At 37.4% G+C, this 67,858-nt stretch overlaps 4 protein-coding genes across 6 annotated transcripts; all 4 read right to left on the reverse strand.

The window, feature by feature from the left end:
- Window positions 1-4,026: 4,026 nt before the first annotated feature.
- On the reverse strand, window positions 4,027-23,497 carry LOC122345741 (phosphatidylinositol transfer protein beta isoform-like). The gene is made up of 11 exons (XM_043240170.1): window positions 23,478-23,497; window positions 21,215-21,245; window positions 20,015-20,160; window positions 19,744-19,835; window positions 16,726-16,733; window positions 16,089-16,163; window positions 15,623-15,706; window positions 9,633-9,710; window positions 8,856-8,966; window positions 8,545-8,667; window positions 4,027-4,532 (listed from the first exon to the last, which is right to left on the reverse strand). The coding sequence occupies exons 1-11, from the start codon at window positions 23,495-23,497 to the stop codon at window positions 4,485-4,487; spliced, it is 816 nt and encodes a 271-aa protein (XP_043096105.1). The 3' UTR covers window positions 4,027-4,484.
- A 4,746-nt stretch (window positions 23,498-28,243) lies between these two features.
- kat5b (K(lysine) acetyltransferase 5b) lies at window positions 28,244-38,118 on the reverse strand. Of its 3 annotated transcripts, XM_043238543.1 has the most exons (15): window positions 37,876-38,110; window positions 37,699-37,765; window positions 36,778-36,846; window positions 36,482-36,618; window positions 36,264-36,332; window positions 34,738-34,911; window positions 34,542-34,613; window positions 34,111-34,173; window positions 33,510-33,758; window positions 32,273-32,362; window positions 32,005-32,145; window positions 31,790-31,883; window positions 31,378-31,537; window positions 30,455-30,536; window positions 28,244-29,203 (listed from the first exon to the last, which is right to left on the reverse strand). In XM_043238543.1, the coding sequence occupies exons 1-15, from the start codon at window positions 37,888-37,890 to the stop codon at window positions 29,069-29,071; spliced, it is 1,617 nt and encodes a 538-aa protein (XP_043094478.1). In that variant the 5' UTR covers window positions 37,891-38,110; the 3' UTR covers window positions 28,244-29,068. The 3 variants fall into 3 exon arrangements, with proteins under 3 accessions (XP_043094478.1, XP_043094481.1, XP_043094482.1); XM_043238546.1 differs by lacking the exon at window positions 34,111-34,173 and having other exon boundaries at window positions 37,876-38,118; XM_043238547.1 differs by lacking the exon at window positions 36,264-36,332 and having other exon boundaries at window positions 37,876-38,107.
- A 1,176-nt stretch (window positions 38,119-39,294) lies between these two features.
- im:7154036 (fermitin family homolog 3) lies at window positions 39,295-50,967 on the reverse strand. The gene is made up of 15 exons (XM_043238541.1): window positions 50,543-50,967; window positions 49,269-49,398; window positions 47,085-47,318; window positions 46,757-46,873; window positions 46,438-46,606; window positions 46,132-46,234; window positions 45,878-45,985; window positions 45,628-45,756; window positions 44,778-44,824; window positions 43,791-43,915; window positions 43,607-43,713; window positions 42,684-42,899; window positions 41,969-42,093; window positions 39,847-39,988; window positions 39,295-39,749 (listed from the first exon to the last, which is right to left on the reverse strand). The coding sequence occupies exons 2-15, from the start codon at window positions 49,390-49,392 to the stop codon at window positions 39,570-39,572; spliced, it is 1,926 nt and encodes a 641-aa protein (XP_043094476.1). The 5' UTR covers window positions 49,393-49,398; window positions 50,543-50,967; the 3' UTR covers window positions 39,295-39,569.
- A 1,288-nt stretch (window positions 50,968-52,255) lies between these two features.
- Window positions 52,256-60,637, reverse strand: stip1 (stress-induced phosphoprotein 1). Its single transcript, XM_043238542.1, has 14 exons — window positions 60,553-60,637; window positions 57,953-58,162; window positions 56,718-56,859; window positions 56,249-56,390; window positions 55,581-55,746; window positions 55,015-55,141; window positions 54,578-54,680; window positions 54,365-54,485; window positions 54,146-54,242; window positions 53,927-54,051; window positions 53,381-53,417; window positions 53,194-53,297; window positions 52,916-53,088; window positions 52,256-52,616 (listed from the first exon to the last, which is right to left on the reverse strand). Exons 1-14 carry the CDS (start codon window positions 60,559-60,561, stop codon window positions 52,544-52,546), a joined length of 1,629 nt encoding a protein of 542 aa, XP_043094477.1. The 5' UTR covers window positions 60,562-60,637; the 3' UTR covers window positions 52,256-52,543.
- Window positions 60,638-67,858: the final 7,221 nt, after the last annotated feature.

Consider the following 67,858-nt stretch of genomic DNA (forward strand, 5'->3'; position numbering starts at 1 on the left):
AAATCTTTGTCAGCTGTAAAAAGTCCTGAACGGTGATTTTAGTTTTTGTAACATGGCAAGTAAACCATTATTTATTTATGTGTCAAATCTTTTGTGGACTAAGCGTGTGGAATAAGGCCTAGACCGCCATTATGAATAAAAAGCTTCAATAATTCAAAATTAGTTCTACTAAACACCCAAAATAACAACAATTTTTACAATTCCAATTAAACACAAAGAAAGTGCATTTGACGGCTAATTTAAATATCATCATCACCTTTAACATCATAAAAGATGCCCCTTTAATACTCAGCTTCTTCTGTGTGGAGAACATCCTCATATGCACAATCAATCAATCAATCATTTTTATTTATATAGCGCTTTTAACAACACAGGTTGCATCAAAGCACTGTACAGTATAATGACAGGGATATATAGTGACGAGAGTGACCAATTTCTTATTAAATGCAGAGACGGTCTCTGTAGTCAATTCAACGATAGTCACTAGAAGTTAAGTGTCCCCAACCAAGCAAGCCAGAGGCGACAGCGGCAAAGAAACAAAACCCCATGCATATAGAATGGAGAAAAAAAAAACCTTGGGAGAAACCAGACTCAGTTGGGGTCAGTTCTCCTCTGACCGGACGCCCAGCACTTAACCTCCAGTTCAATTTTAAACGCAGCTGTGTCAGATAGTGTAAATGACTTAGTGTGTGCGTGTGTGTGTGTGCATCAGGATCTGGTGATCTGTCGACGGGCGCATCTAGGTTTTCTGGTCTCTGATGAACATAATCTCTGGGTGCTGATCCACCATCTAGTCTGGATACAAACTGTGAAAACAGATTGAGAAAGAAACAGGACTAATATTAGCGTAGATGCTATTCTTTTTACGATGTCACAAGTACATCGTATTTTAGAGTAGTGTTCCCGGTTCCAGCAAATCTAAGTAATGCAGCCTAAAAATCCTTTAACGGATTTGAATAATAAAAGGTGTGTTGGTGTGTTATGTGTAGGCTAAGTTAAAAGATGTGTCTTTAATCTAGATTTAAACTGGCAGAGTGTGTCTGCTTCCCGAACAGAGTTAGGAGATTGTTCCAGAGTTTAGGTGCTAGATAGGAAAATGATCTGCCGCCCGCAGTTGATTTTGATATTCTAGGTATTATCAAATGGCCAGAGTTTTGAGAACGCAGCGGACGTGCAGGACTATAATGTGATAAGAGCTCGCTCAAGTATTGAGGAGCTAAACCATTCAGGGCTTTATAGGTAATTAATAGGATTTTAAAATCTATTCGATGTTTGATAGGAGCCAGTGCAGTGTTGACAGAACTGGGCTAATGTGATCATACTTCCTAGTTCTAGTAAGGACTCTGGCTGCTGCGTTTTGGACTAGCTGAAGTTTGTTTATTAAGCGTGCAGAACAACCACCCAATAAAGCATTGCAATAATCTAACCTTGAGGTCATAAACGCATGAATTAATATTTCTGCATTAGAGGTTGAAAGCATAGGTCGTAATTTAGATATATTTTTAAGATGGAAAAACGCAGTTTTACAGATGCTAGAAACATGATTTTCAAAGGAAAGATTGCGGTCAAACAGCACACCTAGGTTCCTAACTGATGATGAAGAATTAACAGAGCAGCCATCAAGTGATAGGCTGTGTTCTAGATTATTATATGTGGGGTTTTTAGGTCCAATTATTAGCACCTCTGTTTTTTCAGAATTTAACATTAAGAAGTTACTCATCATCCAGCTTTTTATATCGACTATGCATTCTGTTAGATTCTCAATTTGGTGTGTATCACCAGGCTGCGCTGAAATATAGAGCTGAGTATCATCAGCATAGCAGTGAAAGCTAACACCATGACTCCTGATAATATCTCCCAGAGGTAACATGTAAAGGTTGAAAAGTAACGGTCCTAGCACTGAGCCTTGAGGAACTCCATATTTCACTTTTGATCGATATGATACCTCCTCATTTAATGCCACAAACTGATAGCGGTCAGATAGATATGATGTAAACCATGCTAAGGCGCTTCCTCTAATGCCAACATAGTTTTCTAGTCTATCCAAGAGAATGTTGTGATCGATAGTATCGAATGCTGCGCTAAGATCTAATAGCACTAATAACGAGATAAAACCACGATCAGATGATAGAAGCAGGTCATTAGTAACTCTAATGAGAGCAGTCTCAGTACTATGGTACGGTCTAAAACCTGATTGGAAATCCTCACAGACACCATTTTTTTCTAAAAAGGAATACAGTTGTGAGGATACTACCTTTCTAGTATCTTTGACAGAAAGGGAGATTAGAGATTGGTCTGTAATTTACTAAGTCTTTGGGATCAAGATGTGGTTTCTTAATGAGAGGTTTAACTACAGCCAGTTTAAAGGTTTTGGGAACATATCCTAATGACAATGATGAATTAATAATGTTCAAAATAGGATCTATGACTTCTGGAAGCAGATCTTTTAATAGTTTAGATGGAATAGGGTCTAACATACATGTTGCTGGTTTAGATGATTTAACAAGTTTGTACAAGTCTTCTTCTCCTATAATAGAGAAAGAGTGTAATTTTTCCTTAGGGATCTAAAGCTCATTATCTGATGTGAAACTGTAGTTGACGGCTGCATAGTTACAATTTTATCTCTGATGGTATCAATCTTAGAAGTAAAGAAATTCATGAACTCATTGCAGCTATACTCTTGGGGCATATTAGCACCTGCTGATGCTTTATTTTTGTTAATTTAGTCACTGTACTGAATAAATACCGGGGGTTGTGTTTGTTTTCTTCTAAAAGGGATGAAAAATAATCAGATCTTGCTATTTTTAATGCTTTTCTGTATGTCAGCATACTCTCCCGCCAGGCAATCATGAAATACTTCTAATTTGGTTTTTCTCCACCTGCGCTCCATTTTCGGGCTGCTCTCTTTAGGTGCGTGTGTTGTCATTATACCATGGAGTCAGATTGTTTTCTTTTATCTTTTTAAGTGCAAAGGAGCAACTGTATCTAAAGTGCTAGAAAAAAGAGAGTGCATAGTTTCTGTTACATCATCAAGTTTTTGCATCGTATTGGATGAACTAAGGAATTGAGATAAGTCAGGAAGGTTATTTAGAAAGCTTTCTTTTGTGGTGGAAGTGATGGTTCTACCATACTTGTAATAAGGTGCAGAGTTTACAGGTTTAACTATACAGAGTTCACACAAGACTAGATAGTGATCTGAAATGTCATCACTTTGCTGCAGTACTTCAACCATTTTAACATCTATTCCATGTGACAGTATTAGATCTAGAGTATGATTTTGACAATGAGTAGGTCCAGAGACGTGTTGTCTAACCCCAATGGAGTTTAAAATGTCTAAGAAAGCTGATCCTAATGAGTCTTTTCATTATCAACATGGATATTAAAATCGCCAACAATTAAGACTTTATCTGCGGCCAGTACTAACTCAGTTAGAAAATCAGCAAATTCTTTAATGAAATCTGTGCTGTGTCCTGGTGGCCTGTATACAGTAGCCAGTACAAACATGACAGAAGATTTATCACTAGCACATGATTCTGTAGATAATGTTATATGCAGCACCAAAACTTCAAATGAGTTATATTTAAAGCCTGCCCTCTGAGAAGTACTAAGAATATTGTTATAAATTGTAGCAACACCTCCCCTCTACCTTTTAAACGTGGCTCATTTTTATAGAAATAATTTTGGGGGTAGATTCATTTAGAGTAATATAATCATCTGGTTTTAGCCAGGTTTCTGTCAAACAAAGCAAATCTAGCTTCTGATCATTGATCAAATCATATACATAAAGTGCTTTTGTGGAAAGTGATCTAATATTTAGCGAGCCAAGTTTTATCGTTTGCTTATTTGAATTATAGGTAGTTTTAATTTGTTGGACATTAATTAAATTATTGCTTTTGATTAGGTTTGGACGTTCTCTGCATATTCTAATTCGGGAACAGACACAGTCTCTATAGTGTGATGACAATATGCAACTATGTTACAGCCGCAATATTTAAAAATTTAATTCCAAACAATGTGTAAAGTAAATTAACAAAAGGTTGATTTTAATAGTTTATTGACATCAACATAATCTTAGAACACTTTGTAACGTATCTGCAGTATCCCAAAAGGCCAAAAGATATTTGAGAAGAAGCATGCGATCAAATGCAGAGAAAGCAAAGCAAAGAAGGTCTCATGGGAAATCAGCCCAAAGGAATTCACACCTGGCAGTGTTTGTGTATCCGTGTGCTCGTGTGTGCATTCAGAACCTGTGTTCTGTGGAACAATGAGTGCTAGTGAACGGCATGTTCCCAAAGTAAGGCGGCAGGACAAGACAAGAGCGAAGGAAGCTAACACAAGGGCTAGCCCTGCCCTAGGGGGAAACCTCTGGGAAATAGGTTTTTGCGCTTCAGCATTTGTCGATTTTGAGGAATAGCCTTGCGTGATTGTCCCGGCCCTGGTTCGGAGGGGTCAGTCATGGACAGCCTTTGTAGTCGTGGCCGGCGTCACTCATCAGCAGCACTGGTTCCTCGCACTTCACCTTGTCTGCGAAGCTAAAAACAAAAAAGTAAAAAGAGTCGTGAAATGTAGCGCACTGTACTGTATGTGGACACCACAAACCTTCTTCACCATATAAAAAGCTTGCGAAGCGCCGTGTTCGTTCGAAAAGATCTTTCTGTGTAAATGACATGTATAGAACGGGCCGTGAGTTCAGGGCCGTGAGCTCGAGTCTTGACAAATCCAATTAGCGGCTGAAATTGGTGAAGCTTGGTGAGAATTCCTAAACAGACAAATTTCAATATCACCTGAGCAGCGAGCGGTGGGAACAAACCCGTCCGTTCCTCATTTAGAATCATGGCACAGGTGCTTTTCAAGCACAGAAATCCATTTGTATGTTAATAAGCTCTCAAGGAAGTTGAAGCATGCCACACAGAGACGACCGCACATCAAGCTCCCAGCACACAGGCTACCAGAGCCCAGGAAAACCGTAGACAGATTCTGTTAGTGTGTCACACAGTCAGAGATTGGAGAGTCACTGTTAGTCAATAACAGACATTTATTTCCTAGGTAATAGACCAGATCTTCTACCTTTTATCCATTCGTTCTCTCCAGACAACAGAAATTGCTCTCTGATGCTATTACTTGGCAACGGGCAATTTTCTTTTGTTGAAAACATTCTTCGTGTGTGTGTGTGTGTGTGTGTGTGTGTGTGTGTGTGCGTGTGTCACACATGCCAGTGTTGAGTGAACTGGGAAAATGTAGCCTACTGGTATAAACATTTTTCGGACCCGGTCTCTTCAGTTATATATAAATAACTTCCTTTTTAGAAAGGTTTTTACTCAGTACAATATCTTAGCGTCTCATTGTAATAGCTTTTCTCTGAACGGGGAATGTCAAGATATGTTTCACAGAATATTTAAGGGCACGTTTTTAAACAATGAATTACAAAAATAATGTTTTGTCGAAAATACCGTTTTCGTGCAAAATACTCCCTTACATTTGGCACTCGGTCGCTAATTCTGGAGCTTTGTTACGAGTGGCTCTGAATTTCTGAACAGGCAAGCAACTGAAGATGGTGTAAAACAGTCTAACAATACCACTAAAATAGATAGATGACCGAAAAATAAATGAATAAATCAAATGCCATCATTCGCTCACCCTCAAGCTGTCCCAAAACTTAAAATTAAAAGTGATTGACGGCATGCACCGCAAATTTTAGAATGACCCAACAATAAATTGCACAGAATCCTTTTATAGATACTGTATGCATACATTTAAATATATAAATACATTTGCAGAATATCTAAATATTGATAAATCCGAAATTCAGAACAAAGCCGAACCCTACCTCCATCTGCTCAATTTCCTCTCTTCTTTCATTTCATCCAATTTCTTTTCTTTTCCGCCCCTCTCCCTCCTGCTTTCTTCTAGCCGTCACTTCTCAGCGGATGACAGAATAACTGCATTTGGACTAAATTCCAAAAAGCACACTAGGTTTTGAAGTGTAACCAGAAAATGCTATTTTTGTTCTGTTTGGATTCATACGGAAGGGTCGGTGGTCCTCTAAGAAAACAGTTACAGGAAAATGCATAAATCTGCCTTTATTAGCTTCATATAAATTCAAAGCCTGCTACAACTGGACCACTGAGTATATATATGGATATATATATATATATATATATATATATATATATATATATATATATATATATATATATATATATATATATATTTTTTTTTTTTTTTTTTTTTTTTTTTAACCAGAAGGCCTTATGTATAAAATATCTTTCTTCTTTATTGATTGATTGATTTTTTTAGCGACCGTCATATAGTATGATGTATATTATTCCATAATATGAATAATAGTTAAACTAGTAGTAAAATAGACAAGATAGACAAGATTTTAATAAATAACACACTATAAAGTCACAAAAAACGAATGACAGGAACATTTCCTATTAGTACTGCATTCATAAATTATAGTCAAAATACAATTTCAGTCTGATATTTTCTAATAAATCTTTCTAGTAAACACAAACTCGTGAAGACAGTGGTTTAGACACATCAGGGGCATAGGAAGAATCTGAGAAGATCACAATATGACTTTTATTAATAATACAGCTTTAAAAAAATGGAAACGTAATATTAATTTTTAAACAGGAAATCACATGCTGGTGCTTAAGACATTACTTACTTAAATGTATTTATCTGTTTATTTTATCTATATTTTATCTATTTAATAGCGCAAGTATCCTTCACAATAATGCACAGCAGGCTGTTGAGCTCATGTTCATTCACACAAGTGATTGGTTGAAATTAAAAGGTGAGCACCGACCAATCGGATTACAGTTTGCAGGTCTGCTGTGAAGACAAGTGACAAGTGACAAAGGCTGTTTCCAGACTTCCTATGTAGAGTCTCTCAGTATTAAGCGGGAATACACACTTTTCCTCTGTATTTCCAAGAATCTATAGGATTCAAGGCAGGAAACTGGGATGGTCGTGGGAAAAAGTGACTCATTTTAGTTTGTTTTGTTTTTGGATCATTGTCTTATTGGAAGATCCAACTTTGTCCCATTTTAAGATTTTAACAGGGACTGTCGGTTTTGATTTATTTCGGGTTTTTTTCTCTCGCCCCTTTCTGTCGTTATTTATCCAAATCACAATTCATGATACCATCTAGGATCTCCACCTCTACAACATTAAAGATACAGCGGAATATTCATTTATTTATTTTTTACCGCACCTTGTGTGTGCTGCTAAAAAGCTCACCTGACCATAAAACCCAGTCGTCTTTAAAGTTCCATGAGAATCTTGCAAAGCAGTATGCTGGAGATTGTTGTTTTTGGATGATTTTTTTCTTCCCTTAATAACCGACCCAAACCACACGTGACGATCTTCCACTTTTTTTTTTTTGGCACACACCAGCTACTAGTCAGCTACTAGTTTAAATGTGTTAATTAGTTAAAAAATGACACGTGATTGGTTACCATCAACAGCTGAGTTCATGTAAAGAGCATCAATGAACTGCAGTAAGATGAGAAACAGCTTTTATTCATCATTATAAAAGGAGTGCAACCACTCCTCTACCTGCCTATTGCAGATTTAACGAGTAAATAATAAAATCCCAATTAAAATCTTTAAAAATGATATAAGAACCGTTGGAATTTGACAAAAAAAAGAATATACAGCTAAGAAAAAAGGTTTTCTGAAGGTTCCAAAGCAAAAAATATTGCATATTATTGCCCTATATTGCATTGTTTCCTCCGTTTTTGTTTCTTAATAATCATTACTATATTAATAATCACAATGTAGCTTTTTATTTCATATTTTTTGTTATACATATGGACAGATCAAATGCAGAAAAAAGACAATGAAATGTAAAAATTAATTTAGCGTGTTCATTACAAATAAATGGACCAGTAATTTTACAAAAGCGGTTCAATCAAGAGTAGCATGCGATTGCTCTTTTCTTTTATTGTTAGATTAATATTAATAAGACCGACTGTACTGCACAGATTCAATATAATGTTACACATCCCATGTGTTTCCCCAACAGTTTACCAAACCACTGATTATGTTTGCCTGAATACTAAAATACTGTAATTCTGTGTATATTTATCAGGATTTCCGATGAGATTTAGCTAAGCCAGCAGAGAAAATGTGCAAATCTAGATGATTTTATAAGTTTAATTACTATGTGTAGCATTGGAATCACTAGACGAGGGCTTAAAGAACTCAAATCTGACCCACATTTTTCCTTATTTTTCTTTCTCTTTTTTTCAACTTAAGCTCACAATTAGCATTCTGACTCATTCTGCCAGCACAGGCCACATATAAGTTTTCGAATAATGAGAAATCATTATATTTTATAACATTAAATAGAAATAACGTGACATATTTAATGCAGAACCCCATAGAAACCCTGAAAGGAATTCTGGTCAAATTCCCTTTTTTTTAAAAAAATAGCATTCCCTATCTGGCTAAAACACGGATCAAAGTCACCTGTGCTTTTCTCTGAATACTAATTCAACACAATGTGCGCTAGATGTGTGTGAGAGCGCACACCTCCTCCAGCTCCTTCTGCGTCTCCTCTTCCATCCTTCTGATGTCCTCCATGTCGAGCTCCACCCACTGATCAATCCAGCAGAACAGCTGACGGTTGAAGTTGGTGAAGATCCTCTTCTCTTGCTGAGCAAATGGCCACGTCACAAGAGACATGGATCCAGACAGTTCTATTGAATTGTAACTCAATGCAGACACGGTGCATTTACATAAAGAAATGCTCTAATTTCATTTAAGGCAATATTTTGAGTAGATCGAATACGAGTATAATGCACTTAAGCTTCTAATGCGTGAGGACTTTATGGAGAGGTTACCTTGTGAATGAAGCTTTCTATTCTGTTCTGAAGGCCCCACCACTTAAACTTGACCGTCACCAGCTTGTAAGAACACATTCGTGGGCAGTCGGGGTTATTAACCAGCTCTCTCTGTCAGGGGTCAAACACAAATGTATAAAAAAAATCATAAATTTATGTTCAGTTAAGAACCTTTTCATTAAAGTGACGCGTAAGAACATGAGAAACATTTTTTCTCCGAGCTCTTCAATTGTACTACGGTTAACTTATTCAGATCATTTGAAGGTTTGTGATTAAAAACACATACAATCGAAGACATTTTAGGCCCGTAACGAGCCACGAGATAATGGATCTAATTTTTCGATACACATTTCTGAAGACATCTCTTCTTCATAGAATTATGCGGACGCACATGTCTCAGCCAATCACTGTCCTGTCTTTTACGGTCTATCAAAGCGTCTTCATTAGTTCTCAACACTCACACACACTCAACGGTAACACACATTAACACACAGGTTTTACTCAGGTCTCTATAGAAATGGCACTGGACACTGAATTATTATTTAGATTATATTGCTTGAGATTGCATTGTCATTTAGTTTCTCGGGACCAGGGAGAAAAACACAAATTAAAGAAAGAATTCAACTGAAAAAAAAGAAAAATAATTTTGATAGCACATACAACCTTCATGGACATCAGCCCATATTTATATATATGTATGTAAATTCATTTCATTTTGTGTTCTGTGGAACAAAAAAACATCATATGGCAAAGCATATGAAAAAAAGGGGTCCTTACCTTCCAACTCGGGCCCAGTGGTCCTCGGCCAGTCTTGACTGAATGAAAAATAGCCGGATCTTCATCTGCCTTGTAGTCCTGCACATTAACAGATGAAAATAAACATTGGCTTTGTTTGAAACTTAAATACTAAACATCAATGAATGATATTGCATTATCAGCATCAATGAATTAAATAGCCATTTTAATTTTGTACGTAATCCTTTCTTAACCATCAGTTCGGTAAGAATATTATTCGCAAAGCTGCTTCGCTAAAGTTTATTTCCTCTTCAAAACTGCACATTTTACTCCCTTATCAGCAGATTCATTAGGGAATATGTCAAAACCTGCATCATTACGCCCGTATAGACTTACGTTATGCATAATAGAGCCCAAGTCATTAAAAATTATTCAAGGACAGTAAAGTAAGGAGAGGTTAGGAAAAGACAAGGACCAAAAAAAAAAAAACATAGACTTAATAAACCTGAGAGAGTAGAAACCAGGAAAGCTAGTGAGAAAAACAGCTGCTGGTAAAATAAATGTACGAAAAGCATTTAATTTTAACTGGACCTCCAGGGCCTCGCAATTGTAAATAAATCATGATACGCCTCCGGCAAAATAACAACTTCTCAGTTTCTGTACAGTTAGTGAGGCAAACAAGCATTGAGGGTTTGCGTGCACACACACACACACACACACGCGGCACTGTCACACTGAGAACAAACCGACCTGTTTAATACCAAGTGTGCTGTCTGGAGGCCAAAGCGTGATGATACGGTAACAATGCATGGTGTGAATTCATGTAAAGCAGAGGTTTGTTTGTGTGCCAGGCTATATAAGCCCTTAATTACTCGAACCCAGCTCACGGTTCTCAGCACAATGCCTGCAGCCATGCCTGAGGCCAGAGCCTGATAGGGCCCAAAGACACGGACAGCCATACACCAGAGAAAACTGCTTCATTAGACCATAATCCCTCTTTCCCCTCACACAAACACTCCTAACTAACTAATCAATGCTGGAGAGGAGCATTACATTATTAAAGCCCTTTTTTACCCTCTCATCTGTACGCAGATTCTTGAAATCGCTCTTGCTTTCTCTTATACGTCATTAACTCAACTTGATACAATAATTTGTTAGAAGTGTGTGTGTGTGTGTGTGTGTGTGTGTGTGTGTGTTGGGGGTGGGGGTGGGGATAAAGGCCCACCTTGAGAAAAATGTATAATTTTGTGTGAAAATAAATCACAGAAAAAAAATTAAAAATCCAAGTATATATACAACGTATATAGAAATATTTGTGTTTCTATATATACAATATACTATATATTCTATACAAAAATCTATATATTCTATATATACTACAATACTACATTTAGCTTGTTTTGCAAAAAATAGTATTGTTTTTTGTTCAATAAATACTGGCATTAAAATATGTTAATATAAAAATATATTTAAAAATAAAGAAACAATCATTTTTAAATAAGATTCTAAAATGTTTTGTGGGAAATCCAATAATTTGATATATATTTACAGTAGTAACAACACATGGCATTTCATTATATGATATGATTAATACCACGTTTTTAAATATGATGGGTTCATTCTAAACATGGTGATTATATCTAACACGGACACCCAACATAATATTTGATATTTTCCATCTGAATCTAACAATATCATGTTAACGAATGGAAAGGCCAGCCATCTATTAATTCTAATGTTAATCAGGGCGCCTTTAGCTGCAACAACAATACCACACTTATACTACATATATTCATACTACATACTACATATTCAGTCATTATTTAAAAACTTTGGCTTTAATTATAAGTTTAAGTAATTAAATATAAGATTAAGCGAGCACAAAATCAGCTTTGTATAATTTACAGTAGGGATTTAAAATCTGAATTTACAGTTGATCTTAACATGAAGATGTCTGCTTTGGCATCAGACTGCACTGTAACTGGGGTCTTTACAACTTGCAAGGCCCAAGAAGTACAGTGCCACCGCCATCTGCTGGCTTTATGAAACAATACACTGTAGGCAGACGCATTTATCTGGTAATGCATGGAAATATTAGGTTGACAGGGAATAATGGTTGATAGAAAAACAATGTATGCATATTTTATCTAAAACCTTCAAATCTTTCACAATGCAGTAAAAAAGGATCACCAGTGAAGGGTTTTAAAAATATAAAGAGTTCAATATAGACAGACCTGCTCACAAAGAATGATAAACTAATAATACTCACACATATGTAAAATGATGTGACTCACAAATAGCAAAGACGTGTTTAACAATTAAATCATTATTGTAGCCACCATGTATGAAAATGGCACACGGCAATGAAGGCGTGAAAGTCTAAAACATGAAGGGTGTAAAAACAGAAATTATGCGGTTTTCACAAATAGCTAGGATGTTACCAAAATTAGGTTTTGGGGGATTTAACTTACTTCAGGGTATTTGGCACCAAAATGGTTTTACACATACACACAGAGAGAGGTGTTAAACGAAGGCACCATTTCATCCATCAAATATTAATTAACCTATGAACGCTTTCACATCTTTGTCTGCGTTGTAAACTATATATATTTTCTTTTCACAGTGTGACTGACAGACTGGCAAGAAAACTTGAAAAAAAATGGTGGCTATATGTTATATGTATTATTGTAATGTATTTTTCGCAATTTCTGAGTAAAGGTGGGATAAGTAGTATTTTCCCTCCTGCTTGCTAGCAGACTGGTGGAGAGGCTTCTTGTCATGATGAAAATTCATTAACAGAATGTTAAATTAGTGGCTTAAGTTTTAAACACATTTAATTTATGTAGTCGTTTCATGCTATTTGCAAGGTATAAATAAGTTTGAAATAAGTATTTCCCAGTTACTTCAGACAGTGGAGTAGGTGGTCAGAGGGGGACAGTCCTCCTGTGTTCTCCCTTCAAATGGGAAGAGGCACCAAGAGACCCCAGTTTAGGCCCAATCCCATTTATACCCCTTAGCCCTTCCCCTTTCCCCAACCCGTCAATTTTGCACATTCACATGAAGGGGCATTGTTGTCTCATTTCTCTTTTATTAGGAGGGGAAGGGGAAGAGAAGGGGTAGGGGTATTTCAGCATAACCTGGCTACAGCGGCAACATGGTTACTTAATGAAAAGTAATAATTTGTTTCATGTTATATATAATCATGTGTTAATCTGTAGTAGTGGTGTCCCAATCGTTAATGGAATATTTGCACCCCTACCCCTTGACACTCTGTTTCAAGGGACAAGGGGAAGAGATAGGCGGAGGGGTAGGGGTAGGGGTAGGGGTAGGGAAAGGGGTATAAAAAAAGATTTGTTCCATTCTGTTCTGTAGACCCTGTCAAGCTCCTCCATCACCCTTGGCAGCCTGACGCGCTGAAGTGTTTGGCGCTAGACCCTTGCTCAATGAATCCATGAGAGCAGTTGAGGGCTGGGTGCATTATGTAGTGACCTAAGTGGATCTCATTTGTGTATTCTCTATGGTATAGCTTAATGCCTACATTTTTCCTAGCAAACTTCTCTTCCATTCCTTAATAGGGTTACTACCACCTCTAAATCTTCCATATGCACCAATACAGTTATGTTCCTCTTCCTAGTGGAATGAGCATGCTTTCCCAGTGTTATCCAATCTCAATGAGTGAGGTTCAGAGGCAACTGGGTGAGAGCAACATGCTAATGGACAGGTCCAAGTGGGACATCCCTTACCAAAAAGTAGTGTACGTCAAGTTTATTTTATTTTAAGTATACTTAAGTAAAACTAAAAGTGTACTGAATTGACCCACTTAAGTATATAGAAGTTTACTTTTAAGTATACTTTAAATATAACAGTAGTAAACTTTGATTCCCATGATGCCTAGAGGCATGAATAAATTAGTTTATCTGTTTAAGAAAAAAATTATAATTATGCTGAAGATCATCTGATGTAGAACCACAGGGTTATAATAAACATAATTCAGAGTTTAATCTCTGAATGAGTTCAGTGATTCTGATCAAATGATGTAATACCACAAGGGTCACATTTTCACTGGCTTGTTTAACTACAGCAAAGCAGCCAAACAAAACTTATTGTTATAAAGTCAAGAGTCAAGAGCCCAACTAAAGGGCAACAGTCTAAGCAGGGACGCCCTGACTTCCTTCTCCCCAGACACTCCTCCAGCTCTAGGAGGGGAACACCGAGGCGTTCCCAGGCCAGCCGAGAGACTTAGTCCCTCCAGCGTGTCCTAGGTCTTCCCTGGGGCCTCCTCCCGCTGAGACACGCCTGGAACACCTCCATTGGGAGGCGTCCGGGAGGCATCTGGATAGAGATGGAAGATACTGAAACTCCTCCACCTAAGGCAGGAACTGGGGCAAGCCACCCATGTCCGACTGAGAACCATGGCCTCAGACTTAGAGGTACTGATTCTCATCTCAGCTGCAAATTGCCCCAGTGCACACTGTAGGTCCTGGCCAGATGCAGTCAACATGGACAACATCATCTGCAAAAAGCAGAGACGTTATCCTGTGGTCACCAAACCAGACCCTGGCTCCACCTAGAAATCATGTCCATAAAAATAATTAACAGGACCAGTGACAAAGGGCAGCCCTGTCGGAGTCCAACATGCACTGGAAACAAGCCTGACTTACTGCCAGCAATGCAAATAGAGGGACCGGACCGCCCTTAGCAATGGGCCCCTTAACCTGTGTTCCCAAAGCTCCCCCCACTGGACACCACGAAAAAACACGGTCGAATGCCTTCTCCAAATCCACAAAACACATGTGGGCTCGTTAGGCAAACTCCCAGGGGAATTCTCCTCTCCAGTACCCTGGCATAGACTTTCCCGGGTAGGCTAAGGAGTGTGATCCCCCTATTGTTGGGGCACACCCTCCGGTCCCCCTTCTTAAAAAGAGGAACCACCACCCCAGTCAGCCAGTCCAGAGGTCCCTGCCTCCATGCAATGCTCCAGAGTCGTGTCAGCAAAGACAGCCCCACAACATCCAGAGACCTGAGGTACTCGGGGCAGATCTTATCCACCCCTGGTGTTCTGCCACCGAGGAGCTTCTTAGCAACCTCGGTGGCCTCAGCCAGGGTAATGGTCAAGTCCTCCACTGGGTCCCCGGCCTCTGCTCCCTCAGTGGAAGACGAGTTGGCAGGATTGAGGAGATCCCTTAAAGTATTCCTTCAACCACCCGACAATGTCGAGGTTAGCAAATTCCCACCAGCACTGTATACAGTGTTGGCAGGGCACTGCTTCCCCTTTCTGAGCCGTCGGACTGTTTGCCAGAACCTCTTTGAGGCCGTCCGATAGTGCTTTTCTATGGCCTCACCAAATTCCTCCCAGACCCGGGTTTTTGCCTCCACAACCACCTGGACAGCGGTCTGCTTGGCCCACCGGTACCTCAGGAGTCCCACAAGTCAACCAGGCCCGATAGGACTCCTTCTTCAGCTTGACGGCGTCCCTTACTTCTGGTGTCCACCACAGGGTTCAGGGGTTGTCGCCACAACAGGAACCGGAGACTTTATGGCCACAGCTCCGGACGGCTGCGCCAACAATAGCGGTAGAGAACGTAGTCCACTCGTACTCAATGTCTCCAGCCTCCCTCGGGATACGGGTAAAGCTCTGCCCGGAGGCTTGAGTTGAAGATCTCTCTAACAGGGGTCTCTGCCAAACATTCCCAACAGACCCTCACGGTACGTTTGGGCCTGTCGAGTCTGTCCAGCCTCCTCCCCCGCCAACGGATCCAACTAACCACCAGGTGGTGATCAGTTGACAGCTCCACCCCTCTTTTTACCCGAGTGTCATCAAGGCTCTCTCAGCCAAGGAATAGAAGAGGCTAAGGGAAGCATGACACCAAAACATGAACGTAAACTAAAAACCCACTTTACAAATTCACTGTTATTTTCAGGTTATTTAATGATCAATTATGTGGTAGCTGTACAAAAAGGAATATTTATGTTAAATGTAAATTAATCAGTTGTGAGAGTGTATAAGAGAGTGTCAATTAAATGTTACTTACACCAGGAATTACTTGTTCTTTGTCTGCAATATCAATGGGTGTGACCTCCACAGACTTCCATGTAGAACTGTCCAATTTGTGAACCTGTTAGTCGTTATTTATACGATTTATTTATGAATACAACACACACAACTACAAAAATATTCACAATAAATTGTCCAAAATATGCTATTTGTGAGCAGGTACTTAACTGAGTAGTGTTTAATATTGCACTTGAACAGTTTAAAATCACTTATTGTCTAATCTGTAAAGGCTTAAAAAACACATTCAAATGATACACTTTTGTGAATGTAACGATATTCTAGACAGTACAGATAATCTGCTTACTCTAATGTTTAAGTTAAAAATGAAATTTTATCTAATATCATGTACATAAACACTTTCGTAACCTAAACTAAACATATCCACTATAATGGGTGCTCCAACTCACAAGAATTCTTTCTCAAGTATAATAAAATATACTTACATTCTCTAGCGTTCCAAGGTCAGGCTTGTGCCATGTCTCAATCTTGATGAAAAAATCATCCTTCATGTACTCATTCTGGGAGAAGCAAAATCTGATTTTATTTTTTATTTTATTTTCATTTTATTATCTATACAGTAAATGTGAATAAAGTTTAAAGTAATATTTAGGTTAATATCTAAGTAAAAGAGAAAGTCTTAAAAGATCTCTTAAATATATCCCATAAATTCCTAAAAGATTTCTTTAAAATATTTGTATTGATATTTCAATATCAATCTTATTTTTGCAGGTAAATATCAACTGGGTGGGGGGTTAATGATCTTTATCAGTTTTAAAAGTTTGTGCTCAGCAGGATTTCATTTATCTTTATCATGCTAATATCACAATATCGTGACATTGAATACTTGGTCATTATAAAATAAAAGTAATCTGATAAAACTTATTATTATATTCTAAAATCACTACTGCAATCAGTTTCCTACAACATCAAATATTTTGCCAGGCTATGACATTTATACTTGTAAATTCTGTCAAACCATTCCATGGGGTCTTTGAATTTACCTTCCTTACACATCACCAAAAAGTGATCTTTTCATTTGTTAAAACTAATATTTTTTGATATTATCATCAGCGCACTTACCGTTACAACTGTGACAAACATGTATAGCACACAAGAGAAAAAAAAACAGATAATTAGAGCTTACACCAATGAATTACAGTTGATTACATCAATAAAGTAACTCTTCTCATAATAAAGTGCCTATATATTACATTTTATATAGTACATTTTATGTGAATTTATATTGTTAAAACCAATTATTATTTTACACACAAAAATGGCTGTAATTACTTGTCACAGTTCAACACTTTTTTAAACTAAAAACTGCTAACTTGTTACTTTTTCGGCAACAACACTATTTATGGTTTATCCCAAAGACTAGTAAATACAAATTCATTGTCTGCCAGCAAGCGGCACTGTTGGAGAGGGGGATATAGCGCTTTCCCTAGTAATAACACAAGCTACCAGCAAACAGCGTTTATTGTCATGCAGTCTACAGCCTCAGTCATTATTCCCTACATGGGTTTACTAAGCCACCGACAGAGAGGTTCAATACTGAAGACACCTGGTGAGACACTCTTATCAGCTAATTAACTCAAAACACCTGCAAAGGCTTTTAAATGGTCTCTCAGTTTAGTTTTGTAAGCTACACAATCACGGGGAAGACTGCTGACTTGACAGTTGTCCAAAAGATGACCATTGAGACCTTGCACAAGGAAAACAAGACATAAAAGGTCGTCGCAAAAGAAGCTGGCTGTTCACAGAGCTCTGTGTCCAAGTACATTAATAGAGAGGCGAAGAGAAGCAAAAGATGTGGTAGAAAAAAAGTGTACAAGCAATAGGAATAACTGTACCCTGGAGATGATTGTGAAACAAACCCCATTCAAAAATGTTGGGGAGATTCACAAAGAGTGGACTGAAGCTAGAGTCAGTGCTTCAAGAAGCACTACACACAGACGTATGCAAGACATGGGATTCAGCTGCAGCATTTCTTGTGTCAAGCCACTCTTGAACAACAGACAGCGTCAGAAGTGTCTTGACTGGACTGCTGCTGAGTGGTCCAAAGTTATGTTCTCTGATGATAGTAAATTTTGCATTTCCTTTGGAAATCAGGGTCCCAGAGTCGGGAGGAAGAGAGAAGAGGCGCAGAATCCATGTTGCTTGAGGTCCAGTGTAAAGTTTCCACAGTCAGTGATGGTTTGGGGTGCCATGTCATCTGCTGGTGTTGGTCCACTGTGTTCTCTGAGGTCCAAGGTCAATGCAACCATATACCAGGAGGTTTTAAAGAACTTTATGCTTCCTGCTGCTGAACAACTTTATGGAGATGTAGATTTCATTTTCCAACAGGACTTGCACACAGTGCCAAAGCTACCAGTAACTAGTTTAAGGACCATGGAATCCCTGTTCTTAACTAGCCAGCAAACTCGCCTGACCTTAACCCCATAGAAAATCAATGGGGTGTTATGAAGATAAAGATGTAATATGCCAGACCCAACTATGCAGAAGAGCTGAAGGCCACTATCAGAGGAACCTGAGCAGTGCCACAAAGTGATCGACTCCACACCACATTGCTGCAGTAAATCAGGCAAAAGGAGCCCCAGCTAAGGGTTATTGTAGTTAAAAATGTGTATTTGTAGTATGCTGGTTATACAAATATGGCAATCTACCAAAAATATAACTTACACTTACAATAATATTTATTAAAGCATGGGTTATTATCATAAGGACTGGTATAGCCTACTGGAAATCTAGTGTGTGCAATCAGAAATATCCTGCATCCAAAAATATGCATCTCAAGTGGACATAATATAATATGCAAATGGACGTGTACTGGGAAATTCCCATACACCATAAGTTTCACTGAAATTTCCATTGTCCAATTTATCTCAGAAATTAGTCTTATCATGCAGTGCAGCACAGTACAAACCTCACCCATGACTCCCAGCATGCAGTGCAACATAAATAAATGATGCCACTGAAATGTCCACTTATCTTTTCTATTTTTTTCTATGTGCTTGTATTTTTGCTTTTATTGTTCTGTTTGAGGTTTGATCTGTTTATTTATTTTGGTGGGTTGCCACCGTTGCTGAGATTCATACACAGATTCTTGAGGTGTGTGCTTTGTAGCCCTTTAAACTTTACTTTAAATTGTTAGTGATTTTTTTATTCTGTGGGCAACATCCCATGATCTTCACCCCGATCGGGATCCGTTTACTTTCCTTTACTGTGAAAAAATTGTCACTGCGACTGCGACTGTGAAGTAATGAAATTGCGACACCATGCACTATTTAAAACCACTTTCATAGGTTTCACATTATATAGCTCATGTAAATTAGCATTATCTCTTCTAGTCTTAACCACAAATTCGACAGAAATGTAGATTAAACGTAATATTGTGTGTTCCGTGATTGAAATAAAATGCTTTCTGTTGTCTTCTCCGTCTGTTTGTTGTCAGTTTATTTATTGCACTGCGAGTCCTTTCTATTGCGTGAGAACATGCGTGTAGTGTGAGAGCTACATTATTTGTCGTCATGGCAACTTTGCGAATGGTCAGTTGGAGCAGAGTTAATTTCCATAGTAGTATAACAATAATATGCTATAAAAATGAAGAGCTGTAATTTAACGGTAAAGGGCAACTCTGCAGCCAGTAAATTAGTGTACTGCACAATTTTTAGTGTAGTACTACATTTTTACATATGCTGCCGCTAAGATTTGTCAATTAATGTTAACTGGTGATTTTGTGTCAGGATCAAAAAAATGTGAAATTAGTTCGTTTTTGAGCCAATTGAACTTTTACATTGGATTCACGCTGTGAATGAACACCACAGCAATTTAAGCAGCAAACTTTGCAACACCACATTTATGTCACCTCCAAAACCTGGCCATGACTGTACAATTCTCATCAAAAGTGACATTAAAGCACATTTTTAATGTGCATTCTGCACTAGTACATCTAACTATATTTTTTTTAAATCAGTAAGTCTTGAATTATCTGTCAATAAATAATAGTTAATAGAGTTGTGCATATTTTTACTGCGCACATCTCAAGCCAGACGTTGAGATGCATAACCAATAAGATGGTTTCAAAGTTTCACTGACTTGTTCTGCAGTAAGGGAAGGCATTCCAGGCTTTTTCGTGGAACACCAGCGAGCCTTCAGGTGCAATAACCTTTACAAAGCCTGGTACTTTGCTGGGCAACAGAACATACAGAAAGAGAAACTTAAATCATGTGGGATTTTTTGAAATGCTTTAATTTTAATAAAAAAATTTTTATATAAAATACAGAAATTTAAGCCAAGCTTCTCATGCAGTCTGAAAGCACAGTTAATATGCTCACACGTGTCAATCCACATCTGGATATGTATGTACCTTTTGAGATGGTAGATTTTGTGTGTGTATTGTCCTCTCTCGCCATCCTTTTCATAGGGCTCGTTCTTTAAAATCTCTATGCCCTCTCCTCCTCCGGTCTCATTCTTGCTGGCTTCCGCCACAGAGTACAGCTGCCCAACTTGATACTGAAACAAATTAAAACAGCCACCAACTTTTAAGCTACGCTCGGAATGGATGCTACAGCACTTCTTACTGCATATGCATCTACACACTCCTGTTAAAGTCCGCATGAAATCAATCAAACATCGAATACGAATATTGCAGTGTTTCTTATAAACGAATTATCCGCGCAAATCAACCAGATTTCTTTTCTTCCCTGACGATGCATGTCTCTGCACTAAGACAGGGCACCCTGTCGCTCCTGTGAGATCGCAGCGACGGCAAAATGCTGAATATAACCAACACTATAGAGCATTGTATTGTATAAGAGATGACATTTAGAGCAGTGCGCCTCAGGAGCTCAACTTGCTGTTAAGCTTTTGTTGAAACACAGCAGTGGTGTTATGTTTGAGCCCAAATCAGATTACAATAAACCTTAAACCTTCTATATACAGGCAATTTTCACAGGCCTGAATTATGTTGGAGAGTGTATTAAACTGGTATTTTTTAACAGGGCTTCAATATTTCCAATAAGTAATACTGATACAGTGTTGCATTACTACTATTACACAATTTTCCTATTTGATACCATAATGGCTTACATTTTATTTTGATAATCCACTTTAGACATTTTTCTTACTATAAGTAACTTTGTAACTACATGTCAAATACATGTCATAATTCTTATTATTTAGTAACTACATGTTTTCTAACTCTAATTGAAATACTAACTAACTCTACTTGCAAAGTGTCTCATAGTAAGTATGTTTTATGTTGTGGACCCATCAAAATAAAATGTTAGAAGATGTTATGTTGGTTACATATGTAAGCATGTCATTTTTATTTTATTTATTTATTTTTTTGTTATTGTAGCATATTTAAATGTTTGTTTTGTTTTATTTGAAATAATTTGAAGTCATCTTGAGACCTCTTTGGAAGTTCACAGCCACCTGTCTGACATCAATACACTTTATGTGCATTTTGAAAAAGTAAAGATTGTTTTGATTCGTATGCTGTAATGAATTTATGAACGTGACAGCATAGATTTACATTTAGAAAGAAAATAATTCATAAACTCACCTCTTCGACGGTACAGGGCAGAACAATGCGGCTGCAAAACAATGAAACACGCTGAAGTGAGACTTCTAGACAAAACAGACAAAATATCCTTTTGTAGACTAAATATTCTGGCCAATATGCCAGTACGTGTTCTGGGAAAATGACTCTTATGGTCACCCTAAGATTCAAATTAAACTCATGCAAATTAAAACATATTTAAACAAAGCACGGTTTCCATCAAACGTGTCAAAGAGAACAAAAATACTGGGAAACTAGCCCTAAATATTACTTAGAAAAGCAGAGGAAGCCACTGGATATAATAATCTTGCTATAAATATATACTAATATATTAACTTGCACCTCAGAGCCAGCAGACACAGTTGACCTCACAGACACTTTCATTTTGATCACTAAACTCCAGCTTATTGGTCCGTGATTTCAGATCATTGTCAGCAGAGCTTCCACAATGATTTGTGTGTGCATGGTTTCCAGATTGTCAGATTGGTCTCAAGATTGCCAGATTGCTTCAGATTGGTCTGAAGCTCGATTCCTGGAGGGCCGTAGCTCTGCACCGATTAGTTCCAACCAGCTCCAAATCACACCTGCTTGGATGTTACTAGTAATCTTGAAGACCTTGCTTAGCTGGATCAGGTGTGTTTGATTAGGGTTGGAGCAGAACGGTGTAGAGCTGTGGTGGTCTTCCAGCAACTGAGTTTGAGAACACTGGTTTAAAATAAGCAAAACACTGGGTGGAAAAAGTATCTTTTTAACAGCAAAACTCTGAATCGGGGATTACAACTCTCAATATCTGGCAACTCATGAATGCATGAAAGTGTGTAGAGCAGTCAGCAACTGCTGGTTTTTAGGTTTTTAGTTTTTTATAGACCTAACACTTTTTAAATATGGTGGACATCCCTTGGCCAATTTCTCACCCCCTCAAGAAGTATTTAAGTAAATCAGAAAGTCCTGAACATAACTTTTTGAGTAATGCTGGTTGTCCCTGCTTCTCTATAAGCGGTGCTCGAACTAAAGCCATTTATATATACAAAAATACATTTTCTGTCTCGCTGTGATAAGAAGCAACACGGAACGATAGAAGCTAACACAGGGATGTGTGTGCAGCAGAAAACCTCTTGACTTGAAAGGTTTAAAATCACATTGAAAGTGTAGTTTGTTAACAAAGGTGGACTCTTGGTGGCATTTTTGTTTAACATATTAATGTTATTAGGAATGCTAAATCTATTTCAGGGGATGCTTAAGGTCAGGAATTGTCTACTCGTTATAAAATGAACATTTTGATTCCTCAACTCCTTTGTGTACATTTTAATATGACTTTAAACCATTTAAGCACATACCACATGCTCAGCCTTCATTTCAGAAGTGAGGGCGACAAAAATGTAACAAAAAAAAAGAACAACTTGACTTTTGTCTAAATGACATGTCTTTGAATTGGCTAAGGAATTAAATACACTGCTGGACGATAACCAATCATTTGTATTCTATGATTTCAAGATTGGTTCATAAAAATACAAGGCAGAATAGTTTCACAATAGATGTTTTACAATAGATGTTTCATATACTGGCAATACGTTGCCTTGACGTTGGATATTTGCAAATTTAAGGACCGTCTATAAAATAACGTGCCAAATTAGTATACACTTCTCTAATGTCAATAGCATTTACAATCATAAAAACAACTGTTAACTGTTCATCTAGGTGTCAAAAAAAAATAACGCACACACAAATGTGCTCAAATGCAAACCATTTTAAGTTCATCATTTGAGCGAAACGAATGACTTACAAGGATGAAAGGCATCTAGGTGTCAAGTATAAAATACACATTTTACATTTTTGATATTTATTAAAATAAACTGTGAATCACATGCTCAGATGCAAATTCAAGGCTCAATGGCATTTGAACAGAATGACGAACAGTCACAAAACAAACTAAACTCTTCATGTAGGCGAAGTATAACACACACACTTAAAATTTTTGATATTTATTAAAATAATAATGCAAGGTTAGAATCCTCCCGGTATCGGCTGAAGCACAGGGACCCACCAAAAGAAAAAGGTGCCCGTCGAACGCAGGGCTCACGGTTTCTCATTCACAGGTACTTCATTCTTTCGGTGAAAATAAATATATTCAAGTACTGTCCACCTCCGCTCTGATCGAACAAGCCTGATGTGGAGAAGCATGTCCGAGTTAACTCATCGGCGGTGCACTGAAACTGAATCAACGAAACATTTGTAAAGTATAAGAAAGCTGAAACGTAACACTCACTATTCTTTGATGAGCACCATCTCCACCTCCTCGGCTGCGCAGCATTACTAACATCACACGTGTTTATAAAGGAGCTGCCTCTCTGCCTTTCCCTCCCTCTCCCTCCCTTCTTCTTCTTCATCACGTCAAATCTTCTTATGCTCTATTAAAAGTTATAGGGGAAATCGGATAGATAAATGACAGCAGTTGCATTAATTAATTAATTAATGTGTCTGTTTTGAAGGCATTTCTCTTTGAAAGTTTGTTGAACGCAGGGCTCTGAAGAACAAGCTATCTTTTTAAAGAAGATTATTGTGAGCATGAAACAGATATGTCACTGTATTTGTTTTTTCATCATGCAAAAAAAATATTGTACGATAAAATGGTCTATAGGTTGGACAGGACTAATTACTGCGCTTTTATTATGTAAAAGCTGGCATAGAGTTAAAGGGGGAATTTTTAGGTTATTGGCTTTAGGCTTGATGATAATCAACTGTGAGTCTAGAGACTGTACTAAACAGCATTGTGAAAACTCCTCAGAACTCCGAGAGGTCATTGAAGGGTAGAGCTATTGCAAGCTGTAATACGGTATTAACAGATTTTCTGATTCTTTGCATCTTAAACATTCACAGAAGGATTAACTGTTACTATGCAGCGGAGAACTTATAATTATGTAAGTTAAAGGAGCAGCTCACACAAAAATAAAAATGCTCTGGGAACAATAATCCATTGTAGCGTAAGTGGATACAATGTGTGCATTGTGCAAATAGTATATTTTTGTGTTGTTTATTATTATTGCACATTTTTATAATTATATCGGGGGTAATACGAAATGCATTTAGCGTTTGAGCATGGACAAGTTTCCCAAAAAAGCAAGATTTTGTAGAAAAAGCAGAGAAAAAACACCACCAAAGCCTGCAAGGTCTTCCTGGATTGTCATTTCATTCAGTAATGTTAACGTTAGGTTGATTTATACATTATTAATGTTTGATTATCACGTTATTTTATAACAGAACAACCATCTCTGTCGATCCTGGTACAGCATCGTGATTAACCAATCAGATCTGAAAAGATTTTGTGAAGCAGACTTACAATAAGTGCATGGTCAGTGAAACTGAAAGAAAAGTTCACGTAGCATACCTCTCTCACAAATACGAATGTTTCCATATTAGCAATGTTTTTGTAGCTAAACTATTGTCTATAAGTTAAACTACACGCTCAGTCCAGTATTGAGTAGATAAACATTTTCTACATTAAAGTGACTATTGAAGCTTTTCTTCTATATGTCTGTTAGCCACAGTGAGACGCAGTTCACTAAAAAGCTTCGCAATTTGCTCACATAATCACAGATGAATCGGGATATTGTGTAGCATGTCAGCATGGAGGTCAAGTGCTGACACTTTTGGGTCCTATATTGGAGAAACTTGAGGCCAACTCATTCGTGACAGCGGTGTGACCCAGGTTAAACGCGGTGCCTAAATAAAACTAATCATTGCAATTACACGTCCAGTTAAAAAACTGAAGTGACCGATTCATATGCATAGCGATTTATGTATAAAAAAATGATTATCAATGATATAATTCATAATTAGATGTGATGTATTGCATGTTCGCGAGTTGCGTATGACGTAAGCAGAGGACTCGCGGAACAAAGTGGCTTCAAAGAGATTTATCTTCAAAAGGAAAGATCTTTCTCTCTTCTGACATACGCAACTATTTTTTTAGAACCTGATAAAGTAATGTGTAAAAAATACTAACCAGCTTTTATGTAATTTTGTATAAAAAAATAAGACGCAATGTGTCAAAAAATCAGTTCTGTCCAACAGCGTCAGTCACTTCGTTGATTTCGCAACCTTGAATACTTTTAATAGGAATATTCTACCGGAATACATTTTCCGCAAACCTAAAATGTTTCTCCAACTAATTATTTTATCTGGAATAAGAATATTTATTTTAAACATAAATCCTTATTTTTGAAAAAGTCGTGGTAGCTAGATATACTTTATACATCTTGTATTTTAATACATAATCGTGCATGTATTATATATTATTATTACTATGATTATACTTTTTATTATTATCGTTAGCTATCATTAATTATTATTAATTTCATTGCAACATATTTACACAAAGTCTATGCACTTGTATAAACACAGCGATTGAACCATTTTTTAGAACTAAAGAATTATTTATGAAGCTTCAACAACTTTAGAGACGCTGCACATCTGTAGCCTTTGGGTGCATCCATCACATACAACACGTTTTTTCACCGACACACCCCCAACTCTGGGATAAAATATCGAGTATCCCTCTCGTAGCAACGACTTTGTGGTGGCGTTCATGCGCTTTCAACTTGTAAATAATATATATCCGACATGACTTGGACGCACCATAAATCCCCCATGTGGGACCGTACTCCCAGGGGCACGGAAATAAAAACCCCATATGTGGGAGTGGGACCTTTCTGCTCCAACCACTGCTGTCACAAAGTGCAATAACTGCCATCTGTTCTGCTCACATTAGGTGTGATTTGTCTAAGATTATTGAAACGAATTTGGCCAATTTGAGCATTTTAAAAATTCCCTGTTGAATATAAGATGCAAGCGAACCTATGAGCAGACGTTCTCTCATTCTGGAGGAAATACCTGCCCTAAGAAGAGCAATGCGATGGCAGGAAACTAAAATAAAACTGGATAATCCAAAATTTGATGCAAATTCAAGACACGATAAGCAGAAAAGTAGAGAGGAAAGGAGGGATGAGGTTTATTTCTTGTGACAGGGAAGATGAGGCTGGAGCCAGGAAGAGTATTGCTGATATGAATGATAATGAGACAGACGCAGGAGGAAACTGGAGGAAAATAAGACGTCCGAAGAGTTCTAAAGTGGCCATAAAAAAAGAGCCTGGAAAAAAATATATAGATATATGTGTCACATGCACGCTCAGATCAGTTACAAAAGCAGCAAACTTATCATGATCTTCTGATAGAGCATCATCTCCATATGGAATGCAGTGGAACTGTCTCTCAAGTGGCAGGCTATATTCAATTCTTACAAATGGCCCCGTTTAATGTCCACTTGTACACCGACTGTGGCCTAGGAATACCGGCAGAATATTTAGAAACCCTAGTCACAATGAATCTGGACGCTACAACCTTCATACAGCCATTTTTAAGGCCCCGATGTACTTCAAACTTTTTTTTTTTTATTCTTTGAGGTTAAAAATGAGTGGCGGTATACTGTTTCGGAACTTTCTGACACCCCGCTGCTGCTGGAGGCGGGTTTAGATTAACGGAAACATGACACGACGTTCACACGTAGCCTGTAAGTTTGATAAAAAAACAAAGCTTTTCAAGTCTCTCTGCAAGCCATTGTATCGGTGTATATATATGTATATACATATATATCTGTAATCACGTTTCACACCACTCATACTAAACCTGGGGTTAAATGTTAACCCTGAGTATTCATTGATAGACACTATACATTCATAAACCCTGGGTTGTTTCCATCCATCAAAATACAAATATAAAAAGACCCAAACAATGCCTTATGATTTTTACTGTCACCACACAGTCTGCAGAAGTGGAATGAATGAACCCATCCATCTGTAAATGTAACTTTCAGGCCAGACTTTTACAAACCAACCTTAAAGTTTTGTGTGTGTGTGTGTGTGTGTGTGTGTGTTTCTTGCACAGTATCATCATGCAACATCCATCCAGATGTTTGAGGTAGACCTTTCAGGACATGATGAAGAGCCGATATCCATACATGCCACAAGCAGATTTTAACCAAACACTTCGTCAGCGTCGTTGAGTATCTTGAACATTTTTAAATGTATAAACATATTTTAAAACATTTGGGAAAAATGATGTTCTATCCTCATGCTGTCAACCATTTCCAGCTAATTTCTGGATCTTCATCGATTACCTTTGTCTGAATAAAATAACTTTGCCTGACGCCTTGTAAATATACCATCCTAATCATAAGATTTGCCAAACTGCCAAATCCTTATAATAAATTGACCTATTAACTTAGCAAGCATCTCATAACAATCAAGTGCAAAGTGAGTGAGACCTGAGAAGGCTATCATTACCATATACTACATTTTTCCTCATTTTGTACTAAAGCAAAATAGATTGCATTGCCTTTTGAAATTGACTAGAAGTCGAAAAACTTTGGGTAAAAGTTTAACATGTATTGTTTGGATTTTGTAATAACATTTGGTAAACATATGGGTGAAACAGTGCTTCAAAATTAGAACGGTCTCTTTAAAAAATTACTGGGTGGACATAATGGAAAAGTAAAGCCTGATCCATCTTTCTTTGCTATGATCTGATCTTGACCTTCAGTCTTTCAGCTTCTGCTAACCAGTAAAGTCTCAGCTTATGATTGGATTCTGTGCTTATTTTGCACTCCTTCTTTGGTATCATGAACCATACACGTGTGACCTTTTTAGGACATTTTGCCGTTTTAATCATATCCAAAACTGGGCTTAGATTGCAAGTTCCACAAACATCATAAAGCTTTATACCATCCTAATTAAGTAAAAACTGAAACTTTTTCAGTCACTGATGACCAAAGAGCATTAGAGGGTTACACCGATTGCAGAATATCAGAAAATATCTTCAGGCAAGTATCTTATATTATAGAAAACTATATCTTTAAAGCTATGTTTAAGTGCTAATACTACACAGGATTTACAAGTTAATTTTGCAGACAGTGTTCGCTGGTTAACATTCAGTTAAAAATAAGGACTAAGTGTTGAATCTGACCCTAGACCCATGCAATACCAGTGTAGAAAAGACATTTATTTTTCTGTATGTACAACACAAGGACATTGTAAGGACTCATTTAGCCCCATTTACAGCAGCAGCAACACGTAGGGAAAAGGTACTCCAATTCATTTTCACTAAAGAGCTGGTGACTTCCAGAATCAAGAACGGCAATCGTTGTTGACAGGATGTAGGCATAGAGGAAAGTTTAACTTGATTCAAACTAACAGCGTCTTTATTTGTGTCAGCAAGACGGGTTGATAGTCAGCATTACACAGTTGCTAATAATATTTTTTACATTAAATATGGCTGCTCAATCATTTGTTTCTAATGGCGGAGCGCTTATTTTGGTCTCAAACTGCAATTTTCAAGGCCACAAATGAATTGTTCTTTACAGCTTTTCTAATATTGCACAAAATAAATGTAAAAAGCCTGTCACCAATGGTCTTCTTTTGCTTCTATCTCCAGAGGTCACCAGCTCCGCACTGAAAATAAACAGGACCACGTGACTTTTATGGAACGCTGATAATTGTGCGTAAAACACTGTTGTTTTTGGTCAAAGTAATAAAACATGGCACTGACGGTAAATATGCATATCTATGATGATCTATTGAAATGGTGGGAGAGACTTTTCCATTAAAAAAGACATTCCTGTGTTCTCAAGTACAGACAAGTAACAGACTGACAATTCTGAAATTTGTAAGACTTAACATGTAGATGTGGACTGTGGAATCTTTAACAATATAAATGGTCTCTGTCTTCCTTTACAAGCTTGTTATCAAGTCAAGTCTATAGAGAACAGTTCCAAGGTCTCTGTGAACAGCAGTCCTCTTACGGTCTTCACCACTTGCCCCTCTTGCTCCAGTCTTTAGGAGTAAAATGTAAGCATTTGGAGTCGATACGGAGGTGCCGCTTCTGCATGGCCCGCTCATGACCTTCCACTATGTCTTCTGATAAGGTGAGGATATACTGACCCTGCAGGGAGATGAACAACTTCATTTTTTGAGCAAAAACACCAACGCAATGCTCCACTGACATACTACAAACAGTGTTTGATCACAATATAAAGCCTTTCAAAGGAACACTGTACTTTTCTAAAACTCCCCCAGAGTTGACAAGTTGAGTTTTACGGTTTTCAGATGGTCTCCGGGTCTGGCGATGGCGGCTGAATAGATTCCAAAACGGTAAAACTCAACTCATTAACTCTGGGGGAGTTGGAGAACGAGCCTATTTCCAAAAATACATGGGAGTGTTCCTTGAAACAGTTATTTAAAATGATGCATTCTAAAAATGTTGGTGATTACAAAAATGGGTTGATTACTGCTTTGTACAGAAACAACATATGGTCTTTTTGTGTCCACATGTGCTCAGTGGTCTTTGTATTTCTGTTCTGACAGATTTCATTCATATCAAAGCACAAACACACATAGAAAACGTATCCTTGTGTTGTGGCTGACACAGAACACCGTATGCAGTTTGAATACAGTGGATGCTTTACAAAAACTGTGCTATTAACTACTGTTATTAAATTTATTAAATTTAAGCTTTTACAGGTTTGTAATGACATAAGTGTAAACGATTAGTGACAATATTTTTATTTTGAGGTTGGAGTAATCCTTTAAATAAGAATAATTAATTACTTTATTACCACCGCCTTCACATATGCAGTTCTCTCTGACCGTGCTCAGAAACAGTCTCCTAGCTTTTTACACTTTGGTGTGTGCACTCACATTGGCGCCTTTTGCTTTTTCTCGAGGCGTGAAGCGTTGGCGATATTCACTTTTTTTTTTTTTTTTTTTTTTTGCTTCCTGGTTAATTGTGGCTATCGCTATATCACCCAGCCCTAAGCTGCACTTTACTTCTAAACACTAATTACACAATGGTAGAATATCAAGAAAACACCATTGTTGCCTTCAGACATACATCCATAACCACACACACACAAAAACAAAACTCTGTACTCATCACGTGAATCATGTGTTTCAATCAGAGCAGCATATAACTTGTTAAATGCTGACCCTGCATGAGACTTTGAAATGTGCAGAGCTCATATTAATCTACCTTAAGTTTAATAATCACATTAATCAAAATCACAATATGAGACCTGTTATAATTTTAAAAAGGAATTTTTAATGATATTTAAAACTCTCTAAAACTAAACTTGAAGGTCCAATTGGGACACTTCAGATGGGAATCTGAAAACAAGCTTCTTAAGTGGTCGCTTACCTTATAATAATTAATGAGGTTGAGGTATTGAAGAGTTGATATCACATCCTCTTTCTTGACACTGGTGATCTCACTGATTTCACTGACAGGATCAAAAATTGGCATAACATAAATAAATAAATAAAATAAAGAAACATAACCAACCATACAAACGAATCTTGTTAAAAACTTAATTAAAAGCACTGAGCCAATGAAAATTAATATTGGTATATCACATAGGGAACAAATAAGACTTTGCATCAAGTCATTTCAATGTAATATTCTATGAGAACTTAAGTTTATCATTAGATAATCATTATTGTAACAATCATAAAAATCTGCAGTACTAGATAATTGTATTATTAACTGCATAAACTAAAGGAAGTACAACAAATCTCGAAATCTTACCAAGAGGTATGCTTATTAGATTATTAGATCACTGGCTTTTTTGGGGGTAAAGTGTACTAGTGTTGCCACAGTAGTGTCTTAATATTGCAACAGTTTGAAAATAATACTTGATAAAAAAAATTAAGGAAATAACATTTAAAAAATTTGATATATCTATGCATCTATATAACAACAATATTACAACTGGAATACAAAGACACAGTAATAATAAGAATAAAATTAAACTTTATTTAATCTTACTTTTTTAATTTACAAAATTTAAAATGACACTAAATATATATTTCACAAATGTAAAAGCATAACTTTACATGTTAAACTAACAAGGTTAAGCAAAGGCAGAGACGGAATGAAAAGACCTGCTAAGAGACACTGAACACCAGATCACATGACACTCAAACGTAAAAATACAGTTCATTCCATGCTAAAAATCATTAATGTACAAAAATTATTTTAAAAAGCGAGACTATGATTCACCCAAATATAACGTTATTATCCTCATTATGCCAAACATTTGAAACAAAAAGTATAAGACATACTTGATTGTGATCTGTGGCCGTTCTCCGTTCTCTGATTTCAGGTTCATGAGGATTTCCAGAATTGTCTGAGACCAGTATGAGCGGTAGGAGAGCAGACCCAGATCAGACAGAGGCTTCTCTGGAGTACCGGTCTTTCCTTCCACTTTTGAGAGCTCATAACCTGACAGATATGAACCAAAAACAAACTGTCAAGTTTTATTATTCCAAACGGTTTTAGGCAATTATTCTGAGATGGCTTTTTTTTTTTTTTTTTTATTAATTATTATTAATTTATTATTTAATTTGACTTTTTTCGGTTTACAGTTGTTGTCTGCCATCTCAGAACAATCAGTAGGTAGTATAAGAAAACCTTTTCCAATCTCTCTTTAATTCTATGCGCTTTAAAAGACCAAATAACTGTATGGTTACTCACTAAACTCAATGAGTAGTTTGCCATAGCCTCTTCTCTGGTAAGGCGGTAACGTCAATATGCAGGCCACATTATAGTCTTCTGTTGATTCCTTTTCCTTTAATTGGAGCAAATCACAGACGATATAAACACAATGTTATCAAATAAAAAGGCGGACTAGACAAAACGTAAAACACTTTAAACATCAGTGCACTAAAGCAAGCAGATCTGTAGTTTACCTTGGAGAAGTAGCCAACTATGTGGAAACCCTTTGAGTCATACTCTGTCATAACATAGAAGAGGAAAGGATCGGTGTCGTAATACAGGGTCTTGTGGTCCAGGAAGCATTTGGCTAATAAACACAAATTTTGGGAATATGTCTGCGTGGTGGAAAAAAAAAAAAAAATGTCAAATGTATTACGACAAACACATCACAATCCCATGTTTGCTACAGTAAAGTGTTTAACAGTAGCGTCTGTCAGTTATTACGAACTAGAAGTTACCCACCTTGTTTTTCCTGCCATCGATTTCAAAAAAGGATATAGTTCCTTTGCGATAGATCTCATTTCCTGGCGGGTGTCGAAGGTTGCATTTTGTCTGTAAATAGGTGGGAATTATATGTGGGTATGTGCATGCGTCAAGCTACATGCACACTACAAGACTCAGGCTTATTGGTTTTAATGTGTCTGGGCTCAGGTGTTTGCCAACAGAAAAGAATGTAGCTTGCAAGTTAAAACAGGAATCAGCAAAACAATGAAACTGATTTTGTGTATACATGCATAATTAAATATCCAAACTTCAAAATATCAGTATAATATGAATGCAGAATCTTGCAGTTTTACTGATTGGAATCGTCTCAGACTGAATTTAATTATTATACCTGGAACGAAATCAGCTAAATAAAGTATGAACACATCGCCAGATACAAGTAGAGCTTGACAGACTGAACTGTAAGAATAGCTTGACCTGCACAAATAAAGGACATGAGCAATTCAAAAACAGAGTATAGACTATAGATCATCTTTCTCGCCTCCGGCTCATTTTGTCCACCGTAGATTTTAAGCTATATGCCAACAAATTATATAGTAGTACACATTTTTGCGTTTCTTAATTTTATTGAGATGGAAATGATGCCGCTTTTCCACTGCGTGTCACGACACGGCTCACATTTTTTTTATTACCACCGTGGCTGAGGTTCCAAGTGCCGATCACTGATTGGCCGGACTGCCTCAACACTACTGATCTTACGACACAAGACCTGCTACATTTAAATCAGCACAGGCAGCGAATGCAACTTTTGTTCGGACGATCACACTTTTTTTTTTAAACTCGGGATAGGCATTTCCAAAAATATTCCATTCAAATATTCGGGCTAATAAAAAAACATTCCCGTATTTGTTTATTTAAATTAGGTTTAATGATAAAGAAGTCATTTTCAATGAAGTATGCGTCACAAATTTCCGAAAAGCTTATGATTATTCACTACGCAACAATGTTCTACAACAACGCTACGTTATATCGCAAGGTTCGGGTTTGGTTGAAAACGTGTAAAACGAACAAAAAAAAAAATTAATATCAAGCATACTGTGCCAATAACAGTACAGAAGGTATATCTGCGTCAGTACTAAACTGCAGTGGAAATGCAAACTGAACAGAGCGGTGTCGAGCCGTACAACACAGTGGAAAAGTGCCTTTATATGAGGTGTTGGGAGTGTGTTTTATTTCATCCTAAAACAGCACTTACCAGGTGCCTCTGTAGACACTTGAGGCTCTTGAGATACTTAAGACAGAATTCACAAAGGTAGAGGATGGGGAGGGTGGTGAGCTCCTGTGGGTATGGAGAGAAGTACCACGGCTTTAGCCTGTGTCGGCCCAGCTCAATACAGTCTATGTTCTTCATTCGTGTGACAATGTCATCGTGACTGCGGTCCGACACCAAACTACCGGTCATGCGAGGGGCAGAGGGAACGCCGTCAGAACTGTCCTGGGAATCCTGAGAGCAGAGAGTGGAATTAGAGAGATTGCAGTAATGAATATAATAACAATAAGTAAAAAAGCGGACGCCATATGCAATTTTAAAAAGAAATGAGTCTAAACTTATATCGCTAGCGAAGGTTTCTGTAAACACCAGGAATTTGATCTCTCTTTTATTAGCCATTTATTATTACCCAATTACCTGAAAAAGACAGTTAGAGAATTGAATAAAACCGACACTTGCTTTTACAAGATCCAATGGCTTTTTAGATAAATTTCTACAGTCTGAGCTTCATATTTCTGTCTAAAAGCCCTAAGCCTCCACTTTTACAGACACACAATAAAGGCAATGGGAAGTAAAGGACCCGGACCTCTCCTGGCGGCAAAAAGACGGTGGAGCAGCGAGGCTTGTTATTCTGGAACACCTTTACCATCTAACAGAAAAACACAAGCGGATGCAAAGCTTTGGGAAATTTTACTTAAGAGTGGAGGAAAACAGGCAATAGCAAAAATAAAAGCAAATTATGAATAGGGAATACAAAACATTTGAAACGCTTCATGATTGGGGACAACGTGACTTGCGTTCGTGGGACAACGTGATTTGAAAAAAGATTTATTCTAACTGACTAAGCTTGCTAAGCTTATGCCAGCTACATCTAGGCAAATGACACTAAAATGTGTAATGTTTTATTTATATATGTTTGAGTGTTAATAAAAACATGGGATTCAATCATTTTGATTACATTTTTAAAAAGTGTGCATCGTGTTAAAAAACGTATGTATATGGAGTTGAAGAGCCTACCTCGTCTGTCCCTCCACAATTTTTTCTTTTTCTCCCTGGCTGAGAAGGTATAAGACGACGTGTTGTGCCATTCTTCCAAAACAAAAAAAAGCAAAAAAAAGCAAATGAAATCAGTTTTCAGATTAAAAACATCACATTTTCAACGTGCGTTCTCTACCGTGACGGATTTAACGAGCAGAGCTTTAATGATTTTTACTGTGGTGAGAGAGGTGAGCTGCTCGTGGTCTTCTCTGGATTTGATGCTGAAGGAGGGGTTCCTCATGGCTGGGTAGACCGAGGCCTGGCTTGCCTCTGCAGAACTTGGAAGTGAAGGCACTGGAGTCGCTGCGGTAACTTGTGTCGCCAAAGAGACGGGTTCGGCTTTTCTCTTCTGAAAGAGCAAGCAGAAAGACAGATAACTTTTTTTTCAGCATAGAAAATGAAGTGCAACTGAACGAATGCAAAACACGCCGGCCCCACTGTGCTAGGATGTTGTAGGCGGTGTGCAGGGTGCCTGTTATCTATGGTGTGGTAAGTGTTTTTCAGCATTTTGCTACATGATTTCTTAGCAGCTCATGGCTTGAGTCTCTCCTTCGGTCGATCAGATTTTTCGAAACGCGTCTGTAAAAATAACCATTTCAATTGAACGCTTTCTTGTGAAACGATAGTATACCTCTCCTCTATTGCCTGAGATATCATTTACGGTAACAAATGTTGTAAGTTAAGCACAAAAGTTTACAATGTGTTCGTTCAAATACCTAACCCTGACTCTAATTACCACTAATAGCTGATGAGTGATAATAATAAAAAGAATGCACTCTAGCCACTTACCTCATGTCATAAAACAGGTTACCACGAGCAATGATTGTAAAGCAGGTGATATAACAGAATATATATTAAGACAAAAATGGAAAATGCTTTCATATTTACCAAAATATGAGTTGTTTAATCTTTAATAATTATTATTTTAAAATGCAATTCATTCGTGTGACGCAAACACTGATGCTTCAGCAGCCATCAACTTACTCAGCAAGGGTGCATAAAACTGTGCCTGCAACATTTTTGATTTATATTTCAATTAATAAAAAAAAGCGATAATAAAATAAACAAGAATGTAAAATATTACAACAAATTGTGAAGGATCACGCAACACTTCAGACTGCAGAAATGAATGCTGAAAGTTTGGTCAAAACAGAAGGGGTTGTTTTAAGAAGACTGAATAGACTGGCTTCAGGACTGGAGAAAGAAACAAACAAAAAAAACAGATGCTATGACTATATTTTACTTTCAGCTGTGCAGCATGGCAGCGGTTTTTAATATATATATATATATAGTAAGGACAGACCCCAAAATAGTCATCATTTAAAGCATTTACCCTCATGTTGTTTTAAATCTTTAAGACGTGCTTTCTTCTGTGGAAGTTATCTTGAAGAAAACATTTTCTAAAAAACTAAAAAATTCATAAAACTAAATCCCACTGACTTATATGGGGGGGAAAAAAGATTGAATCAGAATTTGAATTTTTTGGTGAACTAATTCTATAACAGTGCTAACATTATCATCACATAAATTTTCACGCCGCTCGCCAATCGCCAATATAAATTGAGACGAGGCAAAAAAATATGCATCCCTCACACTTGTTGCAAAGTGTGATAAGTTAGTTTTTTTATGTAAATTCAGCCCATTGATTAAAAGCGCTCTCTTTGACTTTTATTAGTGTACAATGGGCGGGTTTGTCTGTACCGGTGTGGGGAGGGTTTTGCCTCTTGAAGGAGCTGAAGCAGACTGAACGTTGAGATCTAGACTCTTCCTCTGAATTTGAACAGAAAGGAAGAGAGGTTGGTAAAAGGTTTACATGACACGTAAAATCAAGGTCAATCAGGTGGGGATGTGGAACACGTATCAAATAAACCCTAACGTTGTAGGCAGATTTGAAATAACCGATAAAACAAGATTCTTACCACATCTCTCTCTGGAGAGCTGGGGCGGGAACCCGGCAGGCCGTTCTTTGTCGGGGTCTTTGCCTCTTTTTTGGGAAACTGCAGCTTCTTCAAGTCCAGGCGGTCTGGAGTCACCCATTCATCCAGGCGCTTATTGACTTCCCAAAAAATAAATCAATTTGTTTAGTTTTTTTATTTTTTACAGTTAGCAAAAAGGTAAATAAAACACCAAACCGATTAATGCTTAAAAAAAATTATTCTGTATATGTCAGAACAAATAAAGTACGTCAAGCATAAAGCAAACTGTTAATACTCACAGTCAATATAGTGGACGTAATAAAGCTTTCTCCCAGGAATATCTTTGACACTGAGAATTTCAGCCAATGCTTTAAAGAAATAAAAGAACGCATTAATTCAGACAGCTGAAAGCGGATACGCTCATATCTAAAAAAGGAATTCGATTTTCATATTTCACTTCTCCACACCAGTGGTCAGCTGCATTAACTACTTAAGTCTAAGTTAGTGATCTTTTTTTTTTCTTCTTCTGGACTAGTCATAACTAACCAGTTAGGTAGAAATACGCCTGGTCTAATTTCAAGTAAAAAAGGAAGATTTGTTCCTCTCGGTTGACTGCTAGTTGGTCAACTAGTCAATATTTGAAAAGTTCATCAGAGTTGTCGGAAGCCAAGAACGCATTTTGTTTTTAGGTTTCAGGACAAGTTTGGCGAAAGGTTTTGATCCACTTCAAATGTTGACTACTGTAGTTCTTCACAGGTTATAGTAACGGTTTGGACCATTTCAAAATAATGTGACTCCACAGGTTGGTTTTTGCACAATTAAGATATAAGTTAACTTAATACGAAATTAACAAGAAACTGAAAATGTATTAAACACGTTTGCCAATAATAAAATGAACCATAGTACAGCAATTTGTATGTACAATTTAATTTCTACTAAAATTGTAAGTATCTTGGGACACATTAATCGTGCACTATCCATAATCTTCGTTCAGTTCCAGAACACACAACTTAGCCTACTGTAATGTCATCTGTACCAGCACGTGTTTAATAACAAGTGACTATCATCCGAACACGATTAACGTGAATAAAAACAAGCCTTAATTCAACTGACCAGAAGAAAGATTTTAATTTAGACTTAACTGAGACAGATATAATCCGTGAGCACAGCCGCAAACCTTTTGTTTACATTCGTTACGGAGCTCTCCGGCTGATACTTACGCCACTCGTCTTCATTTTCTTGATTTTTCCGCAGCACGGGAAGCCGGCAGCCTTCAATGATTTCGACCTATGGGGAGATAACGCCGTTATAAACCAAGAAGCCCAATTTTATAGAGCGAATGTGTTTCACAGCTGCAATTACGCTACATAAATCCACACAGACTGCGAGGAGCTTACCGATGAGTCCGCCATCTTAATCACAAAACGCCTCCAGTGCAGAGAATTATGGGTAAAAAACAGAACGCCGTCTTTTGCTCCAGAGGGCGCTTATGAGCATTTTAAGATAATAAAGAGTAAGAAACGAAGCTGTAAATGTAACTGTTGACTGTTTGACTCAATTCTGCATTGTTTGAAACGTGTATGTGTTCAGGTGCAGTCTGGCGTTCGTTATAATAAGTCGCACATTCAAACTGGAAATATTGCATTGAAGTAGCTGGATTGCATTTTGTACAATAACCCAAAGACATCTGATTTCAAAATGAACAATATGAACTGATGGCAACATTGGCCTACTAAAATATGTAATAAAATAAATTGAAATGGGGGTGGGGGAGTCACTAAAGTTAGGTCAAGAGAGTTTTTTTTGTTTATAATTTAAAAAAAAACATTATATCATGTGCCCTTGTTTGCAAAAATATTACAATATTTAAAAAATATTTTTGGGGCGGTTATTTAATTAATTAATGACCATTACTTAACATTATTAACATTAACGTTATTATTAGAATTTCCTTTTCTTGAAATTTAAGATCAAGTAGTATTCACTGTTAATCTATCACCTCAGATTTTCACAATGGACAACTGTGGGATTGAAATACATTTGGGCAAAGAAAATGAGTGCCCCGATAAAAAATAAATACATTTTGGCCCCAATTTTTATTAGGTGGCCTTAACTACTATGTACTTACAGTTAAACTAATAATTTTATACAATGTACTGTGTGCACACAGAAAAGCAGCTTCAACTTACCTGGTGAAAAAGGCAAGATCTCCCAGAAACAGTGCATGCATATCAGCTGAGTTTAAAAATGTCATTTCTTAATATATGAAACTCCTAGTACCTGTCACCCCTGATGTTAAAGGCTTTGAGGATCATCTATCAAAAGCAAGGAGTGCATTATACAGAGATTATAGTGATTGATGTCCAGGGCAGTACTAATTATGAGATGATCGAGTTCAAGCAAGTGGACCTGCCTGATGAGGAGGTAGTCAGCTTCAATCAGTGAAAGTCTGCACATAAATAATATGGATGGAAATCTCTGTAGATGAGCTCTCGAGTCAAATGGATAACTTGATAACTTTGTAGCAGCTTTTCTTTTCTTAGAGAATTCACAGGAGAGTGCACAGGATGCTTCTTTATGTACTCTGCTATACGCAACGCTTATGAAACTTGCAATGTGGTTTCCTGCTCCAGATGATGTCACAACCCTTTTTAACACTTGAGCTGCAAGTCAAACATTGTAGCGTCGCTTGGCAATGCTATAATTTAACACAATGCACTCATACATATACTCATACAGCAACCCAAGTCTGAATTTAAGAACAATAAAAGGCATAAACAATGAAAATAAGATGCAGAAGTATTAAAGCAAATGGCTGACAAGGTGTAACAGTTTGATTTAATAACTACAAGATATGGTGCTTACAGTAAAACCAAAAATAACCTACAATAAGAATGCTCAAAGCCAATTTAAACAAAGGTCACGAAATGAAACACCTCAGGTCTCACAAGCGTGTTAAGACACAATAGTGTTTTTTTTTTTTTGAGTGAGAGAGAATGGCCATATCTGTATTTGCATTTATATTATTTATTCATTTTTTTGTCAGACGTTGTTATCTTCAGTCCATAGGTACACAGACCTTTTGTTCTCCTCAAAGAGCTTCATGGCCACCTGTCAGTTTGTGAAAGAGCTCTTCATTCAGCGTGTCGCTCTGCTCCCGACCTCTAGTGGACATGAAGATGTAGCCTCCGATGTACTCGTGGACAATCTTACAATCCGCTGTCACACAGCTGAAGGCGATGTTCACGTTGCCATCAAACTCAATGGCCACCTGGTCCAGATATGGCAGGAATTTATTTTTATATTACTTGGAAAGCTTGGAAAAATGGACAAATCGCATTGGTACAGAAATATATAAAGTTAATTACCTGTTTGATGTCCCAGTTGACATTCCACTGCCTCATGGTGTTGTATCTCCAGGTTTTCACAACATCTCCGATGCTCAGGTCAATGCGGATTAAACGATTATTGGCAATGCCAAGCACCTCATCCTTACGGCAACCCTTAAACCTTGTGTGGAGGAAAAGAATGGGGTTTTTTTAATATGTCATTTATAACGTGATATTATTTTGGTTAAACTTTTTTTAGTGCACACTGAAAAATTCCAAAAGAGAAATTGCACTTGAAATGCCAGGACAATGTGCTTCATGTTGAAAAGTTCACACAGCTGTCAGCTGTCACAAAATAACTTAATAAAAATGTATGCAATACACGGTTGCTTATATATGTATAAAAAGTACACAGAGAGTGTATAAGCACATCTGGAATAGGTTGAGGCTTTTTTTTTATTATTTGTTTCTGTTTGCTTTGTTGCCTTGGTTTCATGTCATGGATACACATTGTTATTGACAGTGTGTATATGCCTTCTTTTTCAGTTGTTTTCTGTTCTCAGTACTCATAAGCAAAACATACATCCATTCACATGCACATACAATAAAAATAAGAAGTTTTGAAACATTTGAAAATTTAGAAGGAAAGAGAGACCAAAACTAAGTTTAACACTGCATGTTATATGGGTCATTCCTATTATACAGTGACTTTTATGTCTCTATGATTTACTATTTTCTCTAAAATAGTCATATATTTATAAGAAATTGCTTACATTACATTGACATTTAAGTAATAAAGTAGATCTAATATATTTTATATTAGGTGAACTTTAACACTTTAACTGAGACAATAGACATTAACAATATTATTTTCTTTTTTACACACCTTTTTTACTTATATATGCATTCAATCTTATATCCTCGGTGCCAAGTAATCAACTTCATGGATATTGTGTATTTAATCATTTATTTTCAATATCTGTTACAATGGTTTTGGAGGTGTCTAAAATGACTGCACTTATATCTACAAGTTGTTAAATACTTTGACACTGACGACTAAAGTAACAATTCTGAAAATGTATTCAAATAGAACAGTTATGTCTGTGCAGAACCATTAAACATAAAGCTCTCTTGTAGAGAAACCGAGCTTGAAGGAAAAAAAAATCACCACCCAACTAGGGCGAGCAGTAAAAATGTTTTGGTTTTTTGGCTATCCTTATAAGCACAGTATAAAATGAGTTAAATAGCACCTTAAATTTATTTATGAATTAACCGCTTAATCAAAGTTAATAAAATAATTCTGATAGCCATAAAAAAATATATTGTTAGAAAGACAAGGGTCAAGAGCCCAACTGAAGCAAGCACTGACCACCACAATGGTGATATGAATGTCTATTAATTCTATAAGATTTTTTGTAGATATGTGACAGAAATAAAGTCAGACTGTAATGTGTGGAGCCGGTGATGCTGTTTGTAGAGTTGTTTAATCATCCTCTGTTGTATCTTTGATTTCTTGCTCTTTTCTTCAGTGCTTCTCTTTGTTAAAAGCAGTTGTTCATCTTTGGCTAAATTCACTCACTACTTTTCATTCTCTGTCTGTCAGGTGGGCTATATTAGTAAACTCATGTAGGGAATAGCGAATGAGGGTGTAGGGTGTGATTTGAAACACAGTCTCTGAACAGGACTTCAGAAGCAACAAATATTGTGCATATCATTAGAATGCATTGATTTTTAGGGGATTATATTTATATGATCTTAGGATCTTAACCTCAGGATATATTCCAGTTTAGATATCTAATATAAACATTTTTACAGATAACGATCTGGCTTTTAGTAATGATTATTTATTTTTTTGAGTTCACGTTGTCCGATCGTCGATGTTACCCACACGTGGTTTTTGTCCTGCCTGCCTATATGTATTTTGCCCATTGAGAAGATTAAATCTGTTTAAGTTTATGTTACTTGCCTTGTGCTCCTTGCGTCAAAACCACGAACGTGACAGTTGGGATTTGTTTTAAATTAATATAAATATAATATGATAAATAAACTTCAGAATCAATAGATAAAGCTTTCCACAGTTTTAATAAGCTCTAAAGCTTTACGAATTGGTGCATGACCCCCCTACAGGGCTCTGCCCACAGAGCGATTTTACTGAACTCACCTGACTACAATATAAGAGACACCAAAGTCAGGCAGAGCCTGCCAGATCTGAAGGAACTTCTGAATGGCATCGGTTAGTGAGAGCTGGGCAACGTTCTGATAGGCCTCCAGGATCCTCGGCGACAGCTGAACAATTAGAGGGAAAGAGAGACCAAAATAAACTAAATCTCAAATCCATTCACACATGCACACACAATAAAAAATTGAAAGAGGAGAAGAGGGACCAAAACTAGGTTCAACAGGAACAATGAGCGCAGATCGCATGTTATATAATGGTTCCCCAATATTTCGAAAGTCCACTTTAGACATTCTACTAAGGTCCAAATCTTACTATTAAGTAGCAGCTTTTTTGCATGCACATTACTAATATACTCAATGGCTGTTTATATTAGGCACATGTTAATGCTTTTTTCTGTATGACCATATTCTAGATCACTTAACTCTACCAATACTCAAAACATCTACCTTACTAACTGGCTAAGCAGTTTTGGAGTGGAAATTTGAATATTTGAATTGTGAACATGCGTTCCCTATTCTAAGGCGTTACCAGTAGACTGTTAAGTTAGGGTTAGGGTGAGTTGAAATAATTGATGTACTTGCAAAGTTACTGATAGTTGGTAAATTGTTCAAATAAAGTGTTAGGAGACAGTCTACTTATACTCCAATGACTGCTAGTAGTTAACCAGTTCAAACAAGTATTGTCAAGTATGCTGTACCTGCTTTGGTTTGTACTTCTTCTGGTAGCGTGGAGAGACCAGGCTGTGTGTATTGATGCTTTCATCCGTCTGAGCTGTGTTATTACTAGGTGTGGTTTTCTGCATGGCCAGGAACGACTGGATACTCTGCACCTCATTAGAGAACGAGCTGTCAGCTAAAGTCTTGCCCTTCGAAGCCAATCGACATGCTGCCATCCATCGGCTGTACTGCTGCTCCTAAAATAAGACAGAAAGAAAGAGTTTTTTGTATTTTTATGAAACATAGACAATGTACTGTTGTCCAGTTTTGATGAACGTCCGTTAGTCACTGGACAGACCTGGTTCTACAAGGATGCTAAGGACATTTTGTGTGGTGCCGTCAGCCAATCACGTCTCTTATATTTGCTTTCATAGCATTTATTATGCCATTTAGAATTTGCAGAATAGAAAGTGCTGGAATATTTTCCCTTGGTGTGTTATATTAAATGCTCATATCTCCAACCGAGAAATGCTTTTGATAAAGAGACTACATCCAATATTCCTGGCATATTGGAAAGATCTAACAGTATTGGATTGTGACGTGTGGTCAAGTATGGTGTCCCAGACTTGCTTCATTTAATCTGCATTTAACCCATCCAAGTGCACACTCACTGAGTAGTGAACAAACATGCACACACACACATGCACACACACCATAATGTATGTAGTACCTGGCTGTATCCACTTGTTTTCTTGAAATGTATGAAAATGAATGCATATTTATTCATATTTAAACTTTTCAGAAAAATGTTCGTAGTATACAGAGAAAATACAACTATTTAAATGCCCCTTTTAGTTTATAATGACTGAATGTTTTTATTTGATGGGTTATTGCCATTTTATTCATTAATTAGTCGAAACTGTCCTACATATATACTGTTCTACACAGATATTCATTGACTTACATGCTCACAGCGCAAGTACACCTCATTCATGCCCTCTGGCCCGGGTATCAGCAACCTGATACAAAACTTCTGCCCAGCAACACTCACATCAGGGGACACCTCGCAACCTGTGTGGATGAAAAAGCTGTTGCGCACCTCTATGGTGGGTATATATACATTTTAACATCCATGAGTGTGTGTTCACCTTTAAGGTTCATTTGTTGAATCGGCTCTTTAGAGCTCTCCTCTTTACTCTTATAGTAAGAGATGATTGTGTCCTTAAATGTAAACCAGTATTGTTTATATCCTTTCAGTGTAAGCCTCTTCGGTCTGAAAAAAGGTGAAACCACAAGCATATTAGTCACAGAAGTCACGTTTAAAGTGGTGGTCAAAATGTTCACCAGCTAAAAATGGTTTTAAGTACGTTATTTGTATTTTTTGCTGTAGTTTGTCAGTAGGAAATATTAGTTTCCATTTGCAAACATTCATTTTGCCATTCGCTATTAATTAATTGTTAATAATGAGTAATCCAGTGATTAGTTAGTTTGCACAACAGCCAGTGCTCCACAAAGAGATCTGATCTCATCTTCATCCAGTCTGTCTGGCATGACATGAACAAAACAGGACCAACTGAGACAGAATAAATCCAGAAGAACTATGGCAACGTCTCCAAGATGCTTCAAGAAACCTACCTGCAAAGCTACAGCACTGTTAAAAGTTTTAGGCATTATGTCATAAAATTGTGTCACTGTCAAAAATAATGTCATAAATAGGTTTTATTAATTAAATGCTATTAATTAAATTAAATACATTTGATGTGATGGTCCTTTGCGTTTAAAGCAGCTTTTGTCCTTGATGCACTTGCACATACTATTTATCAGTTGCTGTCATTACTAATTAACTTTAGTAACTATTAAGCATTATTTAGCTTTGTCCCATATTTAATAATGTGAACATTGATGTATGTCATTGGAACGCCCAATTTCTAGTGATTATCATCGATTTGATTACAGAGACCGTCTCTGCATTTAATAACAAATTGTTTAATCTCGTCACTATACATGGCTCTCATTGTACTCTTCTATTTTATACTGTTCAGTGCTTTGATACAGTCTGTGTTGTTAAAAGCGCTATATAAATTAAAGTGATTGATTGATCGCATGTAGCAAGAAAACAGGAATTTGTGTCTCACCTGAATATTTTCAAGTAGTCATGTAGTTCTGGTGCCGTCATTGTTTCCTGTGTGGACACTTATGATGTTAAATATGCAAAACACGTTTGAAACACCTACATTAGTATATGAAGCTCTGTAATGCTACTGTGTCATATTTGATACACAAAATGATGAAACAAGTTGCGTTTTATATTGTGACACTAATATTTCCTATTTCCCACTTATGAAGCCACAACTATGAGTTTAATCAAGCGCTTTGTTGTAAATATTCACCATGCTAGATAGTCAATTCTAGAAGGATTGTCAAATACATGCTTATTTCACTGTTTATAAAGCATACAATATGCTGTGATTGTTCATATATAGCAATACCCTACTATGTTGTTGTGGAAAAAAATTGAAGAATAGCTTTGACAGCATCAGTGGTTGTCCCCTCCACCGTGTTTAAAGTCTCAAGAGTTTACCAGTATTTCATGTCCAACCAGTTGTATTGAACTTCTTCATCTTGAGGGAAAGGGGACTAATTGACCATGAAGTAATATAAGGGCTTTAACTGTAGTTGGCTGTTTTCCTGGCCTGTGCAAGGCCGACAACAATTCCTGAGCTTTGCCAACTTTGACGGTTTCTCTGCAAATAAGGCTCTAGATTGTGGGGACCCACGGAACCCATAGAGCTATCACTTTTTTAAACATTTCCCACATAATTACCCAAGAAATACTAATACAGTTTGTTTAGTTTAACACACTACAACAGGGCACATTGTCATATTTGTCAGAAACTTCGTTTGGTGTAGACTTGTCCTACTGTTTTGATCATGCGAGTAAGTACAGTAAACTCGTGACTTTGTTAAACTTGTCATGAAACTGACCAGCATGTCGTCTGCACTGCTCTCTCCTTCCATTTTCACCTCCAGACACTGTAGAGCCGAATCCAGATCTTCCATAGCTGGACAAGATGCCACAAACTGCTCCGTCAGAGATACTTTCCCAATGTGGTACTGATGTAATCACACACACACAGAGAGAGACACTTTTTACTATAGCTCCGATCGCAGTCCCCATGTTAGAATGATTTTTCATTCGTGTGGGGAGAAGATATTTGTTCTCTATAACCTATACCTGTAAGGCAGCGAAGACCATCATCTCCTCCTCAGTGCATTCGATTTCCTCCAGCAGAATGGCCCACCTTGACTGTTCATACAGCTGCGTCAGGCGCACCACATCAGCCTGGAAAATAGATTCACATTGGGGGTTTTAACGGGGGAAATAAGAAAGGACAAGATCCAATAGGAATTCAACATTTAAATAAAATATAAATAAAAACACATACAAGTAAATGCATAAATGCAGAATACAAAAGATGCTGTAGCTACCTGTGGTGTGATATCATGAAAAGTATAGTATTTGAAGCGCAGTAAGAGCTTATCATTTTCTTTGATTCCCTGTTGTAGAAGAGAACGGGACGAATCCAACCACCTGAGGAGAGATTTCATAGCATATTATCATTACAGCGTATTCTCAAACATTTTTTTAATCATACTCCCAATGCATCGTATTTGGGGCATGTAGTGCAAAAAAATGCAACAAAAAAGTGACTAAAATTCAATTTTGTATTGTATGCAATGCAATACACGATATGCAATATTGAAAACCGGATGTTGCCTAGTGCAATACCCTACCTGCTGTTAATATGTGCTTTCTCCGTTATGTTAGTTGTCCGATACAGCTTAGCAATGGTCTCTGGTGCTGGAGCAGGCTGACTGACCGCTAGCATTTTGTACACAGCCTCAGTTTCAGGAGTTTCAGCAAAGAAAGCAGGCATGCCATTGGCAAGCTTCGGAATTGTGCCTGCAATTGCATAAATGAACACCAGAGTGGCTTTACATGCCTTTGTGAAATATATAAATAAATATTAGCGTGCAAAAATACTTTTAATCAGGTCTTATATTTATGTGTATTGGTTTGTAATTCGTTTTATTCTTCATATGTTTTACTCACTTGATGGAAGTGGTGCGCATGTGATATCATACACCTCTTCACCAGCATCTTTATCTTTCTTTTTCTTCTTCTCTTCTACTGGCCATAGTAGGGATAGTTCCTCTGGGCGCCGAATGTCTTAAGAAGAGAAAACAAAAGTAGTCATGTGTGGTTTGGAAAACGTTTAGCTAGAGCTTTAATTTTGCAGACGCTGATCCGTCGTGAACTTAATAGTCATAAAGAAATGATATACATGAATGCATATTTTCAGCAACAGACTGTTTCTGTATAGGTTATCCGAAAGTTTAAAAGCTAGAAGAGCTATATATGATTTGAATTCATCACTCACTCAGGAGTTTGCATATGCCCATGATGGTGCGGAACATGGGGCTGGAGAAGCAGGCTCTCACTCGGAGGACGATGCCGCTGGGCATTACCAACCGCAGGGGCTTGTGCTGGGGTGTGAGGCAGAGTCGGGCATCCGCATGAATTCCACATTTATCCAATGTCCAGGACGGTTTTAGTAGCCATTGCTGCTTCTGTTCCCACCACAGAGCATGATCGGACCAATCCTGTTTTATTTCTGAAAAAAATGCCAGTCTCTCTTACCTTGTTCCATGCAACACAAATAAAAATGTAAGAATGACTTCAAAAAGTAGAGAATTGAATTTTGTGATGTTAAAGGTGGCACCATACGTTATGTTTGAATATATGGGAAATTATAGGAGTGGGGTGGGGCATAGGGAAAAAAAAAAAAATATATATATATATATATATATATATATATATATATATATATATATATATATACACACATATATATATATATATATATATATATATATATACACACATATATATATATATATATATATATATATATATATATATATATATATATATATACACTCACCGGCCACTTTATTAGGTACACCTGGGCAAAAATCATTCAATCACAGGGCAGCACCTCAATGCATTTAGGCATGTAGACATGGTCAAGATGATCTGCTGCAGTTCAAACTGAGCATCAGCATGGGGAAGAAAGGTGATTTAAGTGACTTGGAACGTGGCATGGTTGTTGAGTATTTCAGAAACTGCTGATCTACTGGAATTTTCATCTAGGGTTTAAAGAGGATGGTCCGAAAAAGAGAAAATATCCAGTGAGCAGCAGTTCTGTGGCCGCAAATGACTTGTTGATGCCAAAGGTCGGAGGAGAATGGCCAGACTGGTTCGAACTGATAGAAAGGCAACAGTAACTTAAATAACAACTCGTTACAACCGAGGTATGCAGAAGAGCATCTCCGAAAGCACAACACCTCAAACCTTGAGGTGGATGGGTTACAGCAGCAGAAGACCACACAGGCTCACCAAAACTGAAGATTGGAAAAATGTTGCCTGGTCTGATGAGTCTCGATTTCTGCTGCTACATTCAGATGGTAGGGTCAGAATTTGGCGTCAACAACATGAAAGCATGGATCCTTCCTGCCTTGTATCAAAGGTTCAGGCTGGTGGGGGTGGTTTAATGGTGTGGGGGATATTTTCTTGGCACACTTTGGGCCCAATAGTACCAATTGAGCATTGTGTCAATGCCACAGCCTTCCTAAGTATTGTTGCTGACCATATCCCTTTATAACCACAGTGTACCCATCTTATGATGGCTACTTCCAGCAGGATAACGCACCATGTCATAAAGCATGAATCTCTCAGACTGGTTTCTTGAACATGACAATGAGTTCACTGTACTCAGATGGCCTCCACAGTCACCAGATCTCAATATAACAGAGCATCTTTGGGATGTGGTGAAAGGAGATTCTCATTATGGATGTGCAGCCAACTAATCTGCAGCCACTGCGTGATGCTATCATGTCAATATGGACCGAAATTTCTGAGGAATGTTTCCAGTACCTTCTTGAATCTATGCCACGAAGGATTAAGGCAGATCTGAAGGCAAAAGGGAATCCAACCCAGTACTAGTAAGGTGGCCGGTGAGTGTATATAGATATAGATATAGATATTTTATTGAGATTGATTGATTGGTATTCCACAGAAGACAAAAATGTATACAGGTTTGGAACAACATGATGGGTGAGTAGATGATGGATGCTTTAATAATGATAATTTACTCTGATGGGTCCACGACATGGCTGAGTATCAGAAACTTTGCAAATATATGTCGACTTATTCTACCCACTCTAAACCTATTTTAACAATCTACTATGAGAGTTTGAAGACATGTAGTTGCAAATGAATGGGAATTAGCTGGAGCAGTTGATACAGAGTTACATAGATACTTAGTAGAAAGTCTAAAGTGGACTAGCAAAATAAAATGTAACCAACACATTGACTGGCATTTAATTTTTTTTAAACAAAATCACACTCTAACAATCAAATACTATAAGTCTGAATAGAAAAACTAAATAATGTATAAAATAACAAACATGTTGCAAAATTAATCTGAGAACTGCTTTGGAAGACCTAAGAAACATCCCTCATGCCCTTAAAGCCACTGCAGAAACATCAGACATCAACTCACCTGACTTTTCCACAACTTTGAGGATGACTCCACCGATATGTAGGTCCGAGGTGACACTGATTTTAAGAGGTGGGGCCTCTGGTCCCAGTTCCTCTATGGAGACGGACAGATCCCACACTGCCATTCTAGTCTGAATAGAGATGCCATGAGATGTCATGCTTCCACAATCTCAGTTATTTCCCTTTTTTATAGTTTTGCATGTCATCTATTTAACCTGCTAACCTGCTGCTTTCTAAATAGCTCTAATCAGCACATTCACAGATATGTGGTGGACAAATAACATGGAAATAACATGACTTAAAAAGTAACTGAAATTATTATTACGAATTACTGTACTTTCTAAATCTCGCATAACCTTCACCAGCTGAATACTTCCACAATATAAGCTATTTCCCTTTTTTATAGTTTTGAATTTAATCTGTTTAACCTGCTCTAACTACAGAACAAAATACAAATAGTACATATGTTAGATTACTAATTACTTTCTAAATCCCATATCACCCTCAACCAGTTGAAAAATGCAAGAATAGGGATGAAAATTACAGCAATGTATACTTAGTAATGTATCACAATATTTGTATACACACACACAGAGAGAGACAGTCAGAGACAATTTAATTTAAATATCATTTAAATTTGCCCTTGTATAAAATTACTTTGCATAAGGTCTTTTTAAAGCACTTTCCCAGCACTTTTGTTCTCTAAAATGTGCTTGATTGATTTATTATCTGTGTAAAATAATATGTACATTACATTGAATAAAACGACAGCTTTACATTTACATAAAATTGCATAATAATCAAAAATAATCAGAGAAAAAGACAAACTTGCTGTGTAATGTAATGTGATCAGTGGTCTTTTAAGTGTTTTTTTAATTATTTTTATCCTTATTTATCCTAACTCCTGTTTACTAATGTAGTTGTGTTTTATAAGTACTAATAAACAGCCAATATGCTAGTTATATGCATGCTAATAAGCAACTAGTTAATAGTGAGAATTGGACCCTTTACTAAAGTGGTCACAAAAAACAAAAATCGAACCTTTGGTAATTCACATGTAGCAGAGCGCACCAGGAATATTTTACACATGAATTGATTAAATAATGAATCAAAAAATACATAAATGAGTATAAATAGAAATCGGTATGACAAAACAAAGACCCTACAGTAGACCGTGTAGGCCTGAAGGGCCACGCTTCTCAACCTTACGACTGCCGTCAGACTAAATATTCCACCCTGCTTTTCTGCTGTTTCTTTTTTTTTTCAGGTTCTTACCTCGTATGGTTGTGGTTCCAAAAATGTTAAGCGATGTACAGACTACGCCCTTGGTCTCTAGCACTTTCTATCTGCCTCTCTCAAAAACTTGTGAGACATGTGCTGTCACTTCCTCCCTCTCTTTTTCTGTCTTTCTCTGCCGAGGTTTCACCTCGTCTATGCGAGTGAATGGCTCTTCTCTTTTTCAGACTGATTTCTTAAGGGTTCAGCTACCCATAAATAGGTTTCTCTTCCTCTTCCTGTGATAAGAGATGCACTTTTAAAATGAAACAAAGCCATATAAACGACATTGCTTGTTCAATTTGTTTTTCTTTCTTTACGCATGTAAGCATGCATCTATTTATTTTAACAGAAAACATCTATGCTTCCACAGTACACTTTAATACATTTAATTGCTGCACTCATAGGTTTACTATTATACAGGCAACTATATAGTGCTCCCTGCTGGAGAGATTTCACAGAACTGAGTTTGCAAAAAATATTGTTTTTCCTGTGCTTTGGTTCTGAGATGAAGATGAATGTGTTTTGAGGTGGCTGTGTACAGATATAAGACATTATATCAGAGCGGATGGACAAATAATTTAGGTTATTTTTATAACCAGTAATTGCCAGAGGTTTCCCATACACTTATAGTCTATATATAAATATATATCTTTTTTTGTTAAATTAAAGGGACTAAATGTTAAATAAAGTCATTATTTTATTTTATTTGTGCTTTGATGCAACCCGTGTTGTTAAAAGCGCTATATAAATAAAAATTATAGATTTTCTTTGCATGAAAAAAGTATTCTTGTTGCTTTATAAAATTCAGCTTGAAGCACTGATGGCTTGCTTATTTTTCTGGACCAAAGAAAGTGTCTTTGGCAGCCAATAAGAGAAACCTCACGGTTTTCAGCCAAAATATCTTACAAACGGTCTCAAAAACTAATTTTAACAATTAACAACGGATACAAAACGATTGACAATTTTCATTCTTAGGTGGAGTAACCCTTTAATGCGATTACATCAGGAGCAAAGTGAAAGCACATAATGTGTATACTATATATGAACAGCAGACCGTAGCACGTTTTCGCTTATTATTCAGTTGATTTACGCTGAAAATTGACGATGGAGCTAAACGCGTTGTGTTGTGGGAGTATTCCAGACGGTGTGTTGTTTCGCAGGTCATTCTAGCACTTCCTACATCACGTTCAAATATTAAGCGAAACCTAAATACAAAAATACTATTAAATAGCAGTATAGAAATAGTAAGCAACGTCGCAATGGACCATTCCGAACACAACGAACGCATGTCACACAACTTCATGGATCCAGAACTTTATTAAACTGTTTTTGCATTTCATTGTGGTGAAGCTGAAATCACAGTCGGTTAAATCGATCGCAAACTATGAACCAAAGCCAAACAGGTGGGAGGCCCTCTGAACTACCAAGCTCTCCCACGTGGATAGAAGTGCATTATATAGTACAATAATAGCGATGCATTCACATTCAGAGACAGACAGATTTCTAACAGGCCTACGATGTGAAAATTAAACACTGACGGCGAGCTGATGTCACAATGCTTCCCTCCCCCTCTCCTCCAAAGCATGGAAGAAACGAACCCCAAAACCATACAAAAACCGTAAGAGAACAGATTCAGAACGAATCTGCAAGAATCTGCCAAATACTGAGCTGTAAAAATAAATACAAAAAGAAAAAAAACTAACATAAAACTGTGTTTAATGTGAAGGTCCAAACCCCACTCTTTAATACATTAATGTAGAAACAATAAAACGTCTGAAAACCATGACAACTGATGATAGTGAATGTAGTGCTGAGGCAATACCAATTGGCCACTTTTTTAATCCAATTAAGGCTTAAAAAAAAAAATTGGAATGAGTTGGAGGAGAAGGGTTAAGGTGACCGTTTAATATGTTGTTTGGAACGCCGCCATCCTTTGTAGACTTCCTGTAGCTGTTCTGTAGATGAATAATGTCCTGGGGTTTCTTCTGGTTCCTTTGATCACCGAATTGCTATTAGCCCAACATCTATCAGTTTCTGAATTTTCTGAGCGATGACGGGGTTCTTTAGATGACTAGAATAGAGAAAGAGAAAAAGAGAAAGAAACGAGACACAGGAAAATTTTATTTTACATTGTATGAATGTCACAAATACAATAACATTTATAAATATTTTTCATAAAGATTAAAAGCCTATTCTTGTACCATTATGATTTATTACATTTATATTTATTAGACACGCACACAAATCACAAAAGTAAAAGCTCAAAACACATTACAATGAGAACTAAGGTCAAATCTAGTACTAGATAAAAGGAAACATCCAGTGCACTGGGGAAGCCAGACTGAAAATATGACTCTATTGGTTTCTTACTCGCTGAGGGCCTGTGGGTCTTTCTGCATCTGCTCTAAGATCATGCGCATGGCAGGATCACTCATGATCTGCTGCACCTCTGGGTCGGCCATGGCCCTCCGTTTCACATCCTCTGGGCTGTCGTTACGCATTGCTTGGCTCACCATACAGCGCTGCAGACCCTCTGTGGCCTCCTTTAGTGTCAGAGGAATAGAGAAACCTAATTGTTAACATGTCGGGTCACCACCACCAGCAGGATCCTCCTCAAACTCAGAGATAACGAAGCAGGTCACGTATACCTTTGAATTGGAGTCAAGCTCAAGAGCTTTCTGGTACACATCCATTGCTTTAGAGAAGTCCTTCATCGCCTCCAGTGCAGCTCCCTTGCGTGTGTAACCCTTAACTAAAAATAAATGGACAGTATAAGGTGTTTGCAAACAAATAAACAAAAACTTAAATTAAATTAAGTTTTTAATTTTTACTTACTGAAGTTTGGATCCAGTTTAATGCACTCCTCACAGTCCTGATAAACAAATAGGTGATGGTTAACAGTGACAGAACAGCATGGGTAAACTAGTCAATTAGTGACATTAATACAGACTCATTTTTCCTAGTTACTGTATAAAGGAATAGTTCACCCAAAATGAAGATTCTGTCACCATTTACTCACTCTAGAGCAGTTCAAAGTATCTTCCTTTGTGTCCAGCAGAACAAAGAAATTCATACAGGTTTTGAAGAAAGTCTTTAACCAGGCTGTTTTGGGTCACCATTGACTTCCATTGTATTTATTTTCTTAATATGGAAGTCAACGGTGACCCAAAACAGCCTGGTTAAAGACTTTCTTCAAAATATCTTTGAACAAAGTAAATTATCACAGATTTGGAACCACTCGTGGGTGATATGACAGAATCTTCATTTTCGGGTGAACTATTCCTTTAACGCCGTCCTTACATTTGCTACGACTCTGAGAAGTCTAATCATCCCAACTAGAGAAATCCTTCAAATCAGTTGGCTGACAAACTCTGATCGTACCTTGAGGGCCAGCTGGAACTCCAGTAGTTTGGTGTAACAGGCAGCTCTGTTGCTGAAGAGTTTTGCATCGTAAGGGTTTCTCTTGATGGCCTCCGAGTAATGTTTCATGGCCAAAGGATAGTCGCCTACATAATCACACAGAAACAGAACTAAATTAAAACGCAGACTTAAAAATAAAAAATCTTGGGAACATTACAGCAGTGTTGACTTGGTTCACACCCTTCTGGAAGGCATCATTTCCTTTGTTTTTTTCTTCCAGGGCCAAATCTGGATTAATGTAGGCCTGCTTCTCCTGTTCCTTTAAAATCTTTTCTGCCTGTAAAAGAGCAGGAAGGAAAAGGTACCATCAACTAAAGTTTCTAAATACAGATTTCACCTCTCACTTTAAGTCCCATTTCATACTAATTATGTGAATCTTTCACCAAAAATTTGAGTGACCTGCTGGCATTTCTTGAGGACCTCAGGTGTGCGATGCTCTGTCAGACTCTTATTAAAAGACTGGACTGCCTCTTTGTACTTCTCCTGCTTAAAATAAGAGTTACCGATCCTGGCGTATGCCCTGCAACCAAACAGAGAAATAAATCTGTGTAGAGGTAGCGTAAAAACAATAACGCTCACTTTTTCAATGTCGTTCCGGTACAGAAAACTTACTTGGCAATCTGTCTGTAATCTTCCCGGTTCTCTCTTCCCACCTCAATGGCTTTCTCACAAAGCTCTCTGCATTTATCAAAGTCCCCCTTTTCAAAATGCACAGCTGAGCGAGAAAGCATATATACACGTTTAATTAAAATAATAATTGAAAAGTTATCAAAAAAAACTTAAATATTAAATATAGATGAATATATTTTGCTTTAAACAGACGTCACAGCAGCTGGGCTAAATATGAAGTTATACAAAATAATACAGGCTACAGCATGTGCTATTTGAATGTGCAACTGGCCGCAGTTCTTGTAAAGAAAAAAAAAAAAGTAAGAGACAGAGCATAATTGCAGCCCTATTCGGACAGGATTAGGGATTCGTTTTGGAGAGGTGGGATAGTATTTATTACCAGAGCTTCTAAGTGATTTTAGTCCCATCTTCGTTCTTACCTGCTTGGTTTGACAGATAGGTCATGTTGGTGGGATCGTGCTTTAGGGCTTCTTCATAGTGCTTCAGTGCAGTAGCAAAGTCTTTCTTCTTATATGCTGCATTTCCCAGTTCCTTCTCCTTCAAAGCCTGGAAGAAACAAGTCGCATTTAGGACAGCCACCATTGCTAAATTGACATTGCAGCATATTTAACTAAACTAAAACCCAGTCAGTCAACTAAACTAAGTCAACCAGCTCAATTTAAATGGTCTGTTGTATGTGAGGAGCACATGGCCACTGTATCTCCAGTGCGTTATTCTAAGCATATAAATGGATGCGCTTTTTTATGGATACCGGGACATGAAAGAAATTCAAAGCTTTATTTACATTATAAATACTACTAAAGCAACCAAAATGTTAGGCTAAGAGTTATATTATAAACTAGTGTTGGTTATAATAAGTGGCACGATATTATCTGTAAAAGTGATGAATGCGGATGTTTTATTTTCTTATTATATATTTCTGACACAGTGTGGCTTGTATGGAAAATATGGCACGTGCGGAAAAGAGCTAGACCAAACAGAGCACCATTCTCTTGTTCTCTGGCAGGTCTTCCTCTTTGGGAGGAGGCGGAGCCGTCTCTTTGGGTTTAGGGGGTTGGGGTGGAGTCGGTTCCTCTTCTTCATCCATGCCAGCTAGATCCAGCCCCAGCAGCACCGAGAGAGTGGTCATTACACGAGGGTCTTGCAGTTTTCTGCATTAAACCATATCAAGGCAAGGCAAGTTTATATATCACATTTCAGTCTGGATTGTGACTAATGTTTTATCTGATCTCTTCTGGAAGCTGGAGTTTTGGGTGAACCCTTGGTATTTGTAACCGACTAAACCGAAATGATCTGATTGGTCTATTATTTTTATATTCAGTGAGCATATCTGCAATTTATTTACGTCCTAGGCCATTGAATGATTTATAAAAGGAGTAAAAGTCCTTAATATGTAACTGGAAGTCACTGTAAGGAATGGGAACACTATAGGAACCCTTTCATAAAAATATAGGTATTGGTACTCTGCATTGACAAGTACCAAAAATTTGATGAAAATGCAAAAATAAAAATGCAAAATCTCAGCTAACCACTGTACAAGAGACCTTTGCTTGGTATTGTGGATTATGATTTGATTATGACCAGCTGTCTGTACATCATGCAAAGTAGAACACAAATGGAATGTGAGAGGCAGAAGGCATACAGAATACTTACGTGCCAAGCTCTGAGGGCTTGTTCCTGAGCTGCTCCAGCAGCTCCCTGTAGCTGGGGTCAGACAAGAGCGCTCTGGTTCGAGGGTCACCCTCCAGCTTTTCATACAAGTTGGGAATGGAAAATGGGTTCATCATCTTTCGCTCTGAAAAGAACATGAAATCATCTGTTATCACACTAAACCTTTCGGTTTCTCACCACGTTCCTCCACTGATACTTTTAATAATCTTCATTTTAATTAAAAGGTACAAGCAACCAAGGAAGCCTACTAGGTATTTTTCATCCAAAGAAGCTTAAAGTACACTAATTGAAAACGTATATGTGCTCTAAGGCTTCATGACAAGAGTGAATACTGTGCCTTGAACAAGACGTACCAAGCGGTATACAATAGTACACTGCACTTGATGTGAACTGATATTCTGCTTCGTGAAAATTCTTCTAAAATCATGGCTATAAAGGAGAAGTTTCTTACCAGCTAAGCGAGCTTCAATGCTCTGAAGTCCCTCCTTGAGTTGCTGATTGGACGGCTCTTGGCGTATCCCCTCCTGATAGGTTGCTTTGGCATCTTCTAGTCGCCCAAGAAACTCCAAAGCAGCTGCTTTTCTTGAGTAGCCCTTTAAAAAGTAATCAATCAATAAACCGATCATAAAATGTCCTCACCGTCGCAAACCTAAGTGTGATTTTTATTAGGTTTTAGTTTGTTCCACATGCTATGCTTTTCCTTCTGAACTTAAACGGTTTGTTTACCCAAAACGTAAAATTAGCCTGTGTTCTACTCGCCCTTGAAGCTTCCCAGGTATACATGACTTTCTTCTTTCACTTGAAACTTGAAAGTGTCCACAACCGTAATAAAACATCCCTCGCAAGGATCCATGGGGTGAAAAGGTGTAGCAAATCCATACATTTTTGTAAGATAAAGATCCATATTTCCAACAAACACTTTTCTCTCACTTCCGGTGGATGATGTAGGACGTTGGCATTGGATGATGGAGACAGAACAAAAAGTGTTAAGAATTGGAAGCACTAAACAAGGATTTGTAAATGGAAGCCAAAAGGACACTTTACTTTGGTAAAGTAGAGAAAACATTTTTTTCCGTTGCTCCGGCATTTCTTGGACACATGTGCCTTACGTCATCCACATTTTTTTTATATGGTTCTTTATCTTACAAAATCGAATGGATTCGCCACAGGACGCCTTTATTTACCCCAAAGTTGTGCAAGGGACATTTTATTATAGAGATGCACTTTATTTCACTTCGTCTGAACCGTCAAACATCTGCTTATCTCCATTAAAAGGCTTGGAGGGACAGGGACAATTTTTAATAGAGCTCCGATTGGATTCGTCTGAAATAAAGTCATCTAGGAGTCAAACAAGCTAAAGGTTTCATTTTTGGCTCAACTAAAAGTCCAAATCAGTCCTTTCATGTAACGGGACGGTTCCAAAAAAAGCAGACCACATTAATGGAATCATACCCTTCGATACATAGATCCTGGATGTTGTCATGATGACCGAACGCAATGAGACTTCTCCCGCTTGCATGGTGATCTGTAAACCCTCACTTTGAGTTATCCACTGTTTATTTTTTAAATATTTTGTCACTCAAAATATGGAATATTTTATTCCCATTTGGTGGCCTGCTTGTGTCCCAAAGTGTGTTAAAACATCGGCATCCCCCACAAGTGACACTAAAAGCAAGAACAACTCACCTTGCCCCAATCTGGCTTAATCTTTATGGTTTGGCAGGCATCTTTCAGGGCATTGTCATAGTCGCCCTTCTTGGCATAGGCGGCAGAGCGGTTGCTGAAGAGGACGTGATTGGAAGGGTCTAATGTCAGGGCCTCAGTGTAGCACCTAACTGCCTCGTCAACATTTCCTGCGCTCAGCGCCTTGTTTCCTTGGTCTTTCAGTTGCGATGCCTAAGAGTAAAGACAGATTTAAAAAGTAACCGTTACATTCAACAGTTTTTCCTGTTTTAATTTAGGGTGAGGATGAGAACAGCTCTTGGAGGAGACTAGGGCTGGATGTAGCAGGTCAGTGTAACTTACAGCTTTCTGCATAAAGTTCCACTAAATGATGATCACTAACAATAAATCCCACTAGAGTCCACATCAACATGATTATTTTATGTTTATTATGAGCACACTGCCCTCTGTGGCTTTAGTAACTCTCTCTCTCTCTCTCTCTTTAAAAGGAGGATTGATTTTCATTGGCTGGTCTGTTTCTCAATAATTGTCATGTAATTTCATTCCATCTAAATTATTAATAGGTGCTCATATTGTTACAGTGTGGACTCTGCAATTCCTTCAAATTTGGAATCTTTTTGGAAACGCTATATTGTCATTATAATCATCATCATCATCATCATCATCATCATCATCATCCTTGGAGCAAATAAGCTCTAGGTTACAAACTATTCCACGCTTTTTTTAGATCTAAATTTACAGTTTCCCAAAGAGTAAAATCATTGAAAACCTTCCAGAGAGCTGACTCTTTAAAGCCGCAGTCCTCAAGTTTAACGCCTTTGTCGCCAGCTATGTCTAAAAACTTGGTATTGCACTTCCTTTCAGAATTCTATCCCATGCCTAGGTTAAAATTTCTGTACAGGCTAATCTCTAATTGTCACATCATTCGAATTTCATATGAAAAAGAAATTTTTTTTTAACCCAAAAAGCAAACTATGCTCCCTTCAAACTGGCTGTTTAAAATTCAACTATAAAATGGAATACAATTAAATTTTGGGCGATACAATTCACACTAGGGCTGGGCGCTAAAGCGGTATTAACGTGTATTATGTTGTGCATGATATGTTTTTTGCTATACCGTGGATACGTATTCAGGGATTTCAGGGACAGACAAAGATATTTACCCTGCCCTTTCAGATTGCCTACGCTTTTATAAAATCCTTTTTGGATTACAATTTGCTATCAAATTGTTTTGTTTTTTTTTAAACTTAATTATTCCAGCTGCTGTGAGAGTAGGTTATAATGAACCGATGCACCTGCTGCAGAATCCTCAGCCGAATGAAGCCATAGTCTTTACTGCTTCTTTACGTTTACAGACGGGACGTAATGACTGCGTCACGCTCGACTTTCCCATGAAAACATACCTGTACCACTCAAATTAGAAAACATTACTGCAAGATAAATGTTGTGAATCGGTCTAAAGGAAGGCGTTGGTATTGAAGGTTAAGTACTTGCCCAAATATTGATTTTGGATCATTTTTAACAAAAAAGAAAAGAAAAAAAAGATACAGTCTGCAGCTTTAAATACTGAAAGTAAACCATTTTAGTTTCACAGATGCTACTACCAACCAAAAAAAATAAGTACCTATCGTAACTCATTTGCGCTGCCATTTTCTGTGCATTATGGGCATTTCATAATGTTAGCCCCTTCAGCATCACTGTATAAATAAGTTTACCATTTTATTTTTAGCACCGACAACGTTACACGTTTATTGCCTTGTTATGCATGCGTTATTGAAGGATGGCCAATTAGACTGCTGTATTAAGCGTGTATTTGTTCTTTTTGTATTTGACCCACGCGCACTTATGTTGGCATCACGTGGTGTTTAATAGAAGTTACTTGAAGTAGTGAATTGTGGGAAGCGAAATAAACGTCACTTCTTCCTCAGACAATCAACATCATTAAGTAATTCAACCATATCCACACATGCCATGGAATGGAATTAAAAAAGACAGGATGGAGCGGACTAAAAAAAAAAAAAAAACATCGCTTTTAATTAGTGCTATGACAGAATATATACTATTAAAAGTTCCCCGTTATGAGCCTGATTGTAAAGAATTACCCATCCGATACATATATTCCTTCGGGAGTACGGCGTATCATACAATTATATAATAAAAGACTGCAAATCCCAATCTCAAAAGTAGCTGAATGAAATGACGTTGCGCCCTTCACACACACAGAAGTCTCTAGATCTGACGTGAGCTTATGCTAACTTGCTAACTGCTGGAGGAGACCGACCGGATGAATAAACGTGCGTTATTCACACGGATCAAAACCCGTACTAAAACACGATGATCCTCTTTAAGATAACCCTTGCAGTACAGCTGTTCGCAGAGATCGCAGGTTACAGCACAGCGTGTCAAATTCAGCTGCTAGCGCGTTGTTAGCTTACTAGCCCTTACTATCACTGATGCGGTTTATAATGAGCGTACAATGAGTATGTCTTTAAAGCGGGCAAACATATAACACTTTTAACCCGGTTTATTTAGCGCAGTAATTTAAAAAGCCGCTTGTTCTTCATAATATGTGACGAGAAATATTCTATTCAAGAGTTACTTACTTTCTCCATAGCGTGGGCATGAGGTTCCAGAATCTACCAAGACACTAGCGTCGCCCCGCCTCTCTGCCTATTATGACTGTAGACCGGAGAAAGGTTGCCAGGTATTTTAGTTTAAACCCCATAAAGTTGTATAAGCCTAATCGTGTTAGGTCAGGATGCATCACTGAAATGAAATAACAATCTAAAAACTACTGTAGCCGCACACTTTACTTTTTAAAAGTTATTATGCATTCATTCATTTTAACAGTTCGTAAAAGTTGGAATGTAATCACGAAGCAAAATCGGTCTCTAGAAAATTCTGGTACAGAGTTACGAATCGATGCTTAATGCATGGCAACCCCAGTAAAACGGACATGTGAGAAGAAGAACTTCAAATTGTTACCTTTCCCACCATATTAATAGCGCTGCGGTCTCTGATTGGACGAAATGTTGAGTAATATATAAACGAGCTCTACGGTTGATGAGAAAAGTAATGCTGAATGTTCCAGAAGTGTTCTGGAATTCTGTGCAATGCCATGTCCATATGAAACATATTTTTCAGAACAAACATTAAACTTTTCTAATTGATGTAAAGTTTTTGATTTATGAAATTTATATAAATCAAACCTGGGGCTTGTTACATGCTTTATTCCAGTGGATATTTTTTGTTGTATTCTCAGTCAGATTTTAATGGACATAATTCTAATTCACGAACCTTAAAATCTTGTCTATATAGCACTGACACAACATATTTTTTTCTGTTGACCTGCTATGGGAGCGTCAGACAAAACTTGCATGCAATGTAGCACTCAGTATTTGGTGTGACTAGCATCTGCCTGATCTCCTTCACTTAGAGTTGATCAGGTTGTTGATTCTAGCCTGTGGAATGTTGGCCTACTCCTCTTCAATGGCTTCAAAGTTGCTGGATATTGGCAGGAACTGGAACATGGTGTCGTGTAAGCCGATCCAGAGCATCCCAAACATGCTCGATGGTTGAGGGGGAACATTTAACTGAAACAAGGGAACGAATATAGAGCTCTGCACGGTCCCTGACCTTCTCTGACAGGAATTCTACTCTCAAGTTCATGTGTTTTTCTCTCTCTCTCTTTTCCTCATTACACAGTCGCAGCCATTAAAATAGTTACGTTATGGTTTTTAATGGCAAAGTGACCATATTTCATTTAGTTTCTTCAATAGTTTAGCAGTAGTTTAATCCGGCTTTTACACATAACACACTAATACCCTTATATTATTTAAATCAGCTAAAGGATTGTTAGGCTGCATTAATTAGATCAGATTTTTTTTTCCAGAATATGGTGCCCGCAGCCGAATCATCCATCCGTCCATTTTACAAAGCACTCGTCCATGGCATAGGCTAATACGGTGTGAAACAACACAGTTTTCATTGTACAATTATTATTAAATTGTTTAACTATGGTTTATACAAAATGGCCATGACAGAGCTCCAGATAAATCCTTTAATCTTATTACTGGTGCTGAAGAAGCAAGCCAAAGCAGCAGTCACTGGCCAGATTCACTCACTCGGTTTTGATTTACTCCTTCAAGTGAACTGAATAAGTGGACTAATGTAAGGAATAGTGAGTATAGGTATGGGGGTAATTTCGATTTCGATTTTCGACTGTGAAACACTCACTACGATTTCTATGGTCATTGCCCCTAATAAGTGTTAAGCAGCACTTGCTAACCATTTTGAGTATCAGTCACGTTGATAACTTTCTTCAATTTAAGTAACTCTTAAAATACTTGCCCATTTTTAGCACTTTCACTTAAATTCTCAGGCACTGACTCATTCGCAAAACTGGATCATCCAATCAGAGTGTTCCTATAGAATTTGGCAAACTAACGAAGAACCCAAAAACCAAACAAGCTAAACTGACAGACGCACACTGATGGCTAAATATCCGACAGTCGGCTTGCTGTGTACCGGATTTTAAAGGCTACAGACAGAGTTGAATTTTAATGGGAACGAGCCAATTCTTATGCGAATAGGCTCATTTATTATCATCTAGAGTTAAACAGTTGAGTGTTGCCATTTTTGAATCCATTCAGCCGATCTCCAGGTCTGGCAATAGCGCTTTTAGCTGCTTGGCATAGATCCTGTATAGCTTAGCGCCTGATAATGCCTGGGGACTATTTTCAGGCACTGTGTAATGTCATTGCTTATTACGCTGGAATGAGGGTATAGTTCCTAGACATACAGTATCGGCCTAGAAAAACTACCTTTCATTTTTCTGTTGGTCTTAGTACACAGTGTGACTAAAGAAGTTTTAAATATGAAAAATATCTCTTTAGTCATATTTTAGCAGGATGCTAATGGTCGAATCAGATTCAATGATCTATAAATTCAAGTTCAATAAAAGTAGTGTGTTAAAGATTGGAGCTAAACTCTGCAAGACAGAAGTACTCTAGGAATGATGCTGTCTATCCGTAACATAGAATTTGATATTTTTTTAGGTTGTTCAACAGGTTACCATTTAAAAATATATATATATTATAATAACACTAACAGAAGGTTTTTCTTAATGAATGGTTTTGACCACTCATCTTAGACTTGATTAAGACTCTTGAGTGTCTTGAGTGAAACTCAACTCTCAGATGAATTCTTGCTGAACTACTTTACTGGATACTGTGCCCACCTGAGTGAAATAATTCTATATAAAATACCTGTACAGTGCACACAAACACAAGTTTGTGAGACTTATTATATCACTTGTATATCAATGTATAATAACATAATACCATGGTATAATATATGAAACAATGAAGCAGTTATTGAATTATTTATTACCCTAATATATAATATAATATAATATAAGAATATAATATGGCCATAGCTGATGAACATCATAATGCATTAGCTTTCTGCCTGACCCGCTGATTCCAACATTCTCATCCAACAAGCAAGAAATCAATCTTTCAAAAATAAAAATAGTCCCTCACACTAAAACCATTCCTAGTTTGGGTATTATGAAAAGGTTTCTGTGGTGTGAAAGGCCCTACTGAGTTGACATGGAATTCATATATAAATGTTTTTAATGCAGTAGTTTGATCTATACATCAAAAATAAGTGTGCTATACAAATTCTTCAGGACACGCAGCTTTGCTGAAAGCTTACGAGTAGTAGTTGTTTTATTACTCAACTCATTAAAACCGAATGCGTTCATATTGTATATCAAAGGCAGGGACGTGTCTATGCACATTTTATTTTGTGGTTTCAGTGGATAGAACGGGACTGAAGCGCACATCTGTGCACAAGGGCAGTGAGTGAATATAACATTTTTTTGGGTGAGGCAGTGTGTTGTCGTGAGTCACGGCCCCTTGAGTCCCGCTTCACATTTAGTCACTAACCAGGTATGTGGAATAATGATGGCTGGGTCATTTGTAGCATAGGCCTACTGAAGCTCATATTATTAATTTTTCTATAGGCTGGCAGGTGGAAAGAATCCCTGTGGCTGGCATTTGGCTGAGGTTGCCTCTCTGCAGGTAAGGAATTCAGTTGTGAGGGGTCTTTGTCTAATCAGCTCGTGCTGTAGTGTTGTTTTTGCTGTTCATTTATAGTTCGAGTTTAAACTGAGACTGATTCAGTGCAAAGGATACGGACGCCCACCTGACAGTATGGATACGTTCTGTCCCTTCGTCAAAGTTTTTATTATTTTGGATCATTTTTAATTATTTTATTTTTTTATCGCTACTTTTTCGGTAACCGACCTGTACCACTATATTTATCTAATAAAAGTTCCTGGGCTACATCTTTAATAACTCATAGCAGGATCTGACAGTAATTAGGTGTAAAGATGTGGTTATCTATGCAGCCGTCAACTACAGTTTCACATCAGTTAGTGAGCTTTAGATCCCCTGAGGAAAAATTACACTCATTCTCTACTATAGGAGAAGAAGACTTATGCAAACTTGTTAAATCATCTAAACCAGCAATGTTAGACCCTATTCCATCTAAACTATTAAAAGATTTGCTTCCAGAAGTCATAGATCCTATTTTGAACATTATTAATTCATCATTGTCATTAGGTTATGTTCCCAAAACCTTCAAACTGGCTGTAGTTAAGCCTCTTATTAAGAAACCACATCTTGATCCCAAAGACTTAGTAAATTACAGACCAATCTCTAATCTCCCTTTTCTGTCAAAAATACTAGAAAAGGTAGTATCCTCACAACTGTATTCCTTTTTAGAAAAAAATGGTGTCTGCGAGGATTTCCAATCAGGTTTTAGACCGTACCATAGTACTGAGACTGCTCTCATTAGAGTTACTAATGACCTGCTTCTATCATTGGATCGTGGTTTTATCTCGTTATTAGTGCTATTAGATCTTAGCGCAGCATTCGATACTATCGATCACAACATTGGATAGACTAGAAAACTATGTTGGCATTAGAGGAAGCGCCTTAGCATGGTTTAAATCATATCTATCTGACCGCTATCAGTTTGTAGCAATAAATGAGGAGGTATCATATCAATCACAAGTGAAATATGGAGTTCCTCAAGGCTCAGTGCTAGGACCGTTACTTTTCAACCTGTACATGTTACCTCTTGGATATATTATCAGGAGTCATGGTGTTAGCTTTCACTGCTATGCTGATGATACTCAGCTCTATATTTCAGCGCAGCCTGGTGATACACGACACATAGAGAATCTAACAGAATGCATAGTTGATATAAAAAACTTCCTAACTTCCTAATGCTAAATTCTGAAAAAACAGAGGTGCTAATAATTGGACCTAAAAACCCCACATATAATAATCTAGAACACTGTCTAACACTTGATGGCTGCTCTGTTAATTCTTCATCATCAGTTAGGAACCTAGGTGTGCTGTTTGACAGCAATCTTTCCTTCGAAAATCATGTTTCTAGCATCTGTAAAACTGTGTTTTTCCATCTTAAAAATATATCTAAATTACGACCTATGCTTTCAACATCTAATGCAGAAATATTAATTCATGCGTTTATGACATCGAGGTTAGATTATTGTAACGCTTTATTGGGTGGTTGTTCTGCACGCTTAATAAACAAACTTCAGCTAGTCCAAAACGCAGCAGCCAGAGTCCTTACTAGAACTAGGAAGTATGATCATATTAGCCCGGTTCTGTCAACACTGCACTGGCTCCCTATCAAACATCGAATAGATTTTAAAATCTTATTAATTACCTATAAAGCCCTGAATGGTTTAGCTCCTCAATACTTGAGCGAGCTCTTATCACATTATAGTCCTGCACGTCTGCTGCGTTCTCAAAACTCTGGCGATTTGATAATACCTAGAATATCAAAATCAACTGCGGGCGGCAGATCATTTTCCTATTTAGCGCCTAAACTCTGAAACAATCTCCCTAACTCTGTTCGTGAAGCAGACACACTCTGCCAGTTTAAATCTAGATTAAAGACACATATTTTTAACTTAGCCTACACATAACACACCAACACACTTTTTATTATTCAAATCCGTTAAAGGATTTTTAGGCTGCATTACTTAGATTCGCTGGAACCGGGAACACTACTCCTAACCACTTTACTACAAATGAGGAGGAGCCTAGATGCATCCATGTGCCACAATACAAGGGATAGATTTTAAAAGATTTATTTCACTAAATCCATTCCATTAAAAAAGTGAAACTTGGATTGTGAAACCAAACCCATTCAAAAATGTGGGGAGATTCACAAAGAGTGGACTGAAGCTGGAGTCAGTGCTTCAAGAACCACCACACACAGACGTATGCAAGACATGGGATTCATGTTGCTTGAGGTCCAGTGTAAAGTTTCCACAGTCAGTGATGGTTTGGGGTGCCATGTCATCTGCTGTTGTTGGTCCACTGTGTTCTCTGAGGTCCAAGGTCAACGCAGCCGTATACCAGGAGGTTTCAGACCACTTCATGATTCCTGCTGCTGAACAACTTTATGGAGATGTAGATTTCATTTTCCAACAGGACTTGGCGCCTGCACACTGTGCCAAAGCTACCAGTATCTTGATTAAGGACCATGGTATCCCTTAATTGGCCAGCAAACTCGCCTGACCTTAACCCCATAGAAAATCTATGGGGTATTGTGTCTAAAAATCCTTTCTTTGTATTGGTATTAAGTAAAATTCAAATTTTCTGAGATATTGAACTTGGGATTTTCATTAATTGTCAGTTATAATCATCAAAAAAATAAATAAAATAAATGTGTGTAATGAATGAATATAATATACAAGTTTCACTTTTTGAATTGAGATAGTGAAATACATTTTTGATGATATTCTAACTGTCAAGAAAACTAGGCACGCATCTAATCTTTAATTCAAATATTTAATAATCAATTACATGAAAAAGCATACCTGTGTAATTTTACATCGTGTACATTAAACCACCGATTTGAAAAATGGATGGATAAATGATTCAGCTGCCGGCACCATCTTCTGGTGAGACACTCAGCACAACGGCGATATTGCATTGTGGGTATTCTGTAGCTATTATTGTTTGCATACTCATTATTGCAGGGCTGCCAGCTCTAACGCATTCAGAGAGAGACTCACGCACACTGTCCTCATGTTCTTTCACATTTCACATTCCTCATATTTGCAAAACAGATTTAGAAAAAAAATGCTTAAGTGCTTGTGCTCTGAAAAGCACCAAAAGGTTTGCCTTTTTAATTTTGATAGGACAGACCATAGCTGACAGGAAGTGAAGCAGTAGGATCGAGAAAGGTATTTAAGCCGGGAGCTCTGAAAATGTGCATTTCTGAAAATCGTTGTATTTGTTGTTGTTTTTTTTACTTAGGAAGGTATTAGTTGATACTGTTGAATTGCATATTGGGATTTGTATTGTTTTTTCTTTTGTCCTTGATTAATGTGTTTTTTTTATTAGTTGTTGGTATTATTACTATTATGGTAATGTTCACTCTTTGATCACCTGAAGATATAAAGTGACAAATCAGTGTTGTTCATTTGTCTAAATAAGAGCCTGCATGCTCAAAACGTCACATAATATGCAAAAGTTGTTATTTTATACATACAAAACATTGTTTTTTGATATTTTTGGAACTTTGGAGCTGCAGACTTTGCAATGTAAAGAAGAGAATTGCATTGTATGGAATTTCTGAAAGAATGTGCTAAGCAATTTGAACATACTGTCCAAGTTGGAGCTCCTGTGCACAAAATCTGCGATGGCTACCATAAATTATCCAGTAGTAAAGGACTTCCCGTTTCATCACCTTTTTCATGCTAATATTAGCACCTCAATAGAGGGCTGTGGAATCAGCTGGGTTTTCTGATAATCAGGCCATTGAGACGTTTTGGCTGAAAGTCCATGTGGTCAAAAA

The sequence above is a fragment of the Puntigrus tetrazona genome, chromosome 5 (assembly GCF_018831695.1).
Source record: "Puntigrus tetrazona isolate hp1 chromosome 5, ASM1883169v1, whole genome shotgun sequence".
Taxonomy (NCBI): domain Eukaryota; kingdom Metazoa; phylum Chordata; class Actinopteri; order Cypriniformes; family Cyprinidae; genus Puntigrus; species Puntigrus tetrazona.

Bases quoted from the DNA above. Each gene is read 5' to 3' on its own strand.
- LOC122345741 (XM_043240170.1), bottom strand. From the start codon at position 23,497: ATGGTGCTCATCAAAGAATA. The intron at 21,246-23,477 runs GTGAGTGTTACG...ATTGTTTTGCAG, and splicing joins ATGGTGCTCATCAAAGAATA to CCGCATTGTTCTGCCCTGTA. The intron at 19,836-20,014 runs GTACATACATAT...TCTGTTGCCCAG, and splicing joins AAAATCTACCATCTCAAAAG to CAAAGTACCAGGCTTTGTAA.
- kat5b (XM_043238543.1), bottom strand. The intron at 32,146-32,272 runs GTGGGTAACTTC...TCCACCACGCAG, and splicing joins TCGATGGCAGGAAAAACAAG to ACATATTCCCAAAATTTGTG. The intron at 29,204-30,454 runs GTAAGCGACCAC...ATCTCCCTGCAG, and splicing joins ACCTCATTAATTATTATAAG to GGTCAGTATATCCTCACCTT.
- im:7154036 (XM_043238541.1), bottom strand. From the start codon at position 49,392: ATGGCAGTGTGGGATCTGTCCGTCTCCATAGAGGAACTGGGACCAGAG. The intron at 47,319-49,268 runs GTGAGTTGATGT...CATTTTTTTCAG, and splicing joins CAAAGTTGTGGAAAAGTCAG to AAATAAAACAGGATTGGTCC. The intron at 43,916-44,777 runs GTGAGACACAAA...ACCTTTTTTCAG, and splicing joins GACTACTTGAAAATATTCAG to ACCGAAGAGGCTTACACTGA.
- stip1 (XM_043238542.1), bottom strand. The intron at 54,052-54,145 runs GTGTGAACCAAG...GTGATTATGTAG, and splicing joins AAATGATGCCTTCCAGAAGG to GCGACTATCCTTTGGCCATG. The intron at 52,617-52,915 runs GTAAGAAACCAA...TCTCTATTCTAG, and splicing joins GACCCACAGGCCCTCAGCGA to TCATCTAAAGAACCCCGTCA.